The following is a 72089-nucleotide window of genomic DNA, read 5'->3' as shown; positions in this document are numbered from 1 at the left end:
AATGTCAAATAAAATTCAACATTCGGCCGTTACAATTTAACCACTTAGCAGTGGCGATTTTATAAGGAAAATGTGGGTATTTTGGCCATTTTTGCCCAAATCGGAAAAACATATATATGGAAGCTATATAGAAATCTGTACCGATTTCAATCAAATTTGACATGCATACTTAGTATTTTAATTCTACTCCCTGTGCAAAATTTCACGTAAATCGGACTACAACTTTGACCTCTGTGGTCATATGACGGAAAATCGGGCGAAAGATATATATGGGAGCTATATCTAAATCTGAACCGATTTCAATAAAATTTAACACACGTGACTACACTACTAATTGTACTCGTGGTGCAAATTGCATCAACCAAATTGAGCTAAAACTCTGGCTTCTGGGCCATATTAGTCTATATCGGGCGAAAGATATATATGGGAGCTATATCTAAAATCCATAGGGTTCTATTCTGACCCAAAAGAGGAACTAGTGTCAAATTTGAAGGCGATTGGACTTAAACTGCGACCTAGACTTTGATCACAAAAATGTGTTCACAGACAGACGGACAGACGGACAGACGGACGTGGCTAGATCGACTCAGAGACCCACACTGAGCATTATTGCCAAAGACACCATGTGTCTATCTCGTCTCCTTCTGGGTGTTGCAAACATATGCACTAACTTATAATACCCTGTTCCACAGTGTGGCGCAGGGTATAAAAATATGGGAAAATTTTCAATCTGAACCAATTTTGAGAAAATTGAAGTCATTTTTACAAGTTTTCGACGTAGCAGTGGCGATTTACGAGGTAAATGTTGGTATATTGACAATTTTTGCCGAAATAAGAAAAACATATATATGGCAGCCATTAGCGTAGCTAGACAATTTTCCTAGGGGGGGCTATAGCCCCCCCAGCTAAAAATTTATAGACTGAACTTATAGGTTCAATTAATGTTTTATTTCATAAAATTGAATAAAAAATTGGGCATCAAAATAACTCGACAATTAATTTATAATAAAGCAACTAAAAGTAGTTCCACACTTTTCTCAGCAAGAAAATTTTGAGTTGTTCTAAAGGCACAACTTTAAAAGTACTTCCAACTATGTCCTCAATTATTTTAACTACTACATTTTTTACTTTTTTTTTTGTCATATTTTAATTGTGTAATTTTTTGTTTTCTTTTTTTTTTTCAAATAGTTTAAAAAAAGAGTAAGAATAAATAAATTGGTACAAATTATTCAAATTTTGCCACAAAACTGCTAAATCCATTATAGAAAAATCGATGTTTCGAAATTATTCGAGGAAAAACGTTTCAAACAAGCGTCAGAATGCATTAAAAATCATAAAAACAATATAAAAATTATTTATTTGGGAAAATATCACAAAATTTTTTAATTCACATTCAAAACACTGAATTCGGATCTCACCTTAAGAAGTGATGCAAATTCATTGCAACGGCTGTTGAAACGGTGAACATTTGTCCTATGACAAGCTCATATTACACTCATTGCTTCTCCGCCAATTTTGCACCACTTCTAGACCCAAAAAGAACACTTTCACTACTTTTTAGGCAACGCTTTTTTGCACCATTATTAAGATATTAATTTATGAAAGAATGTTTTAATATCAATTACTATTTTTCTAATTAAATTGACTAAACTAAATCAATCATAAGTTCAACCACAGCTTTATTTCATAAATATCTGACTTCAAACATTGCCATCGGTAACTGCTACCACAACCCAAGTAATTCGATTGTTCATGAAAGTCATCAGCGGAACTTTGTGCAATTGTATATACTTGTTTTATTTTTCTAAAAATTAAAAAAAAAAAAAACTATTGACATTTATTGAAAAATGGAAAATCATAAATAGAGTTTCAAATTCTGGGGGGGGCTAAAATTTTTCTGGTGGGGTCTAAGCCCCCTCCCCAGAGGCCTTCCTACGCTTATGATGGCAGCTTTATCGAAATCTGAAACGATTTTAACCAAATTTGACATGCATATCCAGAACCTTAATTCTACTCCCTGTGGCAAGTTTTAAGTAAATCGGTGTAAAACTTTGCTGTCTATGGTTATATGAGTCTAAATCGTTCGATATCTAAATCTGAACCGATTTAAACCAAATTTAGCAAGCATAGTAAGAATGTTAATACTACACCCAGAGAAGGAATATGATCACCTCAAACATGTTTTAAGACCAAAATGTTATTTTTGGGTGAAGACCATGTAACATGGTTTTCGCAACCATGTTATTTTCTCGGAAATCATGTATATGATTTCGGCAAGCAGGTTATATTTGACGAGAAAATAACATTTTAGTGACAAACATGTTACATGGTCACCATACAAAAATAACATTTTGCTCTTGAAACATGTTTGAGGTGATCATATTCCTTCTCTGTGTGTACTTTGCAAAATATCACGTAAATCGGAGTACAATTTTGGCCTCTGTGGTCATATTAGTGCATATCGGGCAAAAGATATATATGAGAGCTATATCTAAATCTGAACCGATTTCAATCAAATTTCACACACTTTACGACGCTATCAATTTCACTCCTTGTGCAAAAATTAAAGTAAATCAGACAGAAATCCTGGCTTCTGTGGCCATATTAGTACATATCGGGCCAAAGATATATATGGGAGCTATATTTAATACTAATGCCGATTTCTTCCCAAATCAATAGGGTTCTGTTCTCACCCAAAATACATGCCAAATGTGAAGTTCAATTGGATTAAAATTGCGACCTAGATTTTGATCACAAAAATGTGTTCACAGACAGGTGGACGCACGGACAGACGGACATGGCTATATGGACTCAGTGACCCACCCTGAGCATTATTGCCAAAGACACCATGTGTCTATCTCGTCTCCTTCAGGGTCTAGCAAACATATGCACTAACCTATAATACCCTGTTCCACGTGTGGCTCAGGGTATAAAAAGAAAATGCACTCTTCAAGCCTCTATAGGCCCAAATCTGACATAATATCCTTTCTTCGTACTCCAAAATTTGAGATTTTCCAATGCCTTTCAATATGTTTACGTAGTTATGCACATATGTATATATGTATATGTGAGTATATAAGCGTATGAGATTTGATGTCAAACTAGGTGTTAACTGGCAAAACAGCAAGTATACTCGTATATTTGAATTCTCTAGAGAATATTTAATATTTGTGGTATGCCCTTAGCTACGAATGGAATATGATTTTCTTTTGTTTGCTTTGGATGAATGTGTGTGCTTTTTCATTTATTGTCACATCATAAGTGTTTCAAATCCCATATAGCTTTTTTGAAATGTAAAAACATTTGTAATCTATGTGTTCTTTTTTTTGTTGGAACAAAAGAGTCAATAGCGCAGCTTTTTTATAGATTGAATAAAAGTACCATATATGATGGTCATGTCATGTGATCTATAAAGGTGAAAGAACAGGTGCTTTTTTCGGCCGAGCCGAAAGTCATGTTTTTAAAAATTAGGCTATGAGGTAGAAAATCTACAGGAGAAAATCTATAAAACATTTTGTCAAAATTTTACTTCTGTAGAAAATTTTGTCAAAATTTTATTTCTATAGAAAATTTTGTCAACATTTTATTCAATAGCAAATTTTGTCAAAATTTTATTTCTATAGAAAATTTTGTCAACATTTTATTCAATAGCAAATTTTGTAAAAATTTTATTTCTATAAAAAATTTTGTCAAAATTTTATTTCTATAGAAAATTTTGTCAAACTTTTATTTCTATAGAAAATTTTGTCAAAAATGTATTTCTATAGCAAATTTTGCCAAAACTTTATTTCTATAGAAAATTTTGTCAAAATTTTATTTTTATAGAAAATTTTGCCAATAGTTTATATCTTTAGAACATTTTGTCAAAATTTTACTTCTATAGAAAATTCTGTCTAAATTTTATTCCTATAGAAAATTTTGTCAAAAATTTATTTCTATAGAAAATTTTGTTAAAATTTTATTTCTATGAAAAATTTTGTTTTTATGTAAAATTTTGTAAAAATTTTATTTCTATAGAAAATTTTGTCAAAAATTTATTTCTGCAGAAAATGTCATGAAAATTTTATTTATGTGGAACATTTTGTGAAAATTTTATTCCTATAAAAAATGTTCTCAACACTTTTTTCTATGTAAAATTTTGTCAAAATTTTATTTCTATAGCAAATTTTGTCAAAATTTTATTTCTATAGAAAATTTTGTTAAAATTTTATTTCTATGTAAAATTTTATTTTTCCATTCTTTTTGTTTTGTTATTGTTGGGTTTGTTCTTTAAGCATTGTTGTTGTTTTTTATTGCAGCTTAAAACCATACATTGACTAAACTACAAGTGTAGCTTAACCAACAGAGGAAAAGAATGTTTGTCAAATTTATTTGGGCAGGGCTTTGCAAGATGGTTGGATGGACGCACGTTTCGGAATTACCACATTCCTCATCAGCATCCTCTACTTGCAGCAAAACTATCAACCAATTATCAGAATAAATTCTGGCAGTTCGTTAAACCCAACAATAAACCACACTTGAACCCTCCGAAAAAAGGCTTTACATTGATAGCGGGCTTATGCCGAAATAAATTCAAAACAAACTCTTTTCCTTTGCCACCGTCAAATCATCGATTTGAATGAAGTTGGCTGGGTTTTATTTCGAGAGTGCTTCCTCTTCTTTCTTTCATTCGTTTTGTTTTGTTATTGTTGGTTTTTGTTCTTTAATCATTGTTGTTGTTTTTTTTTTTGATTTCAGCTTAAAACCATACATTGACTAAACTACAAGTGTAGCTTAACCAACAGAGGAAAATTATGTTTGTCAAATTTATTTGGGCAAAGCCCTATAGACTGCAAGATGGTTGGATGGACGCACGTTTAGGAATTACCACATTCCTCTTCCTCTGTTGGTTAAGCTACACTTGTAGTTTAGTCAATGCATGGTTTTAAGCTGAAATCAAAAACAACAAAATGATTGAAGAATAAACCAACAATAACATAACAAAACGAATGAAGTAAGAGGAAGCACGCTCAAATAAACCCAGCCAACTGCACTTAAATCGATGATTTGACTGTGGCAAAGAAAACGAGATATGTTTGTACAAACTTATTTCGGTAAGGGCCGGCTATGATAAACCTTTTTTCGGAAGGTTCAAGTGCGGTTCACTTTTGGGTTTTCCTCTGTTGGTTAAGCTACACTTGTAGTTTAGTCAATGTATGGTTTTAAGCTAAAATAAATTTTATTTCTTTAGAAAATTTTGGCAAAATTTTATTTCAATGTAAAATTTTGTCAAAGTTTTATTTCAATATAAAATTTTGTCAAAATTTTGTTTTTATGTAAAATTTTGTCAAAATTTTATTTCTATACAAAATGTTGTCAAAATTTTATTTCTGCAGAAAATGTCATGAAAATTTTATTTATGTGGAACATTTTGTGAAAATTTTGTATCTATAAAAAATGTTCTCAAAATTTTTTTCTATGCAAACTTTTGTCAAAATTTTATTTCTACAGAAAATTTTGTTTAAATTTTATTTCTATGTAAAATTTTCCCAAAATTTTATTGTATAGAAAATTTCGTCAAAACTTTATTTCTATAGAAAATTTTGTCAAAATGTTATTTCTATAGAAAAATTTTTCAAAATTTTATTTCAATAGAAAATTTTGTCAAAATTTTATTTCTATAGAAAATTTTGTCAAAATTTTATTTCTATAGAAAATTTTGCCAATAGTTTATATCTATAGAATATTTTGTCAAAATTTCATTTCTATAGAAAATGTTCTTAAAATTTTATTTCTATAGAAAATTTTGTCAAAATATTATTTTAATTAAAAATAATATAGACAATTTTGTGAAAATTATGTTTCTATAGAAAATTTTCCTAAAATTTTATCTCTATAGAAAATTTTCTCAAAATTTTATTTCTATAGAAAATGTTGTCAATATTTTGTTTCTATAGAAAATGTTGTCAAAATTTTATTTCTATAGAAAGTTTTGTCAAAATTTTATTTCTATAAAAAAATTTTTCAAAATTTTATTTTTATAGAAAATTTTCTTAAAATTTTATTTCTATAGAACATTTTTTGAAAATTTTATTTTTATAGAATTTTTTTTTCAAAATTGTATCTTCTATATATATAAAATTCAATTTATGTTTGTTTATTTGTTTGTTTGTTTGTATGTACCGAGTTGGCTCCGAAGCGGCTGAAACGATTTACTTGAAACTTTCAGAGATCGTAGGGGGCGTTCATGTGGTGAAAATAGGGTACCTCATTTTTTGACACCTGGTCGCGGAGGGGGACCTCCCCTTTGTCGGACTTTTTGAAAATTGGACCAAAGTTGACCGATTTGGTTGAAATTTTCGTTGAAGATTGGGGTTGGCATCTAGACAAAGATCCGCTACTTTTTATTTCGATATTTGGTGGCGGAGGGGGGCCTCTCCTTTGTTCGACTTTTTTAAAGTACAGTGAAAAAACTAAAATTCTCTAAATTATCTGAGATTTACAAGGAACATGTGGTGAGGTTATGGAATTAATATGGGGTATCCGATGATTTCATATGTGGATGGGGAGGGGGACCTCTCCCTTGCCCTACTTTTTGAAACTTGGAACAAAATTATGCGATTTGCTTGAAATTTTCATTGAATGTTGGGGTTGGCATGTAGACAAAAATCCGCTACATTATTTTCCGATATTTGGTCGGGGAGGGGGACCACCCCTTTGCCCAAATTTTTTTTTTTTTTTTTTTGAAAGTTCAAACAAAACTAAACTCCCCCGACTGAAATTTTACAGAAAAAATGGGTTATTAATTTATATCAGGTTCCTGATTTTTTAATAAAAATAAAAGGGCATAGGGAGACATCCGCTTCTCTTAAGTACATACAGAGAAACAATTAAACTTTAACGAGTTATTTGAGGACTGTGGAGAGGTTACGATATTAATAGTTGATACCTGATTTTGTGATATTTGGACGGAAGAGAGGCCGCCTCTTTAGGCTTATAATTTGCTTGACATTTTCTGGGACGTTTACAAAAGATACGCTACATCACTTTTCGATATTTGGTCGGGGAGGGAAAAAAGAATTTAAGTTTTCTTGAAATTTACAAAAGCAGTTGGGGAAGGGTTTGAACGAAGAGGCAACCTTCCTTGCCCCACACTTGAAGGAAAGTTTTAAGAATTTTCAGGGAAGGTTAGGGGTGCTATTCACTACGGTGTTTGCCGATATTGTATCGGGGAAAGTGACGTCCCTTTAAAACAATAGAGCAAAATTTAAACATCTCCGATCTACTTGAAATTTACAGGGAACGTGGGAGGAGGTGATTAAATTTATACATGATTTTTAAATTAGTATATGATTTTTCGATATCTGGTTGGGGAAGGGGAAAATTTGAATAAACTTTGTCGATTTACTTCGATAGAATTTATAGGGACCATTGAGTAGTTGTGAAATTAATATAGGGGTACGTCATAGTCCGATATCAGGTCGGAGTTGTGCGAAGGTGTGGAGAGGGTTCCCTTTTGTCCGTTTTTTTTTTCTTAAATTGAAAGTAGAGGGTTGTCCGTAAATGGGAAATCGGTACATAATTTTATGATTTTTGCACAGGCTTCTGCCAGACTTCTTTTTAGTAAAGAACTTAAATTTACATGAAATTGGTAGCCAACATTTTAGCAAATGTTAATGTGGTAAAATTTTTTACTACTTTTGCTTTTTCCGATTTATTGGATAATATAGTGCTTAATTTTCAGATATGTTGAGGAAAAGGATACCTTTCCTTGACAAACCACACTTAAAATTCACAAGAAATATAGAAGATTTTCCAACTACTTGAATACAGAACACTATTAAAAAAATTTGGAGGAAAGGGTACACCCTCTTCCGCCGTAGTTATACCTATAAACGAAAAATCAAGTAGTCCGATTTGTTTAAAAGAATTCAAATCTTTTCGAATTTGTTTTCAGCACGAAGGATATAGTTGACTAAGTTAACGCAAAATGTTCCTCCAAATACGCTTCGGAAGGCGCAGCGAAGCGGGCCGGGTTACGCTAGTTCCTATATAAAATGTTGTCAATATTTTATTTATACAGAAATTTTTTCAAAATTCAATGTCTATAGACAATTTTGTGAAAACTTTATTTCTATAGAAAATTTTGTTAAAATTTTATTTCTTTAAAAAATTTTGTCAAAATTTTGTTTCTGTAGAAAATTTTTTCAATATCTTATTTCTTTATAAAATTTTGTCAATATTTGATTTCTACAGAAATTTTTTTCCAAATTTTTTGTCTATAGAAAATTTTGTCAAAACTTTTTTTCTGAAGAAAATTTTGATTCTATTGAAAATTTTGTCAAAATTTTATTTCTTTAGAAAATTTTGTCAAAATTTTATTTCTATATAAAATTTTGTCTAAATTTTATTTCTATATAAAATTTTGTTTTTATGTAAAATTTTGTCAACATTTTATTTCTGTAGAAAATAGTTTATATCATTTGAACATTTTGTCAAAATTTTACTTCTATAGAAAGTTCTGTCAAAATTTTTTTATAGCAAATTTTGTCAAAATTTTATTTCTATCGAAAATTTTGTCAAAATTTTATTTCTATAGAAAATTTTGTAAAAGTTTTATTTATATGTAAAATTTTGTCAAAATTGTATTTCTATAGAAAATTTTGTAAACATTTTATTTATATGTAAAATTTTGTCAAAATTTTATTTCTATATAAAATTTTTTGTTCGTTGTTGTTTTTTTTTCAGCTGAAAACCATGCATTGGCTAAACTACAAGTGTAGCTTAACTAACAGAAATTTTGTCAAAATTTTATTTCTATAGAAAATTTTCCAATAGTTTATATCTATAGAAAATTTTGTAAAAATATTATTTTAATTGAAAATAATATAGACAATTTTGTGAAAATTATGTTTCTATAGAAAATTTTCTTAAAATTTTATTCCTATAGAAAATTTTGTCAAAATTTATTTCTATAGAAAATTTTGTCAAAACATTATTTCTGTAGAAATTTTTTTCAAAATTTTGTTTCTAAAGAAAAATTTGTCAAAATTTTATTTCTATAGAAAATGTTGTCAAAATTTTATTTCTATAGAAAATATTTTCAACATTTTATTTCTATAGAAAATTTTCTTAAAATTTTATTTCTATAGAAAATTTTCTTAAAATTTTATTTCTATAGAAAATTTTGTCAAAATTTTATTTCTACATAAAATTTTGTCAATATTTTATTTATACAGAAATTTTTTTCAAAATTTGATGTCTATAGAAAATTTTGTCAAAACTTTATTTCTATAGAAAATTTTATTAAAATTTTATTTCTGTAAAAAATTTTGTCAAAATTTTATTTCTGTAGAAAATTTTGTAAAAATTTTATTTCTGTAGAAAACTTTGTCAAAAATTTATTTGTATATAAAATTTTTTCAATATTTGATTTCTACATAATTTTTTTCAAAATTTTATGTCTATAGAACATTTTGTCAAAACTTTATTTCTAAAGAAAATTTTGTTCAAATTTTATTTCTATTGAAAATTTTGTCAAAATTTTATTTTTAGAATTTTTTTTTGAAAATTTTATTTCTATAGAAAATTTTGCCAAAATTTTATTTTTATATACATTTTTTTTTTTAAATTTTATTTCTATAGAAAGTTTTGTCAAAATTTTGTTTATATAGAAAATTTTGTAAAATTTTATTTCTATAGAAAATTTTGTGCAGCTCAAATAGCGTTACTAAATTCTGTTTCAATCAATTTAGATAAAGTTTCAAATGAAATTTTATTGAATAAATTAATTTCTTCATTACGATCGAATAAATATGTGTAAGCGAGAATATAAAAAGAATTGTTTTTTTTGCCCAAATACTTTTAGGTAGATTACCTTCTAGTTTATTTTAGAGTCGTTTCAAGCAAGGGTTTCTTATAAAAAAAAAAGAAAAAAAAACAATTTGGTAATCCCTTTCCATGTTGTTTTACACAAATTTTCATGTATGCTCCCCAAAGCCCCCTATTATATTGTTTTACTTTTTTATGAAAAAAAGGATGAACATTAATTTTCGTTTTTCAAACCAAAAAAAAAAAAAAAAACGGAAGAAAAATATCCCTCTTTCGGGTTTCTTTTTTATATTCATCCACTCTTTGGTAGCTTTTAGATTTCCATATCCTTCGTATGTGGATCTTCTAGTCCCATGTTCATTTTCCGTCTTACATTTATTTTATGCTTTATCAGAATGTAAGTGCTGAAGAATGCTTACTCCGTTGGCTGCCTTTCAGTTTTCTCAACCCCCCCTCCCAAAAGGCATCGACATTTCGCTATTCCCTAAAGGAAAATGGAATTGTTTCGTTGTTGTTTTCTCCATCTAAAGCTTCCTTCAATGAGAGAGCCCTCCAAAAGACAAATGAAGAAAAGTTAATGGTATGAAGACATTTCGGTATGGAGGCTTAAAGCAGCAGACTCACATTTAGATTTTGGTCGATTGCATTCATCGGCAGTGTGTGAATGTGCTGTCACCAGCATGGTGGTCTGGTGACAGCTTATGGATGAAACGTGTCATAATGGTGCCTGATGGTGAATAATTTGGATTATTATGTGAGTGCGACAAAATGGAGTACAGCATTATTCATTTGATGCGTGCTTTTATTTTATCGTCTATGCCATTTGTTGTTGGCCTTGAATTCACGTGCCGCCTTTTTGCAATCACAATTTGTAATTGAGAAATTCTTCCACAATTTATTTATTTACAAGGGTTTCATGCTAATGACTCGATTTTTCAATGTGAACAAGACTGACTTATTTTTGCGGAGAAAAATCAGTTGCCATTTTTTGTGTTGTGCACAGATTTTTACGACGGGAGTTTAAAATTGAAAACAAATGCAGGGCCGTGCCGAATCTTAAATGCCCACACAATGAAACCACATACCACAATGAAATAACAGTGAACCCATCAGGAAGAAAACTTTTTGTTAATTTTTTGAAAATGTTAACTAAACAGTATTACAAACGCTGACATCACGCCGATATCACAAAACAAGTAAGGAAAGTCTAAAGTCGGGCGGGGCCGACTATATTATACCCTCCACCACTTTGTAGATCTAAATTTTCGATACCATATCACATCCGTCAAATGTGTTGGGCAGAATTTGATAGACTTCTACAAAATCTATAGACTCAAAATTTTAAGGCTAATGCACTAGGGTGGAACACAATGCTAGTAAAAACATATGGGAAACATTTAAATCTGAAGCAATTTTAAGAAAACTTCGCAAAAGTTTATTTATGATTTATCACTCGATATATATGTATAATAAGTTTAGGAAAATTAGAGTCATTTTTACAACTTTTCGACTAAACAGCGGCGATTTTACAAGGAAAATGTTGGTATTTTGACAAATTTGGCACGCATAGCTACAATGTTAATTCTACTCCCTGTGCAAAATTTCAACTAAATCGGAGCAAAAGATTGGCCTCTGTGGTCATATGAGTGTAAATCGGGCGAAAACTATATATGGGAGCTATATCTTAATCCGAACCGATTTCAACCAAATTTGGCACACATAGCTACAATGTTTTGAAGTCGATTGGACTAAAACTGCGACCTAGACTTTGATTACAAAAATGTGTTCACGGACAGACGGACATGGCTATATCGGCTCAGGAGCCCATTTTTGCCAAAGCCACCATGTGTCTATCTCGTCTCCTTCTGGGTGTTGCAAACATATGCACTAACTTTTAATACCCTGTTCCACAGTGTGGCGCAGGGTATAAAAAGAATAATATTTTCGACAATTTCAAGCAAATCTATTAGGCATAATTAGTTTTTGTAGTTTGAAGAAAAAACTTATATTTTAAAATTGCAAGGATCTCTTTGGTGCCATATGTAGTAAAATTTAGAAATTTAAAAAAATTATGAACTATTTTGTGGCAAGTACGATTTTTCTTATTTATGCTTCATTTGTATAAAATTTTCTTCCGTTTTTTAGATCATTTAACTAACGTACACAAAAACTTATTATAGTATAGAAAAAATTCTACAAACATAGTAATCCCACGAACTAAAGTAAAGTTAAACTGGCTTTAGTGAAAGAGAGAGTTCACTTTTTTTTTTGAGTGCATCAAACAAATAAAAAAGTTTCCTTTGAAAACTTTTCCTGGTAGCGTGGAAATGTATAGGATTCTACGGGGAACTTGATGACAGATACTCTTCCAAGCAGATCGGTTCAAATGGTCCCGAATATAAATTGAACGTTTCTTTATACACTCAAAAAACAAAAAAAGATTTTACTTGGATCCAAAGATTTCGACCTTCATTTAAAGATTTTGATATAGATTGTGTATTCTTTAAAATGAAGACAAATTTTTGCGACCTATTTCGCTTTAAATCTAGAATCAATATAATTTAAATTAGGATACAGATCTTATTTATCGAAATTTCATTCTCTATTCGCGGTATATTACTAAAGTTATTCACGTACAAACAAATACAAACAAATACAAATACCAAAGATGCTAAATCCTCAAAATAAATCTTAGCCTATATTTGAAACGTTTTTATCTTAAATTTAAAATTTCAATATTTCAGTCTGTAAATCAAAAATAGGTTTCTTAACTATAAGGGAAATTTACCGTAGTTCAAAGACATGTGACTTTAACGGATGGAAGCAAATTTCCAAAATGTGTGTCCTAAATTTAATAAAAACAAGTATATACGGCCGTAAGTTCGGCCAGGCCGAAGCTTATGTACCCTCCACCATGGATTGCGTAGAAACTTCTACTGAAGACTGTCATCCACAATCGAATTACTTGGGTTGCGGTAACACTTGCCGATGGCAGGTATCTTAAAACTTCCTAACCCCGTCTTCTAAATTGCAAGGTAGTCCATACATGGTATATATTAAACTAAAAAAGGCCGATTAAATACGTATATAATTGAGTTTGACAAAATTTTGTATAGAAATAAAATTTTGATAAAAGTTTGTATAGAATTAAAATTTTGACAACATTTTCTATAGAAATAAAATTTTGATAAAATTTTCTATAGAAATAAAATTTTGGTAGATTATTTTTGGTCCGATATGGACCAATTTTTGTGTGATTGGGGATCGGCTATATATAACTATAAACCGATACGGACCAAATTTCGCATGGTTATTAGCGGCCACATACTAACACCACGTTGCAAATTTCAACCGGATCGGATGAATTTTGCTTCTCCAAGAGACTCCGGAGATCAAATCTGAAGAACGGTTTATATGGGGACTATATATAATTATGGACCGATATGGACCAATTCGTGTCCATATCGTGTTTGTTAGAGACCACATACTAACACCACGTTCCAAATTTCAACCGGATCGGATGAATTTGCTCATCCAAGAGGCTCCGGAAGACAAATTGGTTTATATGGGGGCTATATATGTTTGCATGGTTGTTAGAGAGCATATACTTACACCACGTACCAAATTTCAACCGGATCGGATGAATTTTGCTCTTCTAAGAGGCTCGGGAGGTCAAATCTGGGGATCGGTTTATATGGGGGCTATATATAATTATGGAGCGATATGGACCAATTTTGGCATGGTTGTTAGAGACCATATACTTACACTATGTAACAAATTTCAGCCAGGTCGTATGAAATATGCTACTCTTATAGGTCCGGGGTTCCATTTATATGGGGGCTATACGTAAAAGTGGACCGATATGGTCCATTTGCAATACAATCCGACCTACATCAATAACAACTACTTGTGCCAAGTTTCAAGTCGATAGCTTGTTTCGTTCGGAAGTGATTTCAACAGACGGACGGACATGCTTAGATCGACTCAGAATTTCACCACGACCCAGACTATATATACTTCATGGGGTCTTAGAGCAATATTTCGATGTGTTACAAACGAAATGACAAAGTTAATATACCCCCCCCATCCTATGGTGGAGGGTATAAAAATGTTTTGAAGCAAAGATTATAAACTTTGTAGATACACATTCTCGATAGCATATCCAATGTGTTGGGTGCTACATATATAAAAATTTATGTTTCCATACACATATATATTCAAATCTAACCAGATCTGGACAAAATTTTTCAGAGTTCTACAACATTTATAGACTTTAAATTTAAGTCGGTAAATGCCCACGGGTGGAACACAATGTTAGTAAAAAATATGGGAAACATTTAAATCTGAACCAATTTTGAGGTAACTTCGCAAAAGTGTATTTATGATTTATCGGTCGATAGATATGTATTAGAAATGAAGGAAAACTTTAGTCACTTTTACAAGTTTTCGACTTAGCAGTGGCGATTTTTCAAGGAAATTGTGGGTATTTTGGCCATTTTTGCCCAAAACGGAAAAACATATATATGGAGGCTCTATCGAAATCTGAGCCGATTTCAACCATTTTGGCGTGCATAACTAGAAAGATATATATGGGAGCTATATCAAAATCTGAACCGATTTCAATAAAATTTAGCACACTTGACTACACTACTAATTGTACTCCTAGTGCAAAATATCAACCAAATTGGGCTAAAACTCTGGCTTCTGGGGCCATATAAGTCTCTATCGGGCGAAAGATATATATGAGAGCTATATCACAATCTGAACTGATTTCAATCAAATTTGGCACACTTGACTATACGACCAAGTGTTATGATTGTGCAAAATTTCAAGCAAATCAGTGTAAAACTCTGGCTTCTGGGTCCATATAAGTGCATAGCGGTCGACAGATATATATGGGAGCTATATCAAAAGGTTCTATTCTGACCCAAACAGGAACTTGTACCAAATTTGAAGTCGATTGGATTTAAACTGCGACCTCGACTTTGACCACAAAAGTATGTTCACAGACAGACGTTCAGACGGACATGGCTAGATCGACTGAGGGACCCACCCTGAGCATTATTGCCAAAGACACCATGTGTCTATCTCGTCTCCTTCTGGGTGTTGCAAACATATGCACTAACTTATAATACGCTGTTCCACATTGTGGCGCAGGGTATAAAAATCCAAATTATAACGGATACTTCAAAGTAAAACATGTTTTCTTAGTTCCAAAAAATCTTTAAACCGAAGATACTAAATCCTCAAAATAGGTGTTAGTCTCTATTTGAAGCGTTTTTATTTTAAATTTAAAAATTCAATATTTCAGTTAATGTAAGGACGATTTCTGTAAATCAAAAATAGGTTTCATAATTTTAAGGGACATTTGCCGTAGTTCAAAGACATGTAACAAATTTCCAAAATGTGTGTCCTAAATTTAATAAAAAAAAATTGAAGCAAAAAATTATAAACTTTATTTTATTATTAAAAAAAATTCCTTAATATTTTTAAACTTGCGCATTCTAAAATTTGGGATGACTAATCTTTAATATCACATTAATATCTTTTTCAGTGTAGAGATTAAAATCTACTGATTTAAGATTTCAAATCCAGGCATAGTTTCATCATTTTCTTGCACACTTACAAGAGATATCAATGATTCATCTAAAACTCAAACAAAAATGGTTCTTATAAATCCAGAATCTGATATAGTCTTCATAGGTAAATTCTTTAAATCTATCCTCGGGAAGTGTACTGGTTGTACAGCTCTGCCCCCCTGAAATTTCAAAGGAAACTACAACATTTGATTCACGGTGGTGGGTATTTAAGATTCGATCCGGTCGAACTTACTGCTGTATATATTTGTTTTAATTGCATTTTCACTTCAAACTTCTCTAGGATTTTCTACAAATATTATTAAGAGAGTGTAAACAATTTTTTCCAACCCGAATCAGATTTAAATATGAACCTATAACATAGCTCCTCACAAATTTGAAAGATTTGAAATGATATGGAAAATGTAAATCTACAGAATGATTCTTATTTATAAGAAAATTCCAAAAAAAGTCTTCAACATTATGAACCTGTGATAGAATTACAGAATACTCTTATGGAAACTTGAGTGTGGTCGTTCCTGCGGTTTCGATGGTACCATAACGAGAAATAAGACAAAATGCAATTGAGCTTACAGAACGAGCACTGTTAGATGTTTCAGAAAAAAATACACATGCATCCACATACACACATATGTTATGGTAGGGATTCCGAAATTGAATACTCGATTTATTATACAGGGTATGATAAATTTCCTTAAATTCGGATCATATTCAGATATAGCCCCCATATAGATCTTTTACCCTATTTACACTCATATGGAGTTTTACTCCGATTTACGGGAAATTTTTCAGAGATAGTAGAATTAACATTCTTTCTATGCATCGAAAATTTGGTCAAAATCGGTTCAGATTTAGATATAGCTCCCATATATATGTACGCCTGATTTGGCTACATATATACCTTCAAAAAAATCGCTTCTGTAACATTCTAGCAATAAAAGCGTCGCCAAAAACGAAGTGAAAATGTTTGGATCCGGAAGTGGTGCAAAATTGATACAGAAATTAACTTGAGCTTGTCATGGGATGGATGTCCACCATTTCAATAGCCGTTGCACTGGATTTGCATCACTTCTAAAGGTGTGATTCGAGTTCAGTGTTTTGGATGTGAATTAAAAAAAAAATTGTAATATTTTGCCAACTTAATATTTTTTATATTTTTTATGATTTTTAGGGCATTCTAACGCTAGTCTGAAAGGTCCGACCTCAAATATTTTCAAAAATTTGCAATTTTTCTAAAATGGATTTAGCACTATTTTCGATAAAAAATTTTAATAATTTATACTATTTTATTAATTGTTACTCAACATCAAACATCAAAATTTACCATTTAAAAATATAAAACAAGTATATACAGCAGTAAGTTCGGCCGGGCCGAATCTTAAATACCCACCACCATGAATCAAATATAATAGTTTCCTTTGAAAATTTCAGGAGGGTTTGATGACAGATATTTTCCCAAGCAGATCAGTTCAACCAGTACGCTTCCCACAGATTAATGTAAATATTTTACCTATGAAGACCAGATCAGATTCTGAATATACACTTCGTTATGAGTCTCAAATGCCAGTATATTTTTAATTTTTGGATAATCGGATAAAAACTAAAATTTTTAGAAACCCTAGGAGTTAAATCGGGAGTTCGGTGTAATGGGGGCTATACCAAAACATGGAAGGATACACACAGGATTCAGCACGCTTAATTGTAGTTCTAGAATCTAGACCCCAAATCGGAAGGCCGGCTTATAAGGGGGCTATATCAAAAACTGTACCGATACTCAATATATTCGACACACCCCTTTATGGTCCTAGAATACCTCTCGATTTCCAATATCAGGCAAATTGGATAAAAACTACGGATTCTATAAGCCCAAGAAGTAAAATCGGGAAATCGGTCTCTATAGAGGCTATATCAAAACATGGACCGGTACTCACGATTTTCAGCACATCTCTTTATTTTTCTACATTTCCAATTTCAGGCAAATTGGATAAAAACTACGGATTCTAGAAGCCTAAGAAGTAAAATCGGTAAATCGGTCTCTATAGTGGCTATATCAAAACATGGACCGGTACTCACCATTTTCAGCACATCTCTTTCTTTTCCTAGAATACCTCTACATTTCCAATTTCAGGCAAATTGGATAAAAACTACGGATTCTAGAAACCCAAGAACTAAAATCGGGAGATCGGTCTATATGGTGGCTATATCAAAACATGGACCGGTACTCACCATTTTCAGCACATCTCTTTATTTTCCTAGAATACCTCTCATTTCCAATTTCAGAAAATTGGATAAAAACTACGGATTCCAGAAGCCTAAGAAGTAAAATCGGTAAATCGGTCTCTATAGTGGCTATATCAAAACATGGACCGGTACTCACCATTTTCAGCACATCTCTTTCTTTTCCTAGAATACCTCTACATTTCCAATTTCAGGTAAATTGGATTAAAACTACGGATTCTATAAGCCCAAGAAGTAAAATCGGGAAATCGGTCTCTATAGGGGCTATATCAAAACATGGACCGATACTCACAATTTTCAGCACATCTCTTTATTTTTCTAGAATACGTCTACATTTCCAATTTCAGGCAAATTGGATAAAAACTACGGATTCTCTAGAAGCCCAAGAGATAAAATCGGGAGATCGGTTTATATGGGGGCTATATCAAAATATGGACCGGTACTCACAATTTTCAGCACATCTCTTTATTTTCCTAGAATACCTCTAGATTTCCAATTTCAGGCTAATTTGATAAAAACTACGGATTCTAGAAACCCAAGAACTAAAATCGGGAGATCGGTCTATATGGTGGCTATATCAAAACATGGACCGGTACTCACTATTTTCGCCACACGTCTTTAGGGTCCTAGAGTACCTCTAGATTTCAAATTTTAGGCAAATCGGATAGTAAACACAGTTTCTAGAAGCCCAAGAAATAAAATCGTGAGATCGGTCTATATGGGGGCTATATAAAAATATGGACCGATACACCCCATTTGCGGTACACTTTTTGATGGTCCTAAAATACATCTAGATTTCCAATTTCACGCATCTAGATTTCCAATTTCACCAAGACCCCAAATCGGGAGGTCGGTTTATATGGGGACTATATCAAAACTTGGACCGATATAGCCCATCTTCGAACTTGACCTGCCTGTAAACAAAAGACGAATCTGTGCCAGGACGATAGCTCCATTACAGACGAACATGCTTATATCGTCTTATAATTTCTCCCTGATCAAGAATATATGCTTTATATAGTCGGAAATCGATATTTCGATGTGTTACAAACGGAATAACAAACTTATTATACCCCCGTCACCATTCTATGGTGGTGGGTATAAAAAGCGAGTTGTAAAAAAATTAATTAAAAGAACTTCCTGTGTAGTTAAAATAAATAACAACTTTGAGAGGGCATTTTTGGAAGTGCTATTAAAGTTTGCCTTTAGAAGCACTTCCAAAATTTTTTGCTGGAGTATACTTCCAAAAACATACTGCGTACAGAATATATATTTTCAGGATTGGTCCAAACAAAATATTCTTTGTATTGTTCAAACATAATATGTTTCACCTTAGGCATACACTGGTAAAACAAAGATTTTAATGAAATTTTCTTTGTGTGTATATGGTTTGAAGGTGCCAATTGGTTACTTCCATTTTTAAATGCATCATATTCTTTCTGTCTCTCTTTCTAAACACATATATGCTTATAGACAATTTGTAAATTAATATATGTTTGCATACACACATATTATATTTAAAACAAGTAAGTAAAGTAGAAAGTCGGGCGGGGCCGACTATATCATACCCTAAACCACCCTTATTGAATTAGTTATCATTAGCATTTGTGGGGTAACATTGATATACGTCTGGGAGATAAACCGCAGTTGTATATTTAATAAACTTAAGGGATACATGTTTATGGGTGCTTTGTCTCAATCTAACTATAGCTCATAGTCAGTATTGCAAGGGAAAATGTTCGGATACAAGGATAAAAAAGTTCCCTACTTTCCCTTACATTCCCAAACAATTTTCCCTACAATATATTTCCTTAAATTTAAACAAATTTTACGAAACAAAAATGGTTCTAACTACTTTATTACCTTAAAACATGAAAATGCAACGTATATAACGTAGAAAATAAATTTGTATTACCACCACGGTTGCCACAGTTGGTAGAATTCTACCAAAAATAGTATTTTTTTTTTTGTTAAATAAATAAATAAATATAGAAATAAAATTTTGGAAGAATTTTCTATAAAAATTGTTTTTTTTTTGAGAAAATTGTCTATAGAAATAAAATGCTGATAATAAATTCTATAGAAATAAAATTTTGAGAAAAAATTCCATAGAAATAAAATTTTGAGAAAATTTTTTATATAAATAATATTTTGAAAAAAAAAAAATTCTATAGAAATACAATATTGATAAAATTTTCTATAGAAATAAAATGTTGACAAAATTTTCTACAGGAATAAAGTTTTCACAAAAATTTCTATAGAAATATTAGTTTGGTTGATTTGTGGTAATCTTCAAATTTTGTTAGATTTTTTTTGGCACGAGTGGTAACTGTTGTTACCACACATTGTTAAAGATCAAGTCTTGTCGGCTTCTAATTTCCTCCACTAGAGCCACCAAAATGTAAAAATTATTACGAACTGTGTTGAGTGAAAATGTGCCTACATTGTGGCCCTTCGTCCTACAAGACGCTAAATATTAGAAAAAACCTACATATAGGGAATTTCCCATACTTCTAGCAACACTGGCTGTAGTTGATATTGCACCTACGGAGTTAGTATTCTACTAATATTGAGTCTATTATTAAAAAAGAGAAAATCGCTCAATTAGTGTTGGTAATAAATCCAAATTTGTAAAAATCGAGCAATATTCTTATGTAAGAGCTACAAGTACGTATAAATACGATCGGCTAGTACATCAAAATTTGAAATTTGAGTAACATTGGTTAATAAATAAGAGTACTATGGCCAAATTTAGGAAAATCGAGCGATACATATATATGGAAGCTATATGGAAATCTGAACCAATTTGCATAATATTTTGCGGATTTGATTAATACACAAAAGGTTACCTTGTGCAAAATTTGAGTAACATCAGTTAAGAAATGAGGCCTCTATGGTCAAAAATAAGGTTATTAGGAGAAATTTTTCAAAATCGGGCAATACATATATGGGAGCTATATCTACATCTGAACCGATTTCGATGAAATTTTGCACATATAGTTAGTACTATAGAGGAGCCACCGTGGTGCAATGGTTAGCATGCCCGCCTTGCATACACAAGGTCGTGGGTTCGATTCCTGCTACGACCGAACACCAAAAAGTTTTTCAGCGGTGGATTATCCCACCTCAGTAATGCTGGTGACATTTCTGAAGGTTTCAAAGCTTCTCTAAGTGGTTTCACTGGAATGTGGAACGCCGTTCGGGCTCGGTTATAAAAAGGAGGTCCCTTGTCATTGAGCTTAACATGGAATCGGGCAGCACTCAGTGAAAGTATGAAAGAAGTTCACCACTGTGGTATCACAATGGACTGAATAGTCTAAGTGAGCCTGATACCTCGGGCTGCCACATAACCTAACCTAAACTAACCTAGTACTATAGAGGACTGGATCTAGCCAACTTTGAGTAAGATCGGCTAATAAATAATGGTTCTATGGCCAAATTTGGGAAAATCGGGCTATACATATATATGACAGCTATATCTCAATCTGAACCGATTTCGATGAAATTTTGCACACATAGTTAGTGCTATAGAATATTACATTTGGCCATCTTTGAGTACTATCGGTTGATAAATAAGGATTTTATAGCCAAATTTAGAAAAATCGGTTGGTACATATATATGGGAGCTATAGGTAAATCTGAACCAATTTCCATGATTTTTTGCACATATAGTTAGTGCTATAGAATATTACATTTAGCCAACTTTGAGTAAGATCGGTTAATAAATAATGGTTCTATGGCCACATTTGGGAAAATCGGGCTATACATATATATGAGAGCTATAGCTAAATCTGAAATGATTTAGATGAAATTTGCCAGACTTGAAGGGTGATGAAACAGATTATTTTTTGCCAAATTTGGTGACGATCCGTTTGTAAAAAAACACAACGTAACCACATTTGTCTAAATCGGGCGATACATATATATGAAAGCTATATCTAAATTTGATCCAATTTCTTCCAAATTCAATAGCGTTTGTCCTTGTGCCCAAAAAACTCCCTGTACCAAATTTTATCAAAATCGGTTAATAATTGCGACCGGAATCCTGTGAACAACAAATACATGAACTGACGGACGGACACCCAGCGCTAGATCGACTCAGGATGTGATTCTGAGTCGATCGGTATATATTTTATGGGGTCTAAAATCAATAGTTCTGGTAGGCACATTTTTTGGTCGATCAAACTTATTATACCCTGACCACTATGTGGTTTAGGGTATAAAAAATGTTATGTCCGAATCACAATATGTTCTAAGATATTAACATATCCCAGCAAAAAATACTTCAACAGTAAGAGTTTAATTGCGCTTTTTGTTGTACGATAAAGTAGGTAGTGCATCCACACTGCATGAATCGGTGGCAATAACGTAAACGACTAATCAAACTGGTTTATGATCAATCGTTTACGTTATTGCAACCAATTCATGCAGTATAACATAGATGCATGAAAGGTATAGCTGTTTTCCTTCATACCAACAATGCTATAAAATAGGAAACTGTAGATTATATATCACTTCTGAGCAATATTGATATTGAATTGAGCAATTATATCAGCGCTATGTAGAAGCTGCTCTAAATCGGGACATCGCCCACAAAAATCAGCGCTGATTCGGTTGTTTTTTAAATAGTTGGTATTGCCTCTCTCCCTTACAATCCTACTGAAATAGTGCTCCATTTTTTGCTGAGATATGTCGCAAACATGTAATGCTAGTCAGTCTTTTTCGCCTGTGTAGTCATATTCTACACAATGTAATGTCAGACTTACCACAGAACACTTGAGATATAAATAAGGCTTCGACTTGTGTAAATGATGGCCGATTTGGCGAAATAATATCTCACAACCCACAAGTGGCCACATATTTTGGCGAGATTTAGCCAATAAAATCAACACTTCTGATAAATCATAAATTCACTTTTGTGCAATTGCATAGAAATGCAACCAACATTGTGTTTCGTCCCAAGGAATTTATATTTAGAGATTTTGTGGAAGTATAAAAAATGTTCTCCAAATCGTTTCAGATTTAAATACTCGTATGCGTATGGGAATATACCCCTTTATATAGCTGCCAAAAAATTTGAAGAAGTTGAAATGGCAGCAAACATTTTAATCTACATAGTTGTGAAGGGTATAATATAGTCGATCCCAACCCGAATTTAGACATTAGGTTAGGTGGCAGCCCGATGTATCAGGCTCACTTAGACTATTCAGCCAATTGTGATACCACTTTGGGGAACTTCTCTCTTATCACTGAGCGCTGCCCGATTCCATGTTAAGCTCAATGACAAGGGACGTCCTTTTTATAGCCTAGTCCGAACGGCGTTCCACATTGCAGTGAAACCACTTAGATAAGCTTTGAAACCCTCAGAAATGTCACCAGCATTACTGAGGTGGGATAATCCACCGCTGAAAAACTTTTTGGTGTTCGGTCGAAGCAGGAATCGAACCCACGACCTTGTGTATGCATGGCGGGCATGCTAACCATTGCGCCACGGTGGCTCCCAACATTTAGACATTACTTATTTATTTTAAAATTAAAACCGAATTTTTACGATGGCCAATGTCGGTTAACGATCACCCAATCAATGCCGTGTTTCTTGTCAACAACATTTCAATGTAATAATTAATTAATTAATTGAAGCTGGTTTTTAATGACACAACAACAATTCTAACACCTATATGGGTAGTGTTTTTCCCCGTTTTAACAACTGGCCCTTTGAAATTAGAAACAAGTTATTTTTGTTAAGTTAACCTCATCATAAATTCTAGACCATCTAGTGCCATACTTCAAAATTCAACATTTCCAATATCTCTTTTTTTTTTGTTTCTAATTGCAATCTCTAATAAATACACCTGCAGCGTTATGCCTGAACCATTAATGAACGATAGCGTGACACATTGCCAGTGAACCCAACCGACGTCTCTGTATTGTGGTTCTCAAAACAACGACTGTGCATACGACCACAGTGAGATATTCGTGACGCAACTGTGACTGTGTATGAGGTCTATGAGATGCGCGAATGTCTGCGTGCATATGTGTGTTTAGTTAGTGGCAAAGGAAATAGACAACACACATATGTTGATTTCTCAGTGCTGCTAAGAGATCCTATTGCTATCCAACGATTCTACGTAGATGATGCAACTGGATGCAATTTAAGTTAATGTAGCCACTAACTACACACAACGCCTTTGGGGTATATGGTATATGTGCCATGGATACAAAGTACTTTCATTCGACAAATCGACGAGGGGAATATTAGGGTTGCCATCGCTGGTGACATGACATAAGAACAGTGCACACAAAATTTTTTTTCTGGTTCAATCACCAAATTAATTGATCCAATTTATTTTTTAATTGAAATGTCTTCAATCACGAAAATGATAGTATCATTCACAGTTTTAATTGGGCATAGAAAAAATTCTTGATTAAAAAATTAATTGATTTTTTCCAGCACATTTCAATTAATTTTTTAATTGATTCAATTAAACATTTAATTGATGTTGATTGCAAAACTCAATTAATTTATTAATTAAAAAAGGTAACTATTTTTAATTACTTTCTGAATTGAATTAACAAATGATTGTTTGAAATACATTTTTAATTAAAAATTAAAAAAAAAATCAGCACTTTTTTTAACTGAATTAGCCTTCCGAATTTGATTAAAAAGTTAATTGTATCCATTAATTTTTTAATTACAAATTTTAAAATTTTCAATCATTGACTTAATTATGTTTGTTTCTATCATGATTAAAAAGTTAATTGTATCAATTAATTTATTAATTGAAAAAAATTTCAACTTCAATGAACTTTTTAATTGGAAATATTTTGGTGATATTTTTTTCTGTGTGGTGAAATTCGTCATATACTCGTCATAATTTGAACATCATTTTTCATGTTAACCTGATACTGAAACAGGCGATTAACGTCCAGATGCATGATATTTTAATTTACAATTAATTATTATTCGAGCTATAAAAGCAATACAATTTGAAAAACATTTACATAAAATTTGCAAAATATTCCTCTCCAACTAAGAGGTACTTCAATAATTTTCCATAGAAATAAAATTTTGATAAAATTTTCAACAGAAGTTAGACAAAATTTCCAATAGAAATAAAGTTCTGGAATTTTTTTTTTCCAAAAATAAAATTTGGAAAAAATTTCTATAGAAATAAGTAAATTATCTATTGAAATAAAATTCTAAAATTTCTATAAAAGCAAATTTGGAAAAATTTTCTCTACAAAAAAAAAACAAAACTTGAAAATGTTTCTAAAGAAAAAAAATTTGGAAAAACAATTCTATAGAAATAGAGTTTGGAAAAAAATTCTATAGAAATAAAATTTGGAAAAAAAATTTTTTCACAAATAAATAAATTATCTATAGAAATTAAATCCTAAAATTTCTATAGAAATAAAATTTTAACAAAATGTTCTGTAGAAAAGAAAATTTTGAAAAATTTTCTATAGAAATAGAATTTGCAAACAATTTCTATAAAAATAAAATTTGGAAAAAATTTTCTATAGAAATAAACAAATTATCTATAGAAATAAAATTCTAAAATTTCCATAGAAATAAAATTCTAAAATTTCCATAGAAATAGAATTTGCAAAAAATTTCTATAAAAATAAATTAATTATCTATAGAAATAAAATTCTAAAATTTCCATAGAAATTAAATTCCAAATTTTCTATAGAAATAAAAATTTGAAATATTTTATATCTGTAGGGAAGGAAATTTTCCATGGAAATGTTGAAAAAATTTTCTAAAAAAATAAAATTTTGATAAAATTTTCTATGAAGTAAATATCTTTCAAAATTTTAATTTTCGTTTTAAAGGGTGATACGGTCAAAATTTGGTCACCCCTCATTTTGAAGGTGTGTGTGCGTAGAATGTTGCTCCTATTTTGATTTTGGAATTCACTCTTCAGTTGTCAAAATGCCGTCCAAGCAAGAGCATTTTGCTCGCTCATCGCGAAAATCCGAGCTACTCGCACGCAAAGCAGGCGAAATCGCTAAAAGTGTCCAAATCAACCGTTACAAATGTAATTAAAGTGTTTGGGGAACGTTTGTCGACAGCCAGGAAGTCTGGATCGGGAGGAAATCGAAAACCGGAAGCCGCAGAGACGACAAAGAGAGTTGCCGGTAGTTTCAAGTGAAACCCTAACCTCTCTCTCCGAGATGCCGCAAATAAGCTGGGTGTATCGTCTACAACCGTGCATCGAGCCAAAAAACGAGCCGGACTATCGACTTACAAGAAGGTAGTGACTCCAAATCGCGATGATAAACAAAATACGACGGCCAAAGCGCGATCCCGGAGGCTGTACACGACGATGCTGACGAAGTTTGACTGCGTGGTAATGGACGACGAAACCTACGTCAAAGCCGACTACAAGCAGCTTCCGGGACAGGATTTTTATACGGCAAAAGGAAAGGGGAAAGGTAGCAGATATTTTCAAGCACATAAAACTGTCAAAGTTCGCAAAGAAATATCTGGTTTGGCAAGCCATCTGTACCTGTGGCTTGAAAAGCAGCATTTTCATAGCTTCCGGGACTGTCAACCAATAAATTTACGTGAAATAGTGTTTAAATAATCGTCTGCTGCCTTTCCTGAAGAAACACGGTTGTTCCGTACTGTTTTGGCCGGATTTGGCATCTTGCCATTACGGTAAAAAGGCCATGGAGTGGTACGCCGCCAACAACGTGCAGGTGGTTCCCAAGGACAAGAACCCTCCCAACACGCCAGAGCTCCGCCCAATTGAGAAATACTGGGCTATTGTCAAGCGGAACCTAAAGAAGACCAAAAAACTGCTAAGGACGAGTAGCAGTTCAAGGCAAACTGGCTTTCTGCGGCGAAGAAGGTGGACAAGGTGGCTGTACAAAATCTGATGGCAGGTGTCAAGCGTGAGGCCCGGCAATTCTGATTGTGAAAAGGGAAGCCTAACTGAATATTTTTTCTGAATTTTATACTAATTGATCTTGAAAAAGAAATTTAATTTGATTTTTTAAATAAACGATTTCACCGATTTACACGCGTTTTCCCTTGACCAAATTTTGACCGTATCACCCTTTATATATATTTGATTAATAAATGTATGTATTTGGGACAAAACTTTATATATAGCACCCAACACATTTGACGGATGTTATATAGTATCGAAAATTTAGATCTATAAAGAGGTGCAGGGTATAATATTGTCGGCCCCGCTCGACTTTAACCTTTCCTGACTTGTTCTATTTGGTGGTTTGTAGTACAATTTTCTTAATTTTCGTAAAAAATTGTGGTAGACTATTATTTATAATATACCTATTTTAATTTCCTTACATCTCTTGTTTCTTCTTTTTTATACATGGCAACCACGCTCTTGATATGAAGAAATACTTTTCAGATTAAGAAATAGTTTTGTCATTGCATAACTGAAGCACTAGGGGGCTCTGCCAACATGAAGATTTGCGATTCGATGTATCTCTCAAACACCTTTCCGTTTGGGCTGGAGAATATCTATAAGATTTGTGTTTTTGAAAATTTTCTGAATTAAAAACTAAAAAAGTAATAGAAAAGTTATGATAGAAAATAATAATAATAATAGAAATTGTGTTTGTGTTTGTGTGTATGTGTGAAAGCGAATATTTTTTGCGTCTTCTTCTCCCCTAAACATTGACATTTATTTGCTTCTTCTCAGAGAACAAAACTGCCTCTAGTTTACCGAATACTCTTCGCATATGAAGACAGTAATGCGAAATATACACTGGAGTAAGGTTAAGGTAAGAGTAATGAGAAAAGATGAGAAAGGGAGAGCAATGACTTGCATACATATTGAGTGCTTTCCAATTTATGTGTTAATTTCATTATGAAGACTTGTGCAATGCATTTTTGTGAGTGTAGTCAAGAGACTTTAGGTGTACGTAGATCGATATATTCCAATGGATGAGTATGTAAATGGGTGTGTGTGTGTGTGTATGAGTGCATGTAAACAAGACCCTCTTGCTTGTCGTAACCATGTTTTGTGTGAGTTTGGATGTTTTGGATGATAGAATTGCATGTAAGTAAATTCTATTAGTTTCTGCAGTTTCAGATTATGTTTCAGCCCTTTGGTGCAATATTATTTATTAGTGCCAACAACAACAACAACAACAACAGTAATAACATTTTAAAAACATAAACAAATAACAATTTAATAAAATTATCGTACATATGCTTCAAGTTTAGATATTGCATTCACTCAGTCCATTGGAAAACCTCTTTTGCATCTCATTTACATCATGCACATGTGTGAGACGACTACCCACCCACACAGTCATGTTTCATTAACGTACTGTAGGCATATAACTAAATAGAGGCGCTTATATTTCATAAGTAAGTATATCAAGTTCATAATATAATTTTGTATATTTTGCGCAAAATAGATAATTATGTTCCATATACTATATATTATTAATAATATCGATGGAAGGATTAAATACATCAAGAACAATTTATAATGAAATGAAGAAATATGTTGTCACGACAACAAATCCAATGAAAATTTTAAGTAATTATGTAATAAATTATGAAATAATTTGTCATTTTATGCAAAGACAAAATTTTACTGCAGTCAACTGAATTGGGTTTCTTTTGAAATTAAATGCATTTGGCTTCCATGTAAAATGTAAATTTTCGTAGAAAAAGTTTGATTTTTGCAAGGGTAAATATTCCATGAGCACTAAAGTCTACGAAATAATTTCCTTACAGACTAGCAAAATATTCTAACTAATTAACTTGATTCATCCAATGTTTCTTAAAATTTAAATTATTAGATATATAATAATGAAAGCAAAATAAAAATGCAGTATTGTTTCAAATGTTTGAGAATTCTTTTTCAATGGCTTTACCGCCTATGTTTAGGCATGTCAGAAGTAACCTAATTTTTTTTTATTGCTTGAAATTATGATACGATGCAAAGTACCTTTTTTTTGCCTTTAGAGCAGCTGTTCCTGAAAATGCTGTATTGTGGGCTCACGTATTGTGAGCGTCCTAAAAATAAGTTACCAAAATTTGAAGAAAATTCTATCAAAAATCTACCAAATTTCAAAAAAAAAACTTATTTTTTTATCAAAAATTTATTGCTCCAAAAAATTAGGCAACATTTCATTTCACTAGAAAATTTTAGTAACAATTTTATTTCTCCAGAAATTTTTGCCCATAGAAAATTTTTTTCCAAATTTTATTTCTCTAGAAAATTTTGTCAAAATTTTATTTTTATAGAAAACTTTGCCAAAATTTTATTTCTATATTTTGCCAATAGTTTATATCTATAGAACATTTGGTCCAAATTTTATTTCTACATAAAATTTTGTCCATATTTTATTTCTATAGAAAATTTTCTTAAAATTTTATTTCTATAGAAAATTTTGTCAAAATATTATTTTAATTAAAACAAGTATATACGGCCGCAAGTTCGGCCAGGCCGAAGCTTATGTACCCTCCACCATGGATTGCGTTGAAACTTCTACTGAAGACTGTCATCCACAATCGAATTACTTGGGTTGCGGTAACTTTTGCCGATTACAAGGTATCTTAAAACTTCCTAATACCGTAATATATACCACGTAGTCCATACGTGGTATATATTAAACTTAAATACGTATATAATTAATTTTCACAAAATTTTCTATAAAAATAAAATGTTGACAAAATAAAATTTTGACAACATTTTCTATAGAAGTAAAATTTGGACAACATTTTCTACAGAAATACGATTTTAACAAAATTTTCCATAGAAATAACATTTTGACAAAATTTTCTATAGAAATAAATTTTTTACAAAATTTTCTAAAAAGATTTAAAATTTTGACAACATTCTCTATAGAATTAAAATTTTGACAACATTTTCTACAGAAATAAAATTTTGCCAAAATTTTCTATAGGAATAAAATTTCGACAAAATTTTCTATAGGAATAAAATTTCGACAAAATTTTCTATAGAAATAAAATTTTGTTAGATTATTTTTGCTCGAGTGGCAAGCATGATTATGAACCGATATGGACCAATTTTTGTGTGATTGGGGATCGGCTATATATAACTATAGACCGATATGGACCAATTGTGGCATGGTTATTAGGGGCCATATATTAACACCACGTTGCAAATTTCAACCGAATCGGATGAGTTCAAATCTGGGGATCGGTTTATATAGGGGCTATATATAATTATGGATTGATATGGACCAATTTTTGAATGGTTCTTAGAGACTATATACTAATACCATGTATCAAATTTCAGCCGGATCGGATGAAATTTGCTTCTCTTAGAGCAATCGCAAGCCAAATTTGGGGGTCCTTTTATATGGGGGCTATACGTAAAAGTGGACCGATATGAACCAATTTTTGTATGGTTGTTAGAGACCATATACTAGCACCATGCACCGAATTTCAGCCGGATCGGATGAAATTTGCTTCTCTTAGAGCAATCGCAAGCCAAATTTGGGGTTCCGTTTATATGGGGGCTATACGTAAAAGTGGACTGATATGGACCAATTTGTGCATGGTTGTTAGATACCCTATACTAACACCATGTACCGAATTTCAGCCGGATCGGATAAAATTTGCTTCTCTTAGAGCAATCGCAAGCCAAATTTAGAGGTCCGTTTATATGGGGGCTATACGTAAAAGTGGACCGATATGGCCCATTTGCAATACCATCCGACCTACATCAAAAACAACTACTTGTGCCAAGTTTCAAGTCGATAGCTTTTTTCGTTCGGAAGTTAGCGTGATTTCAACAGACGGACGGACGGACATCGACTCAGAATTTCACCACGACCCAGAATATATATACTTTATGTATATATATTTCGATGTGTTACAAACGGAATGACAAAGTTAATATACCCCCATCCTATGATAAAGGGTATAAAAAATATATAGACAATAGAAAATTTTCTTAAAATTTTATTTCTATAGAAAATTTGTTTGTCAAAGTTTTATTTATATAAAAAGTTTTGCAAAAATTTTATTTCTTTAGAAAATTATATCAAAATTTTATTTCTTAAGAAAATGTAGCCCAAATTTAATTTCTATATAAAATTTAGTCCAAATTTTATTTCTATAGAAAATTTTGTCAACATTTTATTTCTAAAGAAAATTTTGTCAAAATTTTTGTTTCTATAGAAAATTTGTGAAAATTGTATCTCAATAGAAAATTTTGTCAAAGTTTTATTTCTATAAAAAAAAAATTGCCAAAATTTTATTGCTATAGAACATTTTGTCAAAATTTTTGTTTCTATAGAAAAGTTTGTCAAAGTTTTATTTCTATAGAAAGTTTTGTTAATTTTTTTTTTGTCTATAGAACATTTTGTCAACACTTTATTTAAACATTGTCAAAATTTAATTTCTACAAAAAATTTTGTCAATATTTATTTCTATAGAATATTTTGTCAAAATTTGATTGCTATAGAAAATTTTGTCAAAGTTTTATTTCTATAAAAAATTTTGTTGCTATAGAACAATTTGGCAAAATTTTTGTTTCTATAGAAAATTTTGTCAAAGTTTTATTTATAGAAAAAATTTTGGTCAACATTTTATTTCTATAGGAAACTTTGCCAAAATTTTATTTCGATAGAAAATTTTGCCAAAACGTTATTTCTATATGGTAGAAAATGTGCAATAAATTGTTCCCTTTTCAAAATAATGTAAGACTCAAATTTTAAGGTTAGGTCTCGTTATTCAATACTCAAATCTCGCGCATTACTCTCTGACTGAGTAATGAGCAAGAATTCAACTGTTCAACTAAAAAACATGTTGCGCCAAGTGCTATACTATCAAAATAATTTTAATGTCAAACAAGAAACAAATGGAATGTGAAAGACATAAATAGTAGGTAATTGTATAGGGCGCCTTCAGGTGGTATCGTTTGTAAAAGCAGGGTGTTTGCAATATAACGTTTTGTCAAAATTTTATATCTTTAGAAAATGTTGTCAACATTTTATTTCTATAAAAAATTGTGATAACATTTTATTTCTAAAGAAAATTTTTGAAAATTTTATTTCTAAAGAAAAAGTTTTGAAAATTTTATTTTTCATAGAAAATGTTGTCAAAATATTATTTCCATAGAACATTTTGACAATATTGTATTTCTATAGCAAATTTTCTCAAAACTTGATTTTTGTAAAAAATTTTCTCAATATTTTATTTCTATAGAAAATTTTGTCAAAATTTTATTTCTGTAGAAAATTGTCTCAAAATTTAATTTTTATAGAAAAAATTTTCACAATTTTGTCAACATTTTTGTCTCTATAGAAAATTTTGTCAAAGTTTTATTTCTATAGAAAGTTTTGTCAAAATTTTTTGTCTATAGAACATTTTGTCAACACTTTATTTCTATAGAAAAGTTTGTCAAAATTTTATTGCTATACAAAATGTTGTCAAAGTTTTATTTCTATAAAATATTTTATTGCTAAAGAACAATTTGGTAAATTTTTGTTTTTATAGAAAATTTCGCCAAAGTTTAATTTCTATAGAAAATTTTGGTCAACGTTTTATTTCTATAGGAAATTTTGCCAAAATTTTATTTCGATAGAAAATTTTGCCAAAATTTTATTTCTAATTTTAGAAAATGTGCAATAAATTGTTCCCTTTTCATAATAAAGTAAGACTCAAATTTTAAGGTTAGGACTCGTTTTTGCAATACTCAAATCTCGCTCATTACTCTCTGACTGAGTAATGAGCAAGAATTCAATTGTTCAACCAAAAAACTGTAGAAAATTTTCTCAAAATTTTATTTTTATAGAAATTTTTTTCACAGTTTTATTTTATGGAAAGTTTTTTCATATTTTTATTTTTATAGAAAATTTTGTCATAATTTTATTTCTATAGATAATTTTGACAAAATTGTATTTCTATAGAAAATTTTAACAAAATTCTATTTCTACAGAAAATTTTCTCAAAATTTTATTTCTATAGAAAATTTTCTCAAAATTTTATTTATATAGAAATTTTTCTTAAAATTTTATTTCTATAGAAAATTTTCTTAAAATTTTATTTCTATAGAAAATTTTCTCAAAATTTTATTTATATAGAAAATTTTCTTAAAATTTTATTTCTATAGAAAATTTTCTCAAAATTTTATTCTTATTTTTATAGAAAATTGCGTCACAATTTTATTTCTATAGAAAATTATTTAACATTTTTATTTTTATAGAAAATTTTGTCAAAATTTTATTTGGGTACAAAATTTTGTCAAAATTTTTTTCTACTGAAAATTTTCTCAAAACTTTATTTCTATAGAAAATTTTCTTAAAATTTTTTTACAGAAAATTTTCTCAGAACTTTAGTTCTATAGAAAATTTTATTTCTGTAGAAAATTTTCTCAAAATTTTATTTCTATAAAAAATTTCTCAAAATTATGTTTCTATAGAAAATTTTTTCAAATTTTTATTTTTACAGAAAATTTTGTCATAATTTTATTTCTATAGAAAATTTTGACAAAATTGTATTTCCATAGAAAATTTTGACAAATTCTATAGACAATTTTCTCAGAATTTTATATATATAGAAAGTTTTCTTAAAATTTTATTTCTATAGAAAATTTTCTCAAAAATTTATTTCTATAGAAAACTAGCGTAACCCGGCCCGCTTCGCTGCGCCTTCCGAAGCGTATTTGGAGGAACATTTTGCATTAACTTAGTCAACTATATCCTTCGTGCCGAAAACAAATTCGAAAAGATTTCAATTCTTTTAAATAAATCGGACTACTTGATTTTTCGTTTATAGGTACAAATACGGCGGGAGAGGGTGTACCCTTTCCTCCAATTTTTTAAATAATGTTCTGTATTCAAGTAGTTGGACAATCTTCTATATTTCTTGTCAATTTTAAGTGTGGTTTGTCAAGGATCCTTCTCCTCAACATATCTGAAAATTAAGCACTATATTATAATAACATACAAAGAAATACTGTTTCCCATCCAATAAATCGGAAAAAGCAAAAGTAGTAAAAAATTTTACCAAATTAACATTTGCTAAAATGTTGGAAAATGACCCACCCTCTGCCAATTTCATGTAAATTTAAGTTCTTTACTAAAAAGAAGTCTGGCAGAAGCCTGTGCAAAAATCATAAAATTATGTACCGAGTTCCCATTTACGGACAATCCTACTACTTTCAATTTAAGAAAAAACGGACAACAGGGAACCCTCTCCCCACATTCGCTCCACTCTGACCTGATATCGGACTATCACGTACAATATATTAATTTCATAACTACTCAATGGTCCCTATAAATTCTACCGAAGTAAATCGACAAAGTTTATTTCAATTTTCCCCTTCCCCAACCAGATATCGAAAAATCATATACTAATTTAAAAATCATGTATAAATTTAATCACTTCCTCCCACGTTCCCTGTAAATTTCAAGTAGATCGGAGATGTTTAAATTTTGCTCTATTGTTTTAAAGGGACGTCACTTTCCCCCATAGAATATCGACAAACACCTTAGTGAATAGCACTCCTAACCTTCCCTGAAAATTCTTGAAACTTTCCTTCAAGTGTGGGGCAAGGAAGGTTACCTCTTCGTTCATAACCTTCCCCCACTGCCTTTGTAAATTTTAAGAAAACTTAATATTTTTTGTATTTTTTCTGTTTTACAGAACTGTAATGTAGCGTATCTTTTGTAAACGTCCCATAAAATGTCAAGAAATTATAAGCCTAACATAAAGGGGTGGTCTCTCTTCCGTCCAATATCGTAACCTCTCCCCAGTCCTCTGTAAATTCCAAGTAACTCGGTAAAGTTTAATTGTTTCTCTGTATGTACTTAAGAGAAGCGGATGTCTCCATTTGCCCTTTTATTTTTATTAAAAAATCAGGAACCTGATATAAATGTCATAACCTCACCCATTTTTTCCGTAAAATTTCAGTCGGGGGAGTTTAGTTTTGTTTTCACTGTACTTTAAAACAACAGTCGGGCAAAGGGGTGGTTCCCCTCCCCGACCACATATTGAAAAATATTGTAGCGAATTTTTGTCTAGATGCCAACCCCAACATTCAATGAAAATTTCAAGCAAATCGCATAATTTTGTTCCAAGTTTCAAAAAGTGAGGCCAGGGGGAGGTCCCCCTCCCCGTCTACATATGAAATCATCAGGAACCTCATATTAGTTCCATAACCTCACCGCATGTTCTCTGTAAATCTCAGATAATTTAGAGAATTTTAGTTTTTTCACTGTACTTTAAAAAAAGTCAAACAAATGGGAGGTCCCCCTCCGCCACCAAATATTGAAATATAAAGTAGCGGATCTTTATGTCCATGCCAACCCCAACCTTCAATGAAAATTTCAAGCAAATCGGTCAACTTTGGTCCAATTTTCAAAAAGTCCGACAAAGGGGATGTCCCCCTCCGCGACCAGGTGTCAAAAAATGAGGTACCCTATTTTCACCACATGAACGCCTCCTACGATCTCTGAAAGATCCAAGTAAATCGCTTCAGCCGTTTCGGAGCCAACTCGGAACATACAAACAAACAAACAAACATAGATTGAATTTTATATATATATATATATATATATATATATATATATATATATATATATATATATATATATATATATATATATATATATATATATATATATATATATATATATATATATATATATATATAGATTTTCTCAAAATTTTTTTTTCTATCAAAAATATTGGAAAAATTTTATTTCTATATAAAATTTTATTTCTATAAAAATTTTTTTAAAATTTTTATTTTTATAGAAAATTTTGACAAAATTTTGACAAAATTGTATTTTATTTCTATAGAAAATTTTCTCAAAAATTTATTTCTATAGAAAATTTTCTCAAAAATTTATTTTTATATAAAATTTTATCAAAATTTTATTTCTGTAGAAATTTTTCTCCAAAATTTATTTCCATAAAAAATTTTCTCAAAATTTTATTTTTATAGAAAATTTTGTCAAAATTTTATATATATAAAAAATTTTATCAAAATTTTATTTCTATAGAAAATTTCTCAAAATTTTATTTCTATAGAAAATTTTGTAAAAAAGGAATATATTGGTGTACGGCCATTGAATATGAAATATTTTCGTCAGCTTAATGTATTAATTATTTAATTATTGTAAATATTCCCAAGCTCTTGATATCATTCTGTAGGATGATATATGTAACACTTGATTTTAACAAATAAAACGACTCCATCTGCAAATTTTAAATATTTCCTGGACTTTATCTTCATTCACTATCTATGGTTTCAGATTTCGACCAATGATTAATTACAGGAAAATATTTTAAGAATTCATAAGAACATTAACCTTTCATCAATCCGTCCATGAAGAAATTTTCTTTTGTCCCAATGGACAACAATGGGAAAGATGCGTGACCAAACAATGGAGATTAATTATTACAAAATCGTATACTTGTTTCTCGTTTTTTTTTGTACAAATGATGATTACTAAACACTTCTATTAACGTTTATTGCTGACAAATAATATATAGACAATAATTACAAGGGGATATGATAATTCTATTGGTATATGGAATAATAAAAAAAACGCCACGACCTTTATGTCATGGATGTCAGTGTCAACCCCATGTGTCCTTATTCATGTTACGCACTGGTGAAGAAAACCATGGCAAAGTTGGCTGCAGCATTCACTGTTATGAAAACACTTGAAAGAAAAAGGGAAATGAGGGTTGGTGGGGCAAAATTATTGCATATTTAAACATAATTTCTCTATATGGATATATTAATATTCAAAAACCTTGTCATTTACCTTGGATCCAATTTCTTTGCAAGGTTCTTCACTTGTCGTTGTCGTTGACGATGGTTGCGGTGGTGCAGGTGTTGGTGTAGAGGATACTTCAGATACTACAGTTGTGGATGGTATTTCGGAGGTAACTTGCTGGTCATTTGCATCCAAAAGAACTATATTGACTGTAGTTTCTTCGTCTGCTAAGGCATTTTCTTCTACATTGAATCTCGGAGCAAAAGAAATACCTTTACCTATGGCTGCTGCATGTGATGACTTCGTGTTGACATTATTCGTATTTTGTGAACCAAAATTCATTTCCAGCAACTGATTTAAAGTCATCGAAGGTTGAGTGGTGGAAGCTCCCAGAAATGGATATGGATAAACATTAAAGGTGCGCACACAACGATATTTATAGCTGAGGCAACTATTCGAACAACATTCCCAATGATTGATACACTAAGAGGTAAAAAAGAAAATTAAATTAAGAAAATACATATTATTGCTTTAATTCACTCACATATTCATCAAGTTCTGCACACTTTTTATTACCCTCCACCGCAACGAATAACGCCAAGATGAGGAGCATCTTTAGAAATGCCTGATAAGCTCTTACTTTTGGTTCTATACTCGACATGACGTTGTCTAAATGATGGAAGAACAACAACTGATAGTGACACTTGCACACAGCTATTGGAGAAGCCATCATCCATCAGGAAGAGATCAGGGAGATTGGTTGTAATCAAACCACGACACTTTCCATTGTTGTTATTTGGTTCGAATATGCAGTATCAAGAGATTGTAGATCTCTCTTCTCTCACTCTCGGGGCGCAGAGATGGGATCTGTGTTAAGTAAACAATTGGCTATCGGTAATCACTATAATATCACTAAATACACCGTAGGGAGAATTCTTTTCGTTTCGATCTCCTTAAATATAGGTCTTAGAGTGAAAAGAAGGTTAAGTCGTAGTCACTCAAAAAAAAACAAACTCAAGTTTTTATATGAAACATTTATTATGGCCATATCTCCTTATATATGCGTCATAGAACGAAAAGGTCGTTAATTTGTGATCACCTTCACAAAATACCAAAATTTCAATGAACATTCTGAAGTAATTAAAATGTTTTTAAATAAAAAAAATATTTTCGCCACATCTCCTAAATATGAGCCCTGGAGTGAAAGGCAAGTTAATCCCATGACCATTCAAAAAATTCATGAAATTTTTTTCCTCATTAAATATGCGTCCTAGATCAAAAAAAAAATTAATTTCTATGAAAATCTTCAAAAATATCCAAATATTATATGAAACCATTTTGTTGGTCATAAATATCCACCTTAAATCGGATTTTTAAGGGGATTTCGATGGATTTCTCAAAAAAAAAAAAAAAAATAAAAATATTTAATTATGCGTCCTGGCGAGGAAAGGACATTAGTTTGTGATCAGCCCCCAAAACTAACATTTTAACAAAATTTTAATGATTCACTTAATTTAATAATATATCTTTAAACCTGGGTTCTAGGGAGAAAATAAGTTATAGAGATATGCTTGCAAATTTGTTTAGGCAGTAGCCAACTATCAAATCTTTTTTCGGAAGTTTCAAGTGTAGTTCACTTTGGGTTGAGTGAATTACCTGAATTTATTCTGATAATTGGTTAATAGTTTTGCTGCAAGTAGAAGATGCTGATGAGGGATGTTGTAATTCCGAAACAGCTTTACATCCAACCATCTTGCAATCTATCGGGCTTTGCCCAAATAAATTCAAGCATACTTTTCCTCTGTTTGTTAAGCTACACTTGTAGTTTAGTCAATGCATGGTTTTAAGCTGAGATGAAAAACAACAATAATGATTTCTACGAAAATTTTGAAAAAATCAATAAATAAGTATATAGGGACTTAAGTTCAGCCGGGGGTCGATTTAAATATTTTTAACAAATTTTTAATAAAAAATGCATTGACACTAACAAATTTTTAATCAAATTAAAAACACCCCAGCAAAAAAAAAAAGCGTAGCCAAAAAAGTAGTGAGAATGTTTTTTTTTTTTTCATCCGGAAGTAATGCACATTTGGCGCAAAAGCGATGAATTTAACATGGGCTTGTCAAAGGACGGATGTCCACCATTTCAACAGCCGTTGCACTGAATTTGTGTCACTTCTTATGGTCTTATCCGAATTCAGTGTTAAAATAAAATTTTCTATAGAAATAAAATTTTGACAAAATTTACTAAAGATATAAAATTTTGATAAAATTTTCTATAGAAATAATATTTTGATAAAATTTTCTTTAGAAATAAAATTTTGGTGGATTATTTTTGGCTCGAGTGGCAACCATGATTATGAACCGATGTGGACCAATTTTTGGTTGTTAGAGACCATATACTAACACCACGTATCAAATTTCAACCGGGTCGGGTGAATTTTGCTTCTCCAAGATGCTCCGGAAGTCAAATCTGGGGATCGGTTTATATGGGGCCCCCAAATTTAGCATTTTTACTAAATTTTAATAATTCACTTAATTTAATCATATCTCTTTAAACCTGGGTTCTAGGGAGAAAGTAACATAATTTAAATTTCTACGAAAATTTTGAAAAAATCAAAATTTTATATAAATAAGTATATAGGGACTTAAGTTCAGCCGGGGGTCGATTTAAATATTTTTTTAAAAGTTTTAATAAAAATGCATTGACACAATCAAATTTTTAACCATATTAGCCAAAAAGTAGTGAGAATGTTTTTTTTCATCCGGAAGTAGTGCAATCGCTTTTGCGATGAATTTAACATGGGCTTGTCAAAGGACGGATGTCCACCATTTCAACAGTCGTTGCACTGAATTTGTATCACTTCTTATGGTCTTATCCGAATTCAGTGTTAAAATAAAATTTTATCAAAATTTTCTATAGAAATAAAATTTTTACAAAATTTACTATAGATATAAAATTTTGATAAAATTTTCTATAGAAATAATATTTTGATAAAATTTTCTAAGAAATAAAATTTTGGTAGATTATTTTTGGCTCGAGTGGCAACCATGATTATGAACCGATATGGACCAATTTTTGGTTGTTAGAGACCATATACTAACACCACGTACGAATTTCAACCGGGTCGGATGAATTTTGCTCCTCAAAGATGCTCCGGAAGTCAAATCTGTGGATCGGTTTATATGGGGCCACCAAATTTAACATTTTTACGAAATTTTAATGATTCACTTAATTTAATCATATCTCTTTAAACCTGGGTTCTGGGGAGAAAATAACATAAGTTAAATTTCTACGAAAATTTTGAAAAAATCGAAATTTTATATAAATAAGTATATAGGGACTTAAGTTCAGCCGGGGGTCGATTTAAATATTTTTTTAAAATTTTTAATAAAAATGCATTGACACAGAATTTGTATCACTTCTTATGGTCTTATCCGAATTCAGTGTTAAAATAAAATTTTATCAAAATTTTCTATAGAAATAAAATTTTGACAAGATTTACTATAGATATAAAATTTTGATAAAATTTTCCATAGAAATAATATTTTGATAAAATTTTCTATACAAATAAAATTTTGGTAGATTATTTTTGACTCGAGTGGTTACGAACCGACACGGACCAATTTTTGGTTGTTAGAGACCATATACTAACATCACGTACCAAATTTCAACCGGGTCGGGTGAATTTTGCTCCTCCAAGATGCTCCTGAAGTCAAATCTGGGTATCAGTTTATATGGGGCCTATTATAATTATGGGCCGATATGCAACAATATTTGCATGGTTGCTAAATACTATATACTTACATCTAGTACCAAGTTCCAACCGGATCGGATGAAGTTTGCTCCTCTAAGAGGCTCCGGAGGTAAAATCTGGGGATCGGTTTATATGGGGGCTATATATAATTATGAACAGATATAGACCCATTTTTGCATGGTTGTTAGAGACTATATAATAACACCACGTACCAAATTTCAACCGGATCGGATGAAATTTGCTGCTCTAAGAGGCTCCGCAAACCAAATATGAGGGACGGTTTATATGGGGGCTATACCTAAAAGTGGTCGAATTAGGCCCATTTGCAATGCCATCCGACCTACCTCAATATCAACTACTTATGCCAAGTTTCAAGTCGATAGCTTGTTTCGTTCGGAAGTTAGCGTGATTTCAACAGACCTACTTTATGGGGTCTTAGAACAATATTTCGATGTGTTACAAACGTAATGACAAAGTTAGGTTAGGTTAGGTGGCAGCCCGATGTATCAGGCTCACTTAGACTATTCAGTCCATTGTGATACCACATTGGTGAACTTCTCTCTTATCACTGACTGCTGCCCGATTCCATGTTAAGCTCAATAACAAGGGACCTCTTTTTTATAGCCGAGTCCGAACGGCGTTCCACATTCCAGTGAAACCACTTAGAGAAGCTTTGAAACCCTCAGAAATGTCACCAGCATTACTGAGGTGGGATAATCCACAGCTGAAAAATTTTTTGGTGTTAAATTGAAGCAGGAATCGAACCCACGACCTTGTGTATGCAAGGCGGGCATGCTAACCATTGCACCACGGTGGCTCCTAACGTGTTGGTCATATCATTCATCAATATTTGGATATGCGGAAGCTCTGTGCAAAATGGGTGCCGCGCGAGCTCACATTTGACCAAAAACAACAACGTGTTGATGATTCTGAGCGGTGTTTGCAGCTGTTAACTCGTAACACATCCGAGTTTTTCCGTCGATATGTGACAATGGATGAAGCATGGCTCCATCACTACACTCCTGAGTCCAATCGACAGTCAGCTGAGTGGACAGCGACCGGTGAACCGTCTCCGAAGCATGGAAAGACTCAAAAGTCCGCTGGCAAAGTAATGGCCTCTGTTTTTTGGGATGCATATGGAATAATTTTTATCGATTATCTTGAGAAGGGAAAACCCATCAACAGTGAAATTGCGCCAAAACGGCCCCATATGAAGAAGAATGAAAAAGTGTTGTTCCACCAAGACAACGCACCGTGCCACAAATCATTGAGAACGATGGCAAAAATTCATGAATTGGGCTTCGAATTGCTTCCCCACCCCCCGTATTCTCCAGATCTGGCCCCCGGCGACTTTTTCTTGTTCTCAGACCTCAAAAGGATGCTCGCAGGGAAAAAATTTGCCTGCAATGAAGAGGTGATCGCCGAAACTGAAGTCTATTTTGAGGCAAAACCGAAGGAGTACTACCAAAATGGTATCAAAAAATTGGAAGGTCGCTATAATCGTTGTATCGCTCTTGAAGGGAACTATGTTGAATAATGAAAACGAATTTTGACAAAAAAAATGTGTTTTTCTTTGTTAGACCGGGGACTTATCAGCCAACCTGTTAAAATGCAATCTATGTTTGTTTATTTGTTTGTTGGTTTGTATGTTCCGAGTTGGCTCCGAAACGGCTGAACCGATTTACTTGAAACTTTCAGAGATCGTAGGGGGCGTTCATGTGGTGAAAATAGGGTACCTCATTTTTTGACACCTGGTCGCGGAGGGGGACCTCTCCTTTGTCGGACTTTTTAAAAATTGGACCAAAGTTGACCGATTTGCTTAACATTTTCATTGAAGGTTGGGATTGGCATCTAGACAAAGATCCGCTACTTTATATTTCGATATTTGGTGGCGGAGGGAGACCTCGTCTTTGTTCGACTTTTTTTAAAGTACAGTGAAAAAACTAAATTATCTGAGATTTACAGAGAACATGCGGTGAGGTTACGGAATTAATATGGGATACCTGATGATTTCATATGTGGACGGGGAGGGGACCTCCCCCTTGTCCTACTTTTTGAAACTTGGAACAAAATTATGCGATTTGCTTGAACTTTTCATTGAATGTTGGGGTTGGCATCTAGACAAAAATGCGCTACATTATTTTTCGATATTTGGTCGGGGAGGGGGACCACCCCTTTGCCCGACGTTTTTTTAAGTACAGTGAAAACAAAACTAAACTCCCCCGACTGAAATTTTACGGAAAAAATGGGTTATGAAATTTAAATAAGGTTCTTGATTTTTTAATAAAAATAAAAGGGCATAGGGAGACATCCGCTTCTCTTAAGTACATACAGAGAAACAATTAAACTTTACCGAGTTACTTGAAATTTACAGAGGACTGGGGAGAGGTTACGGTATTAATAGTTGACACCTGATTTTGTGATATTTGGACGGAAGAGAGGCCGCCCCTTTAGGCTTATAATTTGCTTGAAATTTTCTGGGACATTTACAAAAGATACGCTACATCACTTTTCGATATTTGGTCCGGGAGGAGGTCCTCCTCTAAAACTGCAAAAACAAAGATTCTTAAATTTTCTTGAAATTTACAAAGGCAGTGGGGGAAGGTTATGAACGAAGAGGCAACCTTCTTTTCAAGATTTTCAGGGAAGGTTAGGGGTGCTATTCACTACAGTGTTTGTCGATATTGTATCGGGGAAATTGACGTCCCTTTAAAACAATAGATCAAAATTTAAACATCTCCGATCTACTTGAAATTTAAAGGGAACGTGGGAGTAGGTGATTAAATTTATACATGCTTTTAAAATTAGTCATGAGTTTTCGATATCTGGTTGGGGAAGGTGAACATTGAAATAAACTTTATCGATTTACTTCGATAGAATTTATAGGGACCATTGAGTAGTTGTGTAATTAATATAGGGTACGTGATAGTCCGTTATCAGGTGAGAGTGGAGCAAAGGTGGGGAGAGGCATCCCTTTTGTCCGTTTTTGTTTTTTCTTAAATTGAAAGTAGAGGATTGTCCGTAAATGGGTACATAATTTTATGATTTTTGCACAGGCTTCTGCCAGATTTCTTTTTATTAAAGAACTTAAATTTACATGAAATTGGCAGCCAACGTAGAGGGTGCATCATTTTTCAACATTTTAGCAAATGTTAATGTGGTAAAATTTTTTACTACTTTTGATTTTTCCGATTTATTGGATGGGAAACAGTAATTCTTTGTATGTTATTATAATATAGTGCTTAATTCTCAGATATGTTGAGGAGAAGGATACCTTTCCTAGACAAACCACACTAAAATTCCCAAGAAATATAGAAGATTGTCCAACTACTTGAATACAGAACATTATTGAAAAAATTTGGAGGAAGGGTGTACCCTTTACTCCCCGAAATTTTTAAGACGAAACGTTTTATTTACATATGCATATCCGCCGTATTTGTATAAACGAAAAAGCAAGTAGTCCGATTTGTTTGAAAGAATTCAAATCTTTTCGAATTTGTTTTCAGCACGAAGGATATGGTTGCTTAAGTTCACGCAAAATGCTCCTACAAATACGCTTCGGAAGGAGCAGCGAAGCGGGCCGGGTTACGCTGGTAGTAATAATAAGTATTAAAATAATCGACCATATTTTTTATATATATATAAAATTGATTTATATATTTAATTTAATAAATATGGGCTTCACATAAATTAATCTAGAAAATCCTATATACAGTCAATAATACAGCCGCGATTAAAGAAATGAATGGCACAGTAGCAGTAGCTGCACTTCCACTTCGATATTCGCCCAACCATGTCATTATGGGATCACGATGGACACTAAGCCAATCAAAATTGGCTTGCACACTGGATTTGACGGCTTCCTCTAAATTACCGCTAACATATGAACTATCTTTGACTTTTGCAATCAAATTCATTAATTTCATTTCTTGATCCTTATTCACCACATATGAGGCCATATCCCTTAAGGCAATATCCAAAGGATTATTTGAACCATTATCGGGACTCAATTGGGCATAGGCTTGCCAATGTGAATCGAGAAATTCCATTGAAGCATATAAGCCCTTCTCACCACGAGAATAGACTGAGCTGAGAATGGTTGTACGCTCTTGAGATCTTAATTTATTTTCCCGATCTATGGAGCTGGAGATAAAGGTGTCCAGATGCATAGGAGATTGGGCACAACCCAATGATGCTATTAAATTATTACGGTCCGTTTGATCCATGGTCTCCATAAGTTTCGTGAACATATATTGGAAAACCTCATCACTTGCCTGTTTCAGACCATTGCAATAGATTTGTGATTGTAGATTTGGTTCAATGGCTGTATTATGATCAATTGATTCCTGGAGTTTAGCATTGGTCTCCTGCCAACATAGGCCTTCATCACTCATACATGCCAAATTAATGATAATATTGCGTATATATTTTTGATAATGATGCTCACCGCGATTGTCATTAATACCCATTTTCTCATAGATGGGATAGACAATGGAGGCAACAAATTCTTTGAAATGTCCATAGTTGGAGTCACCACTCAAATAACGATTGTAAACATTGAAGATACCATTGGCTGTGGACCAAGGAGCATATTGATCCTCTTGACTGAGATATGTAAGCATTTCCATAAGAATGGAATGCGATAATCTCTGAGAGGCACTAAAACGATAGGCATCATGCATAAGTTGGGCCCTATTACGGGGATGTATCTGATAGGGTTTCTCCACTAGACCCCGAATCAAAAGTTTCCAATTTTGCTCATCATAGTTAATGCGATAGAAACCCGTCGATTGTTTATTTAATATCAACCACTCATCATTGGCTACCCTAACGGGGACTGTCATGTTCGATACCTTCATCAGGTAGTGAGTGGCCTCAGTATCTCGGAAATCAGGTTTCGATTGAACGGCATGGTTGAAGGGCACATACCAGAGTTTATTCGATGTGATTGTCTCATTATTGAAGAAGGCTTGCTGATGGACCTCAAAAGTCCCCTTTTCATAATCTCTTATTACAGTGAGCATAGGGTAACCTCCATTATGAGACCATGACCCCAACATATCTGAAATGGGGGCTGGTAGCACATAGTTTTCTTCCTTCGCTGCTGTTTGCAGAGCTGTGAAAAGATCATCCTCAACGGCAGCACTAAATTTACTGTATGGGATAACAAAGATAATATTATTTTCATATATTTGGGCTAACCCAAAATCCTTTCATACTTATTTTCTAAATAGTCTTGTAATCCCCTCTTGAATACTCTATCGGTTAATGCATGATTCCACATATGTAGCACTGAACCTGCTTTTTCATAGGATACATGATTATATCGACTGGAAATCTCTGCTGGTGTTTGCACATAATGAGTCATTGGTATTGGATTACTATCGCCGTCATTAACCAAAGCATCTTGATAGGCATCCGTGTGGAATTGTTGCCATATTCCCCATTCGGGATAAGCCTGGAATTAAAAATTAGGGTTTAGTTTTGTAAGCAAATTTTATTTCTATAGAAAATTTTGTCAAAATTTTTTTTTCAAAATTTTATTTCTATAGAAAATTTTGTCAACATTTTATTTCTAAAGAAAATTTTGTCAAAATTTCAATTCAATAGGAAATTTTTCAAAATTTTATTTCTATAGAAAATTTTGTCAACATTTTATTTCTATAGAAAATTTTATCAAAATTTTATTTCTATAGAAAATTTTCTCAAAATTTTATTTATATAGAAAATTTTGTCAAAATTTTATTTTATATAGAAAATTTTGTCAAAATTTTCTTTCTATAGAAAATTTTATCAAAATTTTATTTCTATAGAAAACTTTGTCAAAATTTTATTTCGATAGAAAATGTTGTCAAAATTTTATTTCTATAGAAAAATGTGCAAAGATTTTATTTCTATAGAAAATTTTATCATTATTGTATTTCCATAGAAAATATTGCCAACATTTTTGTATAAAAAAATTATGTCAAAATTTTATGTCTAAAGAAAAGTTTTGCCATATTCCCCATTCGGGATAAGCCTGGAATTAAAAATTAAGGTTTAGTTTTGTAAGCAGATTTTATTTCTATAGAAAATTTTGTCAAAATTTTATTTCTATAAATTTTTTTCAAAATTTTATTTCTATAGTAAAATTTGTCAAAATTTTATTTCTAAAGAAAATTTTGTCAAAACTTTAATTCTATAGAAAATTTTGTAAAAGTTTTATTTCAATAGAAAATTTTGTCAAAATTTTATTTCTATAGAAAATTTTGTCAAAATTTTATTTCTATAGAAAATTTTGTCAAAATTTTATTTCGATTATTAATTTTGTTCGGCTTGAGGTCATAGAAACAATCGATTATTGATTTGTTTTAATATTTATTTCCAATATTTCGGTTAGTGCCACTAACCATCTTCTGGGATTTTGTATCTACATAAAATACAAAAATTAAATTACATTTAATGTTCACAAAAATCTATAGAAAATTTTATCAAAGTTTTGTTTCTACGGAAATTTTTTCAAAATTTATTTCAATAGAAAATTTTTTCAAAATTTTATTTCAATAGGAAATGTTATCAAAAATTTATATCTAAAGAAAATTTTGTCAAAATTTTATATCTATAAATTTTTTTCAAAATTTTATTTCTACAGGATTATTTTTTCAAAATTTTATTTCTATAGAAAATTTTATTAGAGTTTTGTTTTTACTGCATTTTTTCAAAACTTTATTTCAATAGAAATTTTTTTCCTAATTTTATTTCAATGGAATTTTTTTCAAAATTTTACTTCAATAGAAAATGTTATCCAAAATTTATTTCTAAAGAAAATTTTGTCAAAATTTTATTTCTATAGATTTTTTTTTCAAAATTTTATTTCTATAGAATTTTTTTTTTTCAAAATTTTATTTCTATAGAAAATTTTTATCAAATTTTATTTCTATAGAATATTTTCCGAAAGTTTGTTTGTATAAAAAAAATTTTGTTAAAATTTTATTTTTATAGAAAATTTTGTCAAAATTGTATGTCTTAAGAAAGTTTTGTCAAAAATTTTATTTCTATAGAAAATTTCGTCAAAATTATATTTCTAAAAAGAAATCAAAGTGTTATTTCTAAAGAAAATGTTGTTCAAATTTTATTTGTATCGATAGTTTTTGCAATTTTATCAAGATTTTATTTCTTTATATCAAAATTTTATCAAACTTTTGTCCCATGGAAAATTTTGTCAAAATTTTGTTTCTATAGAAAATTTTGTCAATATTTTATTCCTATAGAGAATTAATCAAAATTTTATTTCTGTAGAAAATTTTGTCAAAATGTTAATTCTATAGAAGATTTTGTGAAAATTTTATTTCTATAGAAAATTTGTAAAAATTGTATTTCTATAGAAAATGTTATCATAATTTTATTTCCATGGAAAATTTTGTCAAAATTGTTTGTCTAAAAAATTATGTTAAAATTTTATGTCTAAAGAAAATTTTGTCAAAAATTTTATTTCTATAGAAAATTTTCTCAAATTTTTATTTCTATAGAAAATGTTTGCTTCAATAGAAAATTTTGTCAAAATTTTATTTCTAAAGAAAACTTGTCATAATGTTATTTCTAAAGAAAATGTTGTCCAAATTTTATTTCTAAAGACAATTTTATCAAGATTTTTGTTCTATAGAGAATTTTATCAAAATTTTGTTTCTAAAGAAAATATTGTCACTATATTATTTCTATAGAATATTTTGTCAAAATTTTATTTCTATAGAAAACTTGGTTCATATTTTATTTCTATGGAAAATTTTGTCCAAATTTTATTTCTAAAGAAAATTTTGTCCAAGTTTTATTTCTAACGAAAATTTTGTCCAAATTTTATTTCTATAGAAAATGTTATCATAATTTTATTTCCATAGAAAATTTTGTCAAATTTTTTTTTGTCTAAAAAAATTATGTCAACATTTTATGTCTAAAGAAAATTTTGTCAAAAATTTTATTTCTATAGAAAATTTTTTCAAATTTTATTTCTATAGAATATTTTCCCAAAGTTTGTTTCTATAGAAAATTTTGTCAAAATAAATTTCTAAAGAAAATATTGTTAAAATTTTATTTCTATATTCAATTTTGTCAAAATTTTATGTCTTAAGAAAGTTTTGTCAAAAATTTTATTTCAATAGAAAATGTTATGAAAACTTTATATCTAAAGAAAATTTTGCCAAAATTTAATTTTATGGATTTTTTTTCAAAATTTTGTTTCTATATTTTTTTTTTCAAAATTTTTTCTATAGTATTTTTTTTCAAAATTTTATTTCTATAGAAATTTTTATCAAAGTTTGGTTTCTACAAATTTGTTTAAAAAATTTTATTTCAATAGAAAATTTTTTCGTCTTTTAATGACCAATGTAATAATTAAGTTTTTAATTTTTCAAAATTGTATTTTAATAGAAAATGTTATCAAAAATTTATGTCTAAAGACAATCTTTTTAAGTTTTATTTCTATAGAAAATTTTTGTCAACATTTTATTTCTAAAGAAAATTTTGTCAACATTTTATTTCTATAAAAAATTTTGTCGAAATTTTATTTTTAACGACCATTATTTAAAAATTTATTTCTACAGAAAATTTTGTCAAAATTCTATTTCTATAGAAATTTTTGATAAATTTTTTTTTCTATAGAAAAGTTTCCCTAACTTTATTTCTATAGAAAATTTTCTCAAATTGTATTTCTATAGAATATTTTCCCAAAGTTTGTTTCTATAGAAAATTTTGTCAAAATTTTATTTCTACAGAAAATTTTGTCAAAATTAATTTCTAAAGAAAATTTTGTTAAAATTTTATGTCTTAAGAAAGTTTTGTCAAAAATTTTATTTCTATAGAAAATTTTGTCAAAATTATATTTCTATAGAAAAATTTGTCAAAGAGTTATTTCTAAAGAAAATGTCCAAATTTTATTTGTATCGATAACTTTTGCAATTTTATCAAGGTTTTATTTCTTTTGATCAAAATTTTATCAAACTTTTATTTCTATAGAAAATTTTGTCAATATTTTATTGCTATAGAAAATTTATCAAAATTTTATTTCTGTAGAAAATGTTGTCACAATTTTATTTCTGTAGAAAATGTTGTCAAAATTTTATTTCTAAAGAAAATTTTGTCAAAATTTTATTTCTATAGAAAACTTGGTCCAAATTTTATTCTTATGGAAAATTTTATCAAAATTTTATTTCTAAAGAAAATTTCGTAAAAATTTTATTTCTATAGAAAATTTTGTCTAAGTTTTATTTGTATCGATAATTTTTGCAAAACGGTATTTCTCTAGAAAATTTTGTAAAAATTTTATTTCTAAAAAAAATTTTGTCTAAATTTTATTTCTATAAAAATTTTATTTCTATAGAAAATGTTATTTTATTTCCATGGAAAATTTTGTCAAAATTTTTTGTCTAAAAAATTATTTAAAAATTTATGTCTAAAGAAAATTTTCTCAATAATTTTATTTCTATAGAAAATTTTCTCAAATTTTATTTCTATAGAAAATTTTCTCAAATTTTATTTCTATAGGATATTTCCCTAAGGTTTGTTTCTATAGAAAATTTTGTCAAAATTTTATTTCTTAAGAAAATTTGTCAAAATGTTATTTCTAAAGAACATTATGTCCAAATTTTATTTCTAAAGACATGTTTATCAAGATTTTAGTTCTATAGAGAATTTTATCAAAATTTTGTTTCTATAGAAAATATTGTCACTATTTTATTTCTATAGAAAATTTTGTCAAAATTTTATTTCAATAGAAAACTTGGTTCAAATTTTATTTCTATGGAAAATTTTGTCCAAATTTTATTTCTAAAGAAAATTTTGTCTAAATTTTATTTCTATAGAAAATTTTGTAAAAATTTTATTTCTATAGACAATTTTGTCAAATTTTTTGTCTAAAGTTGTCAAAAATTTTATTTCTATAGAAAATTTTGTCAATCTTTTATTTCTATAGAAAATTTTAACAAAATTTTATTTCGGTAGAAACTTTTGTCAAAATTTAATTTCTATAGAACATTTTGTCAAGATTTTGTTCCTATAGACAATTTTATCAAAATTTTATTTCTATAGAAAATTTTGTCAAATGTTATTTCTGTAGAAAAATTTCTCAACTTTTATTTCTAAAGAAAAATTTCTCAAATTTTATTTCTATAGAAAATTTTCTCAAATTTTATTTCTGTAGAAAATTTTATCAAATTTTATTTCTATAGAATATTTGCCTAAAGTTTGTTTCTATAAAAAAATTTGTAAAAGTTTTATTTCTAAAGAAGATTTGTCAAAATGTTATTTCTAAAGAAATTGTTGTCCAAATTTTATTTCTAAGGACAATTTTATCAATATTTTAGTTCTATAGAGAATTTTATCAATATTTTGTTTCTATAGAAAATATTGTCACTTTTTTATTTCTTTAGAAAATATTGTCAATATTTTATTTCCATAGAAAATTTTGTCAATCTTTTATTTCTATAGAAAATTTTATCAAAATTTTATTTCTGTAGAAACTTTTGTCAAAATTTAATTTCTATAGAACATTTTGTCAAGATTTTGTTTTTATAGACAATTTTATCAAATTTTTATTTCTATAGAAAATTTTTTCAAATGTTGTTTCTGTAGAAAAATTTCTCAACTTTTATTTCTAAAGAAAAATTTCTCAAATTTTATTTCCATAGAAAATTTTTCAAAATTTTTTTACTATAGAAAATTTTGTTAAAATTTTATTTCTATAGAAAACATTGTCAAAATTTTATTTCTATATTCTATTCTATAAAATTTTATGAAACTGTATTCGGAAATTGTGTACGTGTTTTACTAAACACCATATACTTACATCATCGGTAGCCTTATATGAGAACAATGAGGCAAAACCCTCCTTCAGCCATAGATAGGTCCACCACTCAATGGTAACATAATCACCAAACCATTGATGACACAACTCATGACCAATAATATTGGCAATATTTGTCTGAGTGTAAATTGTCGATGTATCCTTGTTATACAACATATAGTGCTCACCATATGTAGCCATACCCCAATTCTCCATAGCTCCACCCTTATTTGGTATGGCAGCTTGATCCAATTTGGGTAACATAAAATCGACACCATAATACTCGGCCAGACGTTGGGTAATCAACATTCCTGATACTAAACCCCATTCTTGCTCATTTTCAGAACCAGGACGAGAATAAACACGTTGTGTAAGACCGTTCAATGTGCCTTCAGAATATTTAAAATCCGAAATGATAAAGGCTACCAAATAGGTTGACATATTATATTGAGTTTGTTGGAAGACCGTTTTGCCACTTCTGCAAAGTTATGGGAGAGAGGGGAGATTAATTTTCAAAGATTGATTTTGAAAATTCCGAGAACTCACATTGTAGCTTCCTCATTAACGGGCATATTCGATATGGCGGTGTATGTTGGACTATGGTTGATGGTTACAGTAAATGTGGCTCGCTTGCCAGGATCATCGTAACATGGGAAGGCATGACGAGCATTTGTACTCTCAAACTGGGTAGCAGCAAGATATCTGAAAAAAAGTAACGAATTTTGTAAGTCAAGTGCTGCCAACTATATTGTAAACATACAGCCTATTTGATTGCTACAATTCTTTTTTTTTTAATATTCGAAATAACAAATTTCTTTTTAATCGATATACGATATGAAACCACTCAAATTTAGACACTCTGAAAACCAGGCACCTCCCAAAAGAGGACAATAGCTTGATTTATTCACACATTTAAATTAGCCCATGGACGCGGTTGCCACTCGAGCTCAAAAAAATTTTCAACAATTTGGAGGAAATTTTGTTCGTTGAATTATTTTGTTGAAATTTTATTTCTATAGAAAATTTTGTCAAAATTTTATTCCTAAAGAAAATTTTGTAAAAATTTTATTTCTATAGAAAATTTTGTCAAAAGTTTATTTCTATAGAAAATGTTGTCAAAATTGAGTGTCTATAGACAATTTTCTCTAATTTTATTAGTATAGAAAATTTTTTCACAATTTTATTTTTATAGAAAATTTTGGAGAAATTTTATTTCTATAGAAAATTTTGTCAAAATTTTATTTCTTTAGAAAATTTTCTCAAATTTTATTTCTATAGAAAATTTTGTCAATTTTTTTTTTATAGAAATTTTTCTATAGAATTTTTTTTCAAATTTTTTAATTTTCTATAGATATAAGATTTTGAAATAAAATGTTGACAAATAAAAATTTGTCAACATTTTATTTCAAAATCTTATATCTATAGAAAATTTGTATCTATAGAAAATTTTCTCTTCTCTTTTCTCTTTTAGTAGAGAAATTATCTTTCAAAATGTTATGTCTATAGGAAATTTTGTAAAAATTTTATTTCTATAGAAAATTTTGTCAAAATTTTATTTTTAAGAACATTTTGTAAAAATTTAATTTCTAAAAAAAATGTTGTAAAAATTTTATTTCTACAGAAAATTTTGTAAAAATTTTATTTCTATAGAAAATTTTGTCAAAATTTTATTTTTTTTTAGAAAATTTTCTCAAATTTTATTTCTACAGAAAATTTTGTCAAAATTTTATTTCTAAAGTTTTTTTTTTGCAAAATTTTATTTCTAAAGAAAATTTTGTAAAAATTGTATTTATATAGAAAATTTTGTCAAAATTTTATTACAAAAGAAAAATTTGTCAAATTTGTATAGAAAATTTTGTCACAATTTTGTGTCTATAGAAAATTTTCTCTAATTTTATTAGTATAAAAAATTTTTTCACAATGTCTATAGAAAATTTTGTAAAAATTTTATTTCTATAGAAAATTTTATCAAAATTTTATTTCTGAAGAAAATTTTGTAAAAATTTTATTTCTAAAGAAAATTTTGTCAAAATTTTATCTCTATAGAAAATTTTCTCAAATTTTATTTCTATAGAAAATTTTCTCACACTTTTTTTCTTTAGAAAATTTTGTCAAAATTTTATTTCTAAATAAAAATTTGTCAAAATTTTATTTCAAAATCTTATGTCTATAGAAAATATTGTCAAAAACTTGTGTCTATAGAAAATTTTCTCTAATTTTATTAGTATAGAATTTTTTTCAAAATTTTATGTCTATAGAAAATTTTATTTCTATAGAAAATGTTGTCAACATTTTTTTTCTTAAAAAAAAAATCCGTAAACATTTTATCTCTATAGAAAATTTTGTTAACATTTTATTTCCTTAGAAAATTATCTCAAATTTTATTTCTATAGAAAATTTTGTCAAAATTTTGTTTCCAAAGAAAAATTTGTCAAAATTTTATTATATCAAAATTTTCCCTTATTTTATTAGTATAGAAAATTTTTTCAAAATGTCTATAGAAAATTTTGTAAAAATTTTATTTATATAGAAAATTTCGTCAAAATTTTATATCTATAGAAAGTTTTGTCAAAATTATGTGTCTATAGAAAATTTTCTCTAATTTAATTAGTATCGCAAATTTTGTAAAAATTTTATTTCTTTAGAAAATTTTCTCAAATTTTATTTCTAAAGAAAATTTTGTAAAAATTGTATTTATATAGAAAATTTTGTCAAAATTTTATTACAAAAGAAAAATTTGTCAAATTTGTATAGAAAATTTTGTCACAATTTTGTGTCTATAGAAAATTTTCTCTAATTTTATTAGTATAGAATTTTTTTTCAAAATTTTATGTCTATAGAAAATTTTATTTCTATAGAAAATGTTGTCAACATTTTTTTTCTTAAAAAAAAAAAACCGTAAACATTTTATCTCTATAGAAAATTTTGTTAACATTTTATTTCTTTAGAAAATTATCTCAAATTTTATTTCTATAGAAAATTTTGTCAAAATTTTGTTTCCAAAGAAAAATTTGTCAAAATTTTACTATATCAAAATTTTCCCTTATTTTATTAGTATAGAAAATTTTTTCAAAATGTCTATAGAAAATTTTGTAAAAATTTTATTTATATAGAAAATTTCGTCAAAATTTTATATCTATGGAAAGTTTTGTCAAAATTTTGTGTCTATAGAAAATTTTCTCTAATTTAAGTAGTATCGCAAATTTTGTCAAAATTTTATTTCTTTAGAAAATTTTCTCAAATTTTATTTCTATAGAAAATTTTGTCAAAATTTTATTTCTATAAACATTTTTTTCAGAATTTTATTTCTAAAGAAAATTTTGTAAAAATTTTATTTATATAGAAAATTTTGTCAAAATTTTATTTCTAAAGAAAGATTTGTCAAAAATTTTATTTCAAAAATTTATATCTATAGAAAATTGTTGTCAAAATTTTATGTCTATGAAAATTTTGTCAAAATTTTATTTCTATTTAAAATTTTGTAAAAATTTTATTTCTATAGAAAATTTTGTCAAAATTTTATTTCTATAGAAAAACGTTTCAAATTTTATTTTTAAAGAATTTTTTTCAACATTTTATTTCTTTAGAAAATGTTATCAAAAATTTATTTCTATAACAAATTTTTTCAAAATTTTATTTCTGAAGAAAATTTTGTAAAATTTTTTTCTATAGGAAATTTTCTCAAATTTTATTTCTATAGAAAAATTTTGTTAAAATTTTATTTCTATAGAAATTTTTCCCAAACTTTTTTTCTTTAGAAAATTTTGTCAAAATTTTATTTCTAAATGTGTCAAGATTTTATTTCTTTAGAAAATTTTGTCAACATTTTATTTCTATAGAAATTTTTCTCAAACTTTAGTTCTTTAGAAAATGTTTTTTTTTCTATAGAAACTTTTGTCAAATTTGTTTTTCTATAGAAAATTTTGTCAAAATTTTATTTCTAAAGAAAAATTGTCAAATTTTTATTTCTAAATAAAAATTTGTCAAAATTTTATTACTTCGGAAAATTTTCTCAAATTTTATTTCTATAAAAAATTTTGTCAAAATTCTATTTCTTGTTTTGTTTTTTCGGAAGGTTCAAGTGTGGTTCACCATGGGTTTAGTGAACTGCCTGAATTTATTCTGATAATTGGTTGATAGTTTTGCTGCAAGTAGAGGATGCTGATGAGGAATGTGGTAATTTCGAAACGTGCGTCCATCCAACCATCTTGCTGTCTATAGGTCTTTGCCCAAATAAATTTGACAATCATTCTTTTCCTCTGTTGATTGAGCTACTCTTGTAGTTTAGTCAACACAATGGTTTTTAAGTTGAGATCAAAACAACAAATAAAGTTTTATTTCTATAGATTTTTTTTTCAAAATTTTATTTCTATGAAAACTTTTGTCAAAATTTTATTTTTGTAGAAAATTTTGTCAAAATTTTATTTCGGTAGAAAATGTTGTTAAAATTTTATTTCTGTAGAAAATTTTGTTAAATTTTATTTCTATAGAAAATTTTGTCAAAAATTTATTTCTAAAGAAAATTTTGTCAAAATTTTGGTTCTAAAGAAATTTTTCTCTAATTTTATTAGTATACTAATTTTTGTCAAAATTTCGTTTCAATAGAAAATTTTGTCAAATTTTTATGGGATATTTTTCAAGATCTACCAAAACGTCAAGAATTGCACCAATCTACCAAAAAGTAGAATCTACCATGTTTGGTAGAAGTCTAGCGTGCTCTGGACACCTCCCAAATGTGGACAAAATTTAGGCGACCAGGTGTATTCGAACTACGTGTGTTTGTTTATATTATACGGGTAAACTCGTTAACGACTGAACTGATGTACTTACAAATTTTCAAAGAATGTTGAAGGTGATCATGTAGTGAATATCGTTATTGGATACGTAGTGAGGGGAGAGAACCCCCTCTACATGACTATTTGAAATTCGAACCTAAGATTTTCGATTTGCTTCAAATTTTTAGGGAAGACTGAATTTGGCTGCTGGACCACGATAACCTATTTTATTTTTCCCTTTTCTAAAAGTAAATTTAAAAATCAAAACTGCTGCAATGTACAGGTGAGACTACCAAATTAATATGGAGTAACTTTTTTTTTATTTGGACGAAGAGGACGGCCCCCTCATTGCCTGAATTTTTAAAAATTAGGCTTGGCTTTGCCGATTTACTTTAAATTTTCATATAAAGTTGAGAACGGTCTCCAAAAAAAAAAACATTACTTTTCCAATATTTGGACGGGAAGGGGGTGAAAATAGCGTATGTGATTTTTTTGACATTTAGTGGGATCTCCCATTTGCTTGAAATTATTAGGGATGATTGGGTTTGGCCACCATACTAAGATTCCCTCATTTATTTTTCGATAGTTGGTTGAGAGGAGGTTAATAATTTATATGCGGTACCTTGGTTTTGATATTTGACTCAAAAAGGGCGACCTCCCTCATACTCACAGGGAAGGTTGGGGGGTGGCTACTAGACAAATATCAGCTACTTTATTTTTCGATTTTTGTTCCGAGAATGGGGAACTTTACCCGCCTTTTTCCAAATACAAAAAACGTTTCCCGATTTTCTTTAACTTTCCAGGGAAAGTAGAGAGTGGCCTTTAAAAAAATTGCTTACTTGTTTCGACATTTGGGGACCATCCATTGACCGACATTTTGCGTGGAGAAAATAATGTATGTAATTTTTTGATATGTGTTCAGGGAGGAGACCTCCAATGCCCGACTTTTCGAAATTTTTCTTGAAATTTTCAGCTAGAAAACATCCCTTAAAAGCCGGGAAGGGGGACCTCCCCCTTGTCCGACATTTTGGAACTTGAAGGAAAATTCTAGGATTTTCTTGAAACTTTCGAGGAGGGTTATTTTCGGATATTTGATCCCTTGTTTAAAAGAATTGAACTAAGTCTAAACTTCTCTGATTTACTTGAATTTTCGATGCCGGGATGGGGAACTCCCCTTTGAAACAATGAAAAGTTTTCTCCGCTTTACTTGGAATTCAGAAATAAAATTTTTGGAAATTATTCTTTAGAAATAAAATTTTCTATAAAAATACAATTTTGAGAAAATTTTCTGTACACTGTCCGACTTTTCGAAATATTTCTTGACATTTTCAGCGGTCTCTAGAAAACATCCCTTAAAAGCCGGGTAGGGAGACGTCCCCCTTGTCCATCATTTTGCAACTTGAAGGAAAATTCTAAGATTTTCTTGAAACTTTCAAGGAGAGTTATTGTTTAAAAGAATAGAGCAAAGTCTAAACTTCTCTGATTAACTTGATATGTCGATGCCTGGTCGGGGATGGGGAACTCCCCTTTGAAATAGTGAAAAGTTTTCTTCGATTTTCTTGGAATTTATAAGGGCACTGGCTCTACTTTTTTGGAAATTTAAAATTTTGCAATGTTTTGCAATTTCCAGTGAAGGTAGAAAAGAAAATCAGTAATTATTTTTTTGATATTTGCATTGAAGGGGAAGCTCGCTCTTGCCAGACTTTTTACATGAAATTTACAGGCAACATAGAAGGTGTTTAATTTTTCGGTATATATATGGGAAAGGCACCTTTTTTGGGCCCAATTAAAAAAATTATCATGCTCAATTTTATTAAGAACTTTTAAATATTTATTTTCTCCGACAAATTATATAAATTGTGTCGAAAAATGTAAATCCACTCTAGAAAAATAGCGATTTGTTTTAACATATTTCAAACGTTTCAGAGAAGCACTAAATTAAAAATCATAAAAAATTATAAAATTTATATATCGCAATAATTTTTAATTTACATCCAGAATTCAGATCACATCTTAAGAAGTGATGCAAATTCAGCGCAAATGCTGTTGAAATAGTGGACCTCTGTCCTATGTCCAAGCCCATTTTAATTTCATCGCTTCTGCGCCAATTTTGCAGGATCCACAAAGAACATTTTCACTACTTTTTTTGCGACGTTTTTTTTTTTGCTGGGTAATAATGCTATGGGTGATACAACTTGAAAGAAATAAATCCTAGCTGAAAGATATAGAAGGGTGCAGACCGGAGCATTGTATGTTACGAGGGCTTTACATTATCTCTTAATCTCATAAAAAGCCATAATCAATCGCAGAAATAAATGACTTCTAATCCTTTTTCCTGAATGATTATGTTATTATCTTATCCTCCTAATATTCTATCGTCGACTTGGTTAGAGCAAAATGTTCCCATAAAAATGTTCTACGTGGGTTCACTCTAAAACCTACCTTTCATTGCCTTCGGTATCCTGATATGTGGTCAAATAGAATCCAGCATTATCGCTACGTAATAATCCAGAATAGCTTACAGATAACTTCCACTTGGTATTCGCGGGAAAGGAATCAGAAATTTGACGAGTCAATGTCAGAAATTCCCTTTGCTCTTCATAGGCGATCGTCAATTCTTCCGATTGTCCTGCGGAATTTTGAATTGAAGCTGCAGTAAAATTCAATTGTCGAGCATTTAAAATTATGCTCGTAGTAGCCTCCACAACGGTCAAATCGATTGTTACAACTCCATTAAACTCGCGTATACCTTCATCGACCCGAGTGGTTAGAACAATATCATAGTGTTGAGGTATAGTGTGATTAGGTAGACGATAATTTAGATCATCACGAGGTGTAGGCTGTTCCGAAATTTCTTGGAAATGTATTGGCAAAGGATGCGTTGAGGATTGTACAGATCCTAATATCGCGAATAGCCCAGCGATCGCCACGAGCGTAAATTTTCGAAAACTTAGCATAGTGCTTACCCGTCGCAATGCAATATGCTATTGAAAGCTAACCGCGTGAATGTAGGCGATTTAAAGGCTAATTAGTTGACACGATAAACTTTAACTAATCAGTTAAGCATTATCAGTTTTAACACCCAGCAAACTTAGAATAGGAAGATGAAATGGTTTTTATGGCTTTATGGGAGTTTTTTTTTTCCAAAACTCTAGTTCAGAATTTAATTAAAATGTTGATGGGAAAAATATTGGTGATATTTTTTTGTGGGCAATTAACTTCTTAATCAATTTAAAAACTACAGTCAATATAAAATGTTTGACAATTTTTACATTAAAATTTTTTAACTAAAATATTAATCTTCTGAATTAACATCTGAAGCAAAACACGAAAATTATTTCATCTAAACGAAAAATAATTATAAATTAACAAGTATATATGGCCGTAAGTTCGGCCAGGCCGAATCTTATGTACCCTCCACCATGGGTGGCGTAGAAACTTCTACGAAAGACTGTCATCCAGAATCGAATTACTTGGGTTGTGGTATCTTAAATCGTTTTCTAAATTGTGAGTTAGTCCATACGTGGTATATATTAGACAAAAAAGGTATGTGTACGTAAGTCTACAAATAATTACGAATCGATATGGACTTTTGCACGGTACATAGGGAGCCAGAATTGAAATGTGGGGGTCGCTTATATGGGAGCTATATACAATTATGAACTTGATATGGATCAATTTTTGTGCGATTGAGGATCGATTTATCTGAGGCCTATATATAACTATAGACCGATATACTAGCACAATGTACCAAGAGGCTCCAAAACCAAAGCTCGGGATCGGTTTATATGGGGGCTATATATGGACTGACATGGACCACTTTTGGCATGGTTGTTAAATATCATATATTACCACCACGTACCAAATTTCACCCAGATCGGATGAATTTTGCTCCTCTAAGAGGCTCCGTAGCTCATACCTGGGGATCGGTATATATGGGGGTTATATATAATTATGGAGTGATATGAACCAATTCCTGCATGGTTTTGGATACCATATACTAACATCACGTACCAAATTTCAACCGAATCGGATGAATTTTGCTCTTCCAAGGGGCTATATATAATTACGGACCAACTTCGACCAATATTTGCATGGGTATTTAAGGCCATATATTAACACCACGTACCAAATATCAACTGAATCAGATGAATTTTGGTGTTCCAAGAGGCTCCGGAGGTCAAATCTGGTGATCGGTTTATATGGGGGCTATATATAATTATGGACCGATGTAGACCAATTTTTGCATGGTTATTAGAGACCATATACTAACACCATGTACCAAATTTCAGCCGGATCGAATGAAATTTGCTTCTCTTACAGGCTCCTCAAGCCAAATCGGGGGATCGGTTTATATGGGGGCTATATATAATTATGGACCGATGTGGACCAATTTTTGCATGGTTGTTAAAGACCACATACTAACACAATGTACCAAATTTCAGCCGGATCGGATGAAATTTGCTTCGCTTAGAGGGTTTGCAATCCAAATTTTGGGGTCCGTTTATATGGGGGCTATACGTAAAAGCGGACCGATATGGCCCATTTGCAATACCATCCGACCTACATCAATAGCAACTACTTGTGCCAAGTTTCAAGTCGATAGCTTGTTTCGTTCGGAAGTTAGCGTGATTTCAACAGACGGGCGGACGGACGGACATGAGGTCTTAGAGCAATATTTCGATGTGTTACAAATGGAATGACAAAGTTAATATACCCCCATCCTATGGTGGAGCGTATAATAAATAATTTATTTTCTCAATTAAAACATTAATTGTGTTTTCCGACAAAAATCAATTAAATTTTTAATTGAAGCATTTAAAAAATAATTGAAAGTCCCGAAGATATCATTAAGTTTTCAATCAAGCATATTATTTTTATTTCTGATAAATTCTACTGACAAAATTTTCTATAGAAAAACAATTTTAACAAAATTTTCAATAAAAACAAGTAATAAGATTAAACAAGTATATACGGCCGTAAGTTCGGCCAGGCCGAAGCTTATGTACCCTCCACCATGGATTGCGTAGAAACTTCTACTGAAGACTGTCATCCACAATCGAATTACTTGGGTTGCGGTAACACTTGCCGATGGCAAGGTATCTTAAAACTTCCTAACACCGTAATATATACCACATAGTCCATACGTGGTATATATTAAACTAAAAAAAGGCGATTAAATACGTATATAATTAATTTTAAAGTTTCTATAGAAATAAAATTTTGGAAAAATAAAATTTTGACAACATTTTCTATAGAAATAAAATTTGGAAAAAATATTCTATAGAAATAAAATTTGGAAAAATTTTTCTATAGAAATAAAATTTTGACAAAATTTTCCATAGAAATAAAATTTTGACAAAATTTTCTATAGAAATACAATTTTGAAAAAATTTTCTATAGAAATGACAAAATTTTCTATAGAAACAAATTTTTCTATAGAAATAACATTTTGACAATGTTTTCTATAAAAATAAAATTTTGGTAGATTATTTTTGGCTCGAGTGGCAACCATGATTATGAACCGATATGGACCAATTTTTGTGTGATTGGGGATCGGCTATATATAACTATAGACCGATATGGACCAATTATGGCATGGTTATAAGCGGCCTTATACTAACACCACGTTGCAAATTTCAACCGGATCGGATGAATTTTGCTCCTCCAAGAGGCTCCGGTGATCAAATCTGGGGAACGGTTTATATGGGGGCAATATATAATTATGGACCGATATGGACCACTTTTGATATGGTTGTTAGAGACAATATACTAACACCACTTACCAAATTTCAATCGGATCGGATGACTTTTGCTCCTGTAAGAGGCTCCGAAGGTCAAATCTGGGGATCGGTTTATATGGGGGCTATATGTAATTATGGACCGATGTGGACCAATTTTTGCATGGTCATTAGAGAACATATACCAACACCATGTACCAAATTTCAGCCGGATCGGATGAAATTTGCTTCGCTTAGAGCAATCGCAAGCCAAATTTGGGGGTCCGTTTGTATGGGGGCTAAACGTAAAAGTGGACCGACATGGACCAATTTTTGCATGGTTGTTAGAGACCATATACTAACACCGTCTATCAAATTTCAGCCGGATCGGATGAAATTTGCTTCTCTTACAGCAATCGCAAGCCAAATTTGGGGGTCCGTTTATATGGGGACTATACGTAAAAGTGGACCGATCCATTTGCAATACCATCCGACCTACATCAATAACAACTACTTGTGCCAAGTTTCAAGTCGTTAGCTTGTTTCGTTCGGAAGTTAGCGTGATTTCAACAGACGGACGGACGGACGGGCATGCTCAGATCGACTCAGAATTTCACCACGACCCAGAATATATATACTTTATGGGGTCTTAGAGCAATATTTCGGAATAACAAAGTTAATATACCCCCATCCTATGGTGGAGGGTATAAAAATGTTGACAAAATTTTGTATAGAAATAAAATATTGACAAAATCGTCTATACAAAACAAACTTAACAAAATTTTTCTATAGAAATACAAATTTGACACAATTTTATATAAAAATAAAATTTTGACAACATTTTCTATAGAAATAAAATTTTGGAAAATTTTTCTATAGAAGTAAAATTTTTAAGAAATAAAATACTGACAAAATTTTCTATAGAAGTAACATTTTTAAGAAATGAAATCTTGACAACATTTTCTATAGATATAAAATTTTGACCAAATTGTCTATAGAATAAAAATTTTTAGAAAATTTTCTGTATAGAAAAAAAAATTATTAGAATATTTTCTATCAAAAGAAATTTTGACAAAATTTTCTACAGAAATAAAATTTTGAGAAAATTGTCTACAGAAATAAAATTGTGAAAAAATTGCTGTAGAAATAACATTTTGAAAAAATTTTCTATAAAAATAAAATCTGGACATAATTTGCTTTTTAGTTTAGTTTTTAGTTTTTTAATTTAGACAGAATTGTACAATTAATTTTTTTAGATAATTGTCTATAGAAATAATATTTTTAAAAACATTTTTAAAAATTCTTCTATAGCAATAACATGTTAACAAAATTTTATAAATAAAATCTTGACAAAATTTTGTATAAAAAAAATATTTCTGGAAAATTTTTCTGTAGAAATAAAATTTTGAAAATTTTTTCTTTGGAAATAAAATTGTGAGAAAACTTTCTATAGAAATGAAGCTTTAACAAAATTTTCAACAGAAATAATATTTTGAGAAAATTTTCTAAAAAAAAATCTGGACAACATTTTCTATATATATATATATATATATATATATATATATATATATATATATATATATATATATATATATATATATATATATATATATATATATATAATTTTGACAGAATTGTCTATACAATTAAATTTTTTAGAAAATGTTCTATAGAAATAACATTTTGAGAAAATTTTCTATAGAAATTAAATTTTGACAAAATTAGATATACAATTTTGAAAAAAATGTTTACGAAAATAAAATTTTGATTAAATATGAAATTTTAACAAAATTTTCTATTGAAATAAAATTTGAACAAAACTTTCTATTGAAATAAAATTTTGAGAAAATGTTTTAAAAATAATAAAATTTGGACAAAATTTTTTATACATATATAAAATTTTGACATAATTTTCTATACAATTAATTTTTTTAAATTTTATTTTTAATTGTCTATAGAAAAAATATTTTTAAAAATTCTTCTATAGCAACAACATTTTGACAAAATTTTATTCTTATAGATCTATAGAAATAAAATCTTGACAAAATTTTCTACAGATATACAATTTTGAAAAAAATTTCTACGAAAATAAAAAATTTTTATAAAATTTTCTATAGAAATAAAATTTTGAGAAAATTTTCTATAGATATGAAATTTCGAAAAAAATTCTATAGAAATAAATTTTTAACAAAATTTGCAACAGAAATAACATTTTGAGAAAATTTTCTATAGAAATAAAATGTTGAGAAAATTTTCTAAAAAAAATAAAATCTGGGCAAAATTTTCGATAGATATAATTGTGACAGAATTGTCTATAAATTAAATTTTTTAGAAAATTGTGTAACTATAGGAATAAAATTTTTAGAAACTTATCTATAGGAATAAAATTTTGACAACATTTTATACAGAAATAAAATTTTGAGAAAATTTTCTATAGGAATAAAATTTTGACAAAATTTTATACAGAAATAAAATTTTGAGAAAATTTTCTATAGGAATAAAACTTTGAGAAAAATTTCTGTTTAAATAAAATTGTGAGAAAATTTTCTATAGAAATAAAATTTTGGGAAATAAATTATATAACATAAATATAACAATTTGACAGAATTGTCTATACAATATATTTTTTAGAAACTTGTCAGACAATTTTTAGAAACTTGTGTATAGGAATAAAATTTTTAGAAAATTTTCTATAGAAATAAAATTTTGACAAAATTTCCTATAAAAATAAAATTTTTTATAGAAATAAAGCTTTGAGAAAAATTTCTAAAGAAATAAAATTTTTAGAAAGTTTTCCAAAAAATAAAATGTTGAGGAAATTTTCTATAGATATAAAATCTTGACAAAATCATCTATAGAAATAAAATTTTGACAAAATTTTCAACAGAAATAACATTTTGAGAAAATTTTCTATAGAAATAAAATTGTGAAAAATTTTACTAAAAAAGTAAAATCTTGACAAAATTTTCTATAGTTATACAATTTTTAGAAAATATTCTAAAGAAATAAAATTTTGAGAAACTTTTCGTAAGAAATAAAATTTTGAGAAAAATTTCTAAAAAATTAAATTGTGAGAAAATTTTCTAAAAAAATAAAATTTGGAGAAAATTGTCTAAAAAAAAATAAAATTTTGAGAAAATTTTCTATTAAAAAAATTTGATCAAAATCTTCAATATATTTTTTAATAAATTTGGTAAATTTTTGGTAAAATTTTCTTCAGATTTTTGTGTTGAAGCCCTGGCCAGGCAAACATATCGGCTTCAGACCATGGACAATCCAAAAGGAGTCATAGCACGACAAGTTCATCATTTAATTTCTAAAATCTTCGGATATTCGTAAATTTATCAATTTTGAGGTCATGTTTGAGAACACCATCTAGAGGGTATTACCCTATTTTTTTCTGATACACAAAACCAAAAAAAAAAAACAATTGTTTCCTTCGAAACGAGAGTTTAGACCAGCAAGGTATTTTTATAGTACTTTTTCTCATTACCTTGCTTTGGTTTTTTTTTTACACCTCATAGAGATGTTTTTCTTTTTTTTAATTTCCATCGATTATCTATCCTGGAAAATCATTTTTGGAGTATCTTGGATTTTCTTGTATTGTCTCCTTCTCTTCAACATATGTTGAGAAACCTTTGGCAGGAAACCTTTGTTTACAGTATTCGACTCAAAACGAAAAAACTCCCAATTTGTTTACTGGGTATGCATTTGTTGTGTCTTGTTATGACTTTTCTTGCATGATTAGTTAATAATTTAATCAGTTATTAGTTTAAATTTTATTTTAATGTCCCAATGTTACCAGAAATTCTAATCAAGCCATTATAAACGTCTAAAGCATAAATTTCGTAATTGTTGTTTTTTTTTTTTTTCTTTCTTACTACGATAAGCATTTCACATTTCAATCAAAGCCCTTAACACTGAATTATCACTTTTATAATTGACATAGACATTTATCAAAATTAATGTGACATTTTCAAGAGCTATTGAGACAGTTTTCACGGCAGAGACTAAGAAACGAGGATGACATGCAAATTTTAGTGAAATATTATATCATTTAAATCGGATCGGAAAATACTTCTCTGGCGAAGGGTAGTAGTTGCGTTTGTAACACATCCGATCCGGCTGAAATTTGGTACGTAATGTTAGTATATTTATGCCATTTAACAACCATGCAAAAATCGGTTCATATCGGTCCATAATTATATATAGAACCCTACAAAAAAAAAACAATTGTGTACTGATATCCATGTACAATTGTGAATGAGAATTATGTGCATATTGAATACCATAGTAAATGGTCACTGTGCCAATATAGGAATTATGGATTATGGTGTGGGTGAAAAATATTTCGGAATGTTACAAAACAGCAATGCACTGTGGGCGGAAATTGAAAATTTGCGGCAAAAATTATTTACGATCAATCTAGTATCTCCTAACATGGAATATTCATATTTCTTAACAAAATCAAATGCTACCAACAAAAACGGAGTCTATCCCCCTTATACCTGGTGCGTTACTGTAGAGGGGTCGAAATTGTAATTCCACTTGGAATACTATAGAATAAACTAATATATGGAGATTAATTTATACATGCCTATTTTTATACCCTCCACCATAGGATGGGGGTATACTAACTTTGTCATTCCGTTTGTAACACATCGAAATATTTCTCTAAGACCCCATAAATTATATATATTCTGGGTCGTGGTGAAATTCTGAGTCGATCTGAGCATGTCCGTCCGTCCGTCTGTTGAAATCACGCTAACTTACGAACGAAACAAGCTATCGACTTGAAACTTGGCACAAGTAGTTGCTATTGATGTAAGTCGGATGGTATTGCAAATGGGCCATATCGGTCCACGTTTACGTATAGCCCCCATATAAACGGACCCCCAAATTTGGCTTGCGATTGCTCTAAGAGAAGCAAATTTCATCCGATCCGGCTGAAATTTGATAGATGGTGTTAGTATATGGTCTCTAACAACCATGCAAAAATTGGTCCATATCGGTCCACGTTTACGTATAGCCCCCATATAAACGGACCCCCAAATTTGGCTTGCGATTGCTCTAAGAGAAGCAAATTTCATCCGATACGGCTGAAATTTGGTACATGGTGCTAGTATATGGTCTCTAACAACCATGCAGAAATTGGTCCATAATTACATATAGCCCCCATATAAATCGATCCGCCGATTTGGCTTCCGGAGCCTCTAAGAGAACCAAATTTCATCCGATCCGGCTGAAGTTTGGTAAATGGTGTTGGTATATGTTCTCTAATGACCATGCAAAAATTGGTCCACATCGGCCCATAACTATATATAGCCCCCATATAAACCCATCCCCAGATTTGACCTCCGGAGCCGCTTAGAGGAGCAAAAGTAATCCGATCCGATTGAAATTTGGTACGTGGTGTAAGTATATTGTCTCTAACAACCATGCCAAAATTGGTCCATATCGGTCCATAATTATATATAGCCCCCATATAAGCCGATCCCCAGATTTGACTTCCGTAGCCTCTTAGAGGAGCAAAATTCATCTGATCCGGTTGAAATTTGGTACGTGGTGTTAGTATATGGTCTCTAACAAACACGCAAGAATTGGTCCATATCGGTTCATAATTATATATAGCCCCCATATAAACCGATCCCCAGATTTGACCTCCGGAGCTTCTTGGACGAGCAAAATTCATCCGATCCGGTTGAAATTTGCAACGTGGTGTTAATATAAGGCCGCTAATAACCATGCCAAAATTGGTCTATATTGGTCTAAAGTTATATATAGCCTATCCCCAATCACACAAAAATTGGTCCATATCGGTTCATAAACATGGTTGCCTCTCGAGCCAAAAATAATCTACCAAAATTGTATTTTTATAGAAAACATTGTCAAAATGTTATTTCTATAGAAAATTTTTTCCAAATTTTATTTCTATAGAAAATTTTTTCCAAATTTTATTTCCATAGAAAATTTTTTTCAAATTTTATTTTATAGAAAATTTTTTCCAAATTTTATTTCTATAGAAAATTTTTTCCAAATTTTATTTCTATAGAAAATTTTTTTCCAAATTTTATTTCTATAGAAATTTTTTTCCAAATTTTATTTCTATAGAAAATTTTTTCCAAATTTTACTTCTATAGAAATTTTTTTCCAAATTTTATTTCTATAGAAAATTTTTTCCAAATTTTATTTCTATAGAAAATGTTTTCCAAATTTTACTTCTATAGAAAATGTTGTCAAAATATTATTTTGTCAAAATTTTATTTCTATAGAAACTTTAAACTTAATTATATACGTATTTAATCGGCCTTTTTAGTATGGACTATGTGGTATATATTACGGTGTTAGGACGTTTTAAGATACCTTGCCATCGGCAAGTGTTACCGCAACCCATGTAATTCGATTGTGGATGACAGTCTTCAGTAGAAGTTTCTACGCAATCCATGGTGGAGGGTACATAAACTTCGGCCTGGCCGAACTTACGGCCGTATATACTTGTCCTTATTAGGAAAGTGCCTTATACCCAGAACTTGATATCATTCTATTAATTAAGATTAAATAAATATTAACCATCAAAATCACTTTCTTCGATATCTAATTCTAATTCCGTACGTCTGTGTTTGTTGTTCGCAGGATTCCGGTCGCAATTATTAATCGATTTTAATGAAATTTGGTACAATGTGTTTTCTTGATAAAAGGACGAACACTGTTGAATTTGGAAAAACAAATCGGATCATAGTTAAATATAGCCCCCGTATATATGTATCGCCCGATTTCGACCAATGAGATCATATTGCGCTTACTTACTTCCCGATTGTCTTGAAATTTAACACAAAGTAATTTTTATACCCACCACCATAGAATGGTGATGGGATTATAATAAGTTTGTCATTCCGTGTGTAACACATCGAAATATCGATTTGCGACTATATAAAGTATATATATTCTTGATCAGGGAGAAATTCGAAGACGATATAAGCATGTCCGTCTGTCTGTCTGTTGTAATCACGCTACAGCCTTCAATAAAGGCGCTATCGTCGTGAAATTTGGCACAGATTCGTTTTTTGTTTACAGGCAGATCAAGTTCGAAGATGGGCTATATCGGTCCAAGTTTTGATATAGTCCCCATATAAACTGACTTCCCGATTTGGGGTCTTGGGCTTATAAAAACCGTAGTTTTTATCCAATATGTCTGAAATTGAAAATCCAGAGGTACTTGAGGACCATAAAAAAGTGTGCCGAAAATGGTGCCCATTGGTCCATGTTTTGGTATAGCCCCCATATAGACCGATCTACCGATTTTGATTCTTGGGCGTCTAGAAACTGTATTTCCTATCCGATTTGCCTGAAATTGGAAATCTAGAGTTATTTTGGGACCATAAAGAGGTGTGTCGAAAATGGTCCGTATCAGTCCATGTTTTGGTATAGCCGCCATATACACCGATCGCCCGATTTTTACTCTTGGGCTTCTATAAACTGTATTTATTACTCGAATTTATTACTGAAATTGGAAATCTAGAGGTATTTTGGGACCACAAATAGGAGTGCCGAAATTGAGGTGTATCGGTCCATTTTGTGGTATAACCCCTTATAGACCGATCTCCCGATTCTACTTCTTGGGCGTCTAGAGACTATATTTTCTAGCCGATTTGCTTGAAATTGAATATCTAGAGGTATTTTAAGATCAACAAGTATAAACGGCCGTAAGTTCGGCCAGGCCGATTCTTATGTACCCACCACCATGGATTGCGTAGAAACTTCTACGAAAGACTGTCATCCACAATCGAATTAATTGGGTTGTGCTATCTTAAAACTTCTTAACATCGTTTTCTCAATTGTTAGTTAGTCCATACATGGTATATATTAGACAAAAAAGGTATGTGTAGGTAAGTCTACAAATAATTACGAATCGATATGGACTTTTGCACGGTCGTAGAGAGCCAGAATTGAAATATGGGGGTCGCTTATATGTGAGCTATATACAATTATGAACTTGATATGTACCAATTTTTGTGTGATTGGGGATCTATTTATCTGAGGGCTATATATAACTATAGACCGATATGGAGCTAGTTAGGCATGGTTGTTAACGGCCATATACTAGCACAATATATATAATTTCAACTGACTCGGATGAAATTTGCTTCTCCAAGAGGCTCCAAAACTAAATCTCGGGATCGGTTTATATGGGGGCTACATATGATTATGAACTGATATGGACCACTTTTGGCATGGTTGTTAAATATCATATACTTCCACACCACGTACCAAATTTCACCCAGATCGGATGAATTTTGCTTCTCCAAAAGGCACCGGAGGTCAAATCTGGGGATCGGTTTATATGGGGACTATATATAATTATGCACCGATGTGGACCAATTTTTGCATAGTTGTTAGAGACCATATACTTACACCATGTACCAAATTTCAACCGAATCGGATGAATTTCGCTCTTCCAAGGGGCTCCGGAGGTCTAATCTGGGGATCGGTTTATATGGGGGCTATATATAATTATGCACCGATATGGACCAATTTTTGCATATTTGTTAGAGACCATATACTTACACCATGTACCAAATTCCAGCCGGATCGGATGAAATTTGCTTCTCTTTTAGGCTCCGAAAGCCAAATCGGTTTATATGGGGGCTATATATAATTATGGACCGATGTGGACCAATGTTTGCATGGTTGTTAAGGACGATATACAAAGACGATGTACCAAATTTCAGCCGGATCGGATGAAATTTGCTTCTCTTAGAGGCTCCGAAAGCCAAATCGGGAGATCGGTTTATATGGGGGCTATATATAATTATAAGCCGATGTGGACCAATTTTTGCACGGTTGTTAGAGACCATATACTAACAACATGTACCAAATTTCAACCGGATCGGATGAAATTTGCTTCTCTTAGAGGGTCTGCAAGCCAAATTTGGGGATCCGTTTATATGGGGGCTATACGTAAAAGTGGACCGATATCGACCAATTTTTGCATGGTTGTTAGAGACCATATACTAACACCATCTATCAAATTTCAGACGGATCGGATGAAATTTGCTTCTCTTAGAGCAATCGCAAGCCAATTTTTTTTTTTTTTATTTATTTAAAATAACAGCTTTATGGTATATACAAGATATAGATGCCTCAGCGTCTTATAGACCTTGTTGAGGCTAGTTGGCAAAGGTAAATTCAAAGCTCAATAAATAACATAAGTCTTGAATATTAACATAAAATGGATATCCAAAAACTAGGTAAATACATTATTTTAGTAAGTTAATGTATGAAATATATAATGAAAGTTATGTAGTTATAAACAAATTATGGCAGAATTTCATCTATACTATCATTTAGGTGCATTTTAATTAACCTTTTAAATAAAGAAATCGTACTAAAATTTTTCAAATTATTCGGCAAACTATTATACGCTTTACTTCCCATATATTCAACCCTCTGTTTCGTAGTTTCAAGGCGACATCTGGCTAATCTTAAATTACTGTTGTTTCTTGTATTAAAAGAACTTTGATTTACTCCAAACGTTACAGTATGGTGTCCTATATGATGTAAGCATTTGTAAACATAAGTCAAAAGTTGCATTCTATATAAACCATATATTGGCAATATCGAAGGAAATCTATTTTTATATAGATCAAGTGTAGAATACATGATGGGCAAGTCAGCTACAATTTTCAAAGCCTTGCTCTGCAATCTGAATAGGGATTTCAATTCCTCACTTTTCCCGTGTCCATACAAAATAATCAAATAGTTCAGATGACTTTGTATCAGTGCCCTATATATTAGCATTTTCGTGTCAAAGCTAAACCTGTTTTTAAACTTAAATAAGAAACCAATGGCCTGTGCGCATTTCCCCCTCAAATATGCGATATGCTCGTCCCAATTCAAGTTACTTTGAAGGTAAATCCCCAGATACTATAAACTTGGTACCTCAGTTACTTCTACTCCTTCTATACGTACAGAAAAAGAAGTACTACGATTAACGCGAGGTTGAAAACGTATAACCTTAGTCTTACCGGAGTTGAGATACAATTTGTTGACCCTGGCAAACTCAGAAATCAAAGCTGCATCGCGTTCAATCAATACCTTAACAGCTTGTTCAAACCTATAACCATATAAGACGCAAATATCATCAGCATACAAAAATATCGTGCCGTCCAATTCAAGGTTCACAATATCGTTCAAATATATTCTAAATAATAGTGGTCCCAGTACACTTCCCTGTGGAACACCATGTTCCACAACACCGACTTCACTCTTGTAATCTCCTATGGAGACATATTGTCTACGATTTTGCAAGTAATGTCGGAGCAAGTATAAAGTGCTACCTCTGATTCCATAATACTTAAGTTTTTCAATTAAAATATTGTGGTCAACTAGATCAAAAGCCTTGGAAAAGTCATAGAAGATTCCCACTACACCTTTATTCCCACCATCTAATTTATCACATATCGAATTCACCACATTTACTGCAGCTTCTTCCGTCCTACATCCTTTCCTGAACCCATATTGGAAATCACTTAGTAGTTCATTACCTTCCAAATATTTAGATATTTGGTTATACAAAAGTCTCTCGAAGATATTATTAAATGTCGATAAAACAGCTATTGGCCTATAACAGTCCACTGTGCAAGCATTAATTTTCTTCGGGATCGGCATCACTTTAT

General features: G+C 30.4%; 2 protein-coding genes across 2 annotated transcripts; both read right to left on the bottom strand.

The window, feature by feature from the left end:
* Positions 1–36070: 36070 nt before the first annotated feature.
* LOC142240707 (uncharacterized) lies at positions 36071–37092 on the bottom strand. The gene is made up of 3 exons (XM_075312447.1): positions 36892–37092; positions 36396–36830; positions 36071–36290 (listed from the first exon to the last, which is right to left on the bottom strand). Exons 1-3 carry the CDS (start codon positions 37078–37080, stop codon positions 36225–36227), a joined length of 690 nt encoding a protein of 229 aa, XP_075168562.1. The 5' UTR covers positions 37081–37092; the 3' UTR covers positions 36071–36224.
* Positions 37093–43732: 6640 nt separating this feature from the next.
* On the bottom strand, positions 43733–58679 carry LOC142240612 (aminopeptidase N-like). The gene is made up of 5 exons (XM_075312351.1): positions 58136–58679; positions 51465–51620; positions 50922–51396; positions 45325–45563; positions 43733–45259 (listed from the first exon to the last, which is right to left on the bottom strand). Exons 1-5 carry the CDS (start codon positions 58648–58650, stop codon positions 43801–43803), a joined length of 2844 nt encoding a protein of 947 aa, XP_075168466.1. The 5' UTR covers positions 58651–58679; the 3' UTR covers positions 43733–43800.
* Positions 58680–72089: the final 13410 nt, after the last annotated feature.

This window comes from Haematobia irritans, chromosome 1 (genome assembly GCF_050003625.1).
Source record: "Haematobia irritans isolate KBUSLIRL chromosome 1, ASM5000362v1, whole genome shotgun sequence".
NCBI classification, from domain to species: Eukaryota; Metazoa; Arthropoda; class Insecta; order Diptera; family Muscidae; genus Haematobia; species Haematobia irritans.
This window is presented reverse-complemented; position numbering and strand designations above follow the sequence as displayed.

Bases quoted from the DNA above. Each gene is read 5' to 3' on its own strand.
- LOC142240707 (XM_075312447.1), bottom strand. From the start codon at position 37,080: ATGATGGCTTCTCCAATAGCTGTGTGCAAGTGTCACTATCAGTTGTTG. The intron at 36,831-36,891 runs GTGAGTGAATTA...TTTACCTCTTAG, and splicing joins GTGCAGAACTTGATGAATAT to TGTATCAATCATTGGGAATG. The intron at 36,291-36,395 runs GTAAATGACAAG...TTTTCTTTCAAG, and splicing joins GCAAAGAAATTGGATCCAAG to TGTTTTCATAACAGTGAATG.
- LOC142240612 (XM_075312351.1), bottom strand. From the start codon at position 58,650: ATGCTAAGTTTTCGAAAATTTACGCTCGTGGCGATCGCTGGGCTATTC. The intron at 51,621-58,135 runs GTAGGTTTTAGA...ACTTTTTTTCAG, and splicing joins GATACCGAAGGCAATGAAAG to ATATCTTGCTGCTACCCAGT. The intron at 45,564-50,921 runs GTAAGTATATGG...TTTTAATTCCAG, and splicing joins CATATAAGGCTACCGATGAT to GCTTATCCCGAATGGGGAAT.